Source organism: Parasteatoda tepidariorum, chromosome 9, assembly GCF_982258835.1.
Source record: "Parasteatoda tepidariorum strain Cologne lab strain chromosome 9, Ptep-v5.0, whole genome shotgun sequence".
NCBI lineage: Eukaryota > Metazoa > Arthropoda > Arachnida > Araneae > Theridiidae > Parasteatoda > Parasteatoda tepidariorum.
In genome coordinates this window covers 74,521,544-74,593,632 of record NC_141763.1, presented here as the reverse complement: position 1 = coordinate 74,593,632, position 72,089 = coordinate 74,521,544, and the positions used below count along the sequence as shown (strand labels likewise).

Sequence of the window (72,089 nt, the reverse complement as noted above, 5' to 3'; positions counted from 1 at the left end):
ACTTCTTAAATAATTTATAGTTAAAGAGAAATTGCAGATAGTTTATAAGGAGAAAGTTTCTCTTAAAAAATTTCTTTTCTTTTGTGACAAGAAAGAATATATTTAACTTATCTAAACATGAACAGAAAAAAAAAAACATTCGTCTTTCAGTTACAAACATATCAAAGACTTATTTGCTTTAAGATTTTGTCAATAGATGTCGCGCAAGTATCACTCCGAAGAAATCTAGAAAATACAATTAACATTCTAATTCAATAACAGCATGAAGTAATAAAATCATTTTTCTAAGAAATTTTCAGTGAATCTTTGGCCTTTCCATACATAATTAAAAATTCACAACAATGCTGCTTAAAAGAATTATTTATTTTTCTTTAAAACTAAAAAATTTATTTTCAGAAAAACAATCAAATGTAGATACTGATTATAATTAGTACTGCACAACACTACGACATTATACACAAAACTAAAAGACATGCAAATGCATTGAATAAATCTAAAATAATTAAATATTTTTATTTATTATATTTTATAACCGTCGTTGAAAAGCAGACCCATTTTTGAGTTTACGGCTACTACTGCTGAACTCCTCAGCCTTGTAATTTTAAACCAGATCTAGAAGACACGGGAATTCCAGGATCAAGCATTGTGAGAAATTTTGCCTTCGCGGAGGACTTTTTTGAGGGAACTAACCCACAATTGCGTTATATGGAGATGAAAACCACGAAAACCTTCAAGGGTGAGTCTGATTGTAAGAGGACTTTTAACTCAAGATCCGTCTACCACTGAGGATATTTTACGTCAGCATGTGGTCGGTGTGATCCGGGTGCGAAATTCGTATCGACCAACTGTCGCTGGGATTCGAACCCGGTTTACCTTATTTGGAGGCAAACTCTCCATCCCCTGAGCTACCATGACTCATTTATTATATTTTTTCCTTCCCGGTGACCTTACGTCTTTCCATCAGAATAAAGATCAACTGTATTCAACATCATTTAACATAATGCTGTTCCTTGACACCAACTCATGATAGTCGAAGTCTATAACAATTACGCGTCCCCCCCCCCGTGCTTATTCCTTTAGATGGGCCTCAAAAAACCTCTTTTCACAGTACCGTCATGTGGGGCTACTTTGTGCAGCGGTAGCTTTGTGCAATTTCGAATTTGGCACTTTTCAAGTGCTGTTATTCAGTATTATGTTTTTTACACGTTAAAAGTTTGTGGAATTTGAAGATAGAAGTCTCCTCAATTACTACAAATATTTTTTCGAATTTTAAAACAATCTCAGAGTGCGTTTTGTTCATCCATTAGGCAATTTTTCTACGCTTCTATCAAGCAAATAAGTAGTATTTGTTTTTTTTATTTTTATATTTTATTTTTAATTTCTTTATACCAAAGCTTGTATTTTTATTTAAGTTAGTACTTATTAAAAAAACCATTGGCGTGAATAATGACTTCGTAATTCATTTCTTAAACAAACTAGTATAATTTCCTTAGTGATTTTTCTCCTTAGAACGCAGCTTATTTTTATTCTTACGCGATCGATTACGCATCACTTCCGTCAAAAATATTACATCGAATTTCTACTGTTATCCTAAACAAAACTAATTAGTACCATTTCTTCATTAACTTTGAAATTAGAACTTAGCCTATTTTTTTGTTTCAATTAGAAAATATTGTCAAAACAAATTGGGCTTCATTGGGGTCAATAATAATACGGCGATTTCTCATGCTTCTCTCTAATAAATTAGTAACATTTCTGCGGCTAATTGTACTTTTAAGTACGTATCTCTTTTTATTTCAATTAATACCTATTACCAGCCATTGTGGATCAAGGGATAGAGATTTCGCCTTCCAATGAGGTGAGCCGGGTTTGAATCTCAGCGATGGTTGGTCAATACGAATTCCGCACCCAGCTCTCACCGACTACAGTGTTGACGTAAAATATCCTCAGAGGTAGACAGATCATGAGTTAGAGTCCTCCTGCCGGCAGACTAACCGTGGGAGGTTTTTGTGGTTTTCCTCTTCATGTAACGCAAAAGCGGGTTTGTTCCCTCGAAAAAGTCCTCCATGAATGCAAATATCTCCCAATACTTGAACCAGGAGTTCTCTTGTCCTTTGGATTAGGTTCAAAATTAAAAGGCTACGTCTTGTAGTCGTAAACCTAAAATTGGGTCAGCTGTTCAACGACGGTTATAAAATAAAATGAAATATCTATTACCAGAATTAATCCAGCATCATTTTCTTCAATCGAAGTATGGTAATCTTTACGTTTCTCCTAAATGAATTAGCACCGTTTCTCCATTCATTTTTTTTATTATTTTATAACTTATTTTTTATTTATATTACCATTAGTTTTAACCTATTTAGTTTAGTAATACGTTTTTAAAGTGAAGCCATAAACAAACCAAAGCCATGATTTCAGATAAATTCACTAATACTAATTTAGTGACGCATTCCACCTATACCGCTACGTTAAATTTGATAATTGGGTACTTGCACTTCAAGAAGAGGAAGAAGATGATCACGGATACTCATACATGTGACCAATGACGTCAGCGCCAGCTGAGCATTTTATTTATAACCGTCGTTGAATCACCGACTCAAATTTTTGGGTTTACGACTTTTAATATTCAACTCCGCAGCCTTGTAATTTGAACTCCATTTAGAAGACAAGGGAACTCCTGGATCAAGTATTGGTGGAAATGGAATTAACTCGCATTTGTGTTACATGGAGAGAAAAACCACGAAGACTTCACAAGGTTAGCCTGACGGCAAAGGGACTCTAACCTAGAATCCGTCTACCACTGAGGATATTTTACGTCAGCACTGTGGTCGGTGCAAGCCGGATGCGGAATTAGTATAGACCAGTCATCGCTAGGCTCCGAACCCGGTTCACTTCATTGATAGGCGTACGCTCTATCTATAGTAAAGTTGAACTAAATTTCTCTACTTAAGCTAGAATGTTAATTAAAGTGAAGTTGATTAACTACAGCACCGTATAACACATCGAATTTATCGAAGTATAATTCTTTCTTGTCTACGTTTTTCACTTAAATTAGATTTATAATTTGTTTATGCATTTTATTCTACCGTGATGTATTTTTGTTTTGTGTACTTGGCAAATTCAATGCATTATTAGTTTGTTTATGTTCTACATGTTATGTTCTTCGTGTTAAGTAAGAAATATATAGTGAAAGAATTGAAATCCTTGTGAAAGAATCTTTGTGTAAGAATATAAGAATGTGACACATAAGAGAATTGATACTGTCGGGTTGACTTAATCGAAATAGAATGGAAAGAACAGTTGCTACTGTAAGCGAAATTTTTTGTTGTTATTTAATTACGTTCTTTAATTTCTTCATATTATAGAAATTAATAGTAAAGCTTTTCTAAAGATAAGAATAATAAGTACTAAAAAACTTTAAACTTCCTACCTTGATATAGAAGATTAAATTAAGAAATTATTTTTTGCTTAATTACTTTCTTCTTTAATCTCTTCATATTATAAAAATTAATAGTAGAGCTTTTCTAAAGCTAAGAATAATAAGTACTAAAAAACTTTATCTTCCTACCTTGGTATAGAAGATTCAATTAGGAATTTTTTTTGTTTAATTACGTTCTTTAATTATTTCATATTATAAAAACTAATAGTAAAGCTTTTCTAAAGCTAAGAATAATAAGTACTAAAAAACTTTATCTTCCTACCTTGATACAGAAGATTCAATTAGGAATTTTTCTTGTTTAAGTACGTTCTTTAATTTCATATTATTATAAAAATTAAAAGTAAAAATTTTCTAAAGCTAAGACTAATATATACTACTATGGATAGTGTTTTCAACACTAGAGAGTGCTGCAAACTCTTGACTGCCAATACTTCCGGATTATTGTTTTTGGTATGTTTTGAAGCCATTTAGCTGACAACGTGATCATTGTATTTTGAGACTTGCTTTAGTATTTCTTGTATACATGTATTTGTTATCTGATTTATTATTTGAATTTAAAAAAAGAATCGTTATTGGAATCCTCATCTGAAGACCTGTCTTTTCAAGACGTAAGAATTGTAATTTGAAAAAAGAATAGTTTTAAAACACTTATTACCTTGTTAACAATGTATCAACTTTAAAATTTAAACCTAAGTGATAATTTTTAAAATGAACTTTATCTCGCTGCACGAACTATATGATAACATTAACGTAAGTTTGCAACAAGACAGTATTAAACAAGGTCACAAAGCACGACACCAAGGCAACAAACAGTAATAAATAAGTTAAAAAGAGGCCAAATCAGAACTGCAAAAAAGCGAGTTGTTTCGAAATATAGCAACTATGTCACCTTTTTTAACAATACATCTCTAAATAACAAAAATAAATTTTCTTTCAAACTTACCAGAACTACTTAGTATCATTAATATTTTATGAAATACAGCAGATTTGAGCACAGAAATTATATAATTTATTTCTTTTAATAAAAACAAAATTATCTCCTTGAAAATATCACCTCACAGAATAAGCTGTAGTAAGCAGATCTATACTTTCTAACCGGAAGTAGAGCTCGTCTAGATTTCGAGATTGCTGTTGTTTACATTTAAATTGAAAACACCATCCATAAAACTTAATCTTCCTATATGCGTTTGATAAGATTCAATTAACAAAAAAAAATCAATTTTAAAATTTAACTACGTTTTTTATTTTCATCATATTATAAAAATATTTTTTTGTCCTAAAAGTCAAATAAACATTATCAAAGTTTCACTTTCTTTAAGAGAGGAAAATAAGTATCCTTATTATATCTAGTTAAAATGTTTACACGCGCGTTTAGGAAGAACAGAAGTTTGGCGAGGAATTCAAGAGGTTTCCTTTCATTCTGATAATGCCAGTTTTCTCAAAGAATGACCAGACAAAGAAGAAATGGATAACCACTCTAGCAAAATGAAAGCCCGAAAAAGGATTTGGAGACATTTCCATGCCTAGTCATAGTCCAGAAAGAACTCGAGCATAAAAAGATACCAACGGAAGGCATTGACTGTGCAAAGATAAAAATGTCTTTTCAACTCCAGGACTATTCATTCATAATAAATTACACAAATATAGGAAGAATTCTCGAAAGAAATTGCTGCTTTATGAAAGAAAACGCTATTTGTTTGTTTACCTTTTTCGATAAGAAATCATTCCCGAAATTAAAGTGTAAAGCTTTATGATTTTGTTTACTTATGAAAGTTACGCTATTTGAACAAGCTATAAATAATATACATTATATACTGGTTGCACCATCCTTTATTTATGCACGCATTGTCATAAAAAGTGTCGCAACTAGAAGAATGAAGCGAAATTTTGCATACGCTTGTACAACTTTGATATAATTATGTAATTAAAATAATCAAAGAGAAATTGCTGAAAAAATCTTATGATGACCAGCGGCATCTTGCCCCACTATTGCTGTAAGAACACAGCTAAACTCGAAGGCTTTCAAACTTGTCCTAAGTGGTCCAAAATATGCTTGTCCAGTGTCAAATTCGGGGCAGAAAGAACGGTAATTGGCGACGACATTCCCATGACGTCCAATCTACGTGTGACCGAGCATTGTCTTGCTGAAAAAGTCATGGTTGTCTTGCTGGCTACTAGAAGCAAAATAAGGTTAAGGATGTCATGAACGTACCACTGGAATATCATATAGAGACGCTTTAAGGAAGCTGTAGTTTAAAACGTCTGAAAGTTCGTTCTTAAAAGACTTGCGACGCACGTCAAGTCACAAAATCGTCAACGGCGTGCTGACTTTATGCACAGGCAATTATCACAGAAATAAAAAAAAACGTTCGTGGTTCGTATCACGGAAAAACGAGTAAGATAGTTTTTATTTCGATAAGGATTCCACAATTTACGGCTCGCATTGAGTTATTGGCTATTGTTTCTGCGAGCCTATCTGTTATTCAAAACGCAAATGTTAAATATTTGGGTTGAAATTTAAGTCTGGAATTTTGAAAGACAGCCAAAGGAACGTAATTACCTCTTTTAAATTTCTTACTTGAATAGCCAACACACTCAAATATCCTGATACTAAATTTGATGAACCAACTAATATTCATAAACCTTTGATACTCTAATACATCCATCCTATACCAGTGCACGTCTTAAGCCTAAAGAGGTGTTCCAATAAAGCACTGGTTTAAATGGTCTCTGATTTTAAAATGCCTAATGGCTATTACGATTAATATTTGAAGTCCAGATTTGGGTAGAAGATGTAAGCTAAATTTCTAAATTTAAATTTCAACTAACCAGTACATTGAAGACATTTTAAGCTACTTGTGAAAAGACTCGTTGACTAGCAAATGGCCAGAAAGTATATTAATATCCATCTTAATGAGTTTTGGAGAATAAGGCAGCAGTAATTAAGCAGAAAATCAAAAGGGGGATAAATTGAATGTCGCCAAAGTAATATTTCTACTTCAAAACTCTAATTAAAGTTTTCCATCTAGAAGAAGCTTCCCCAGAAATTAGAGGCAAGGTTGTGAGGCTGAAATTGGCAGTTAAAACAGAAGCTCCAATGTTTCCTGTAAATCTCAGAAATTTATGGCAAAATATAAACGCGAAACAATTTCTCATTAGTTGGAAGCCATTTAATACTTATATTCGTAATTAAAAATAAGCCTAAAGATATGCCGAGATATTTATAAAATGTTGGAGGTGATTTTAATGTGTCCCAAGTAATTTATGCAAATATAATTTTCTTCATTAATATAACTATTACATACATTTTAAACATTGTTGTTGTTTCTGGATGAATAAGTTACTAAGAAATGGATGAGCAGCCGTTCGAAAGAATAAATGTGCCTTTAAATTTGAATTAATCAATTTAATGATACCGAACAGAACGTATGTGTTCCTATCATGCATTCCTGAAGCATGAAGGTAAGACAATTGTAAAGAAAAAAAAATAATGCACAGGGTGATTATGAAATACCTGATTACATATTGCTGTTGTCGAGCGTATTGTTTGAAACAACGGAATAAAATTTTGCATTAATGCAAGAGCACAGGATGAGTATTAAAATGATTAGTCAACTCTTATGGTTACAGAGGCAAATTTTTAAATTTTTTGAACTGCAACGTTTTTTTATTGAAATGCGATTCTCACTTTAAAAAAAAAATGTTGAGTCACCATTTTTAGCACGATTATTGGTGAAGTTAGAGAAAAAATGCAGCATACTTTCTTCAACATGCAGCATACTTTCTTTAAAACATGCATAGTAGAGTTAAATAACTGAAAAATTAAAAATTTTACTTCTTCAGCACTGCATAGTACTACCATTTCTCATGCTAAAAATACAATTCTAACTTCAAGTTTTTGAAGTAAGGATCAGGTCTTGATAAAAAAAAAAAACAGGTATTGCCATATGAAATTACCGAAATTTTGTTTTTGTATCCATAACTGTAAGAGCTGGAAAATCATTTTTAACACTTTCTAACGAACACTTTATAGACCTTTTAAACAAAACTTACTCTGTTCTCTCGAACGCTTGATTGTGGGAGGTTAATTCGTTAGCATAATTATTTTAAAACCCCCTATGTATTTAGAATTATATACTGATATTGATGACTGATCTTTTATTGATTAATTATAATAAAAGAGAAAATCTATTTGACTCTGTCCGTGTGTCGATCTGTGGCCAAACGTCGGCATATACAGATACTAAATAGGTAGATGTAAACATTCATTTTAGAATCTTGAAGTCCAATCATTTAACTTTTTTTAATTGTATATCGTGAATGTCTGCCATCTTATACATTACGAAATGCGTTTTGCCATTTTGTATCATTTTAACTCAGGGTCTAATTTACCTTTTTGCTTACCTTTCTAATTTACAGTGCACTTCACTATATTTCATGGTGTTATAACTTCCATATTGCGTTTTTTTTATCATCAACTCAATTTCTATTTAATGGTTAGAGGTACGCCCCCCCCCTCGGTAATAGAAAGTAATTTAAAGAAAAGAAATTATTATTTTGACTCGATTTTTTTTAAATCTTTCTCTTGGACTCCATTAGAGATTCATCCTCTGTCATTCATTTCTGTTGTAATTATTTACATGATCAGATCACAGTATTTTACAATGCCATTTGCTTCTAAGACTTGCCTTTGTGCACATGAATGAAAGCTCAAAAGCATCATCTAAAGAGAAAAACATTATAAAAAAATCATAAAAATAAAAGCATGGTTTATTTGTGCTAAAACATTACAATACGATGCGAATTCCGCATCCGGCTGGCACCAACCACAGTACTGACGTAAAATATCCTCAGTGGTAGGCGGATCATGGGTTAGAGTCCCCTTGCCGTCTGGCTAACCGTGGGAGGTTCTCGTGGTCTTCCTCTCCCTGTTACACAAATGCGGGTTAGTTTCATCAATAAGTCCTCCTCGAAGGCAAACTTCTCCCAATACTTGATCCAGAAGTTCCCTTGTCTTCTGGATTGGGTTCAAAATTACAAGGCTACGGAGTTGAACATTAGTAGTCGCAAGCCCAAATATTGGGTCGGCTGTTCAACGACGGTTATAAAATAAAATGAAATACTTGATACAAGTCTTCCCTTGTCTTCTGGATTGGGTTCGTTTAGAAATACAAGGCTACGGAGTTGAATATTAGTAGTCGTAAACCCAAAATTTGGGTTTAAAATAATATAAAATTTTTTACAAAGTTTTTATTTTTATAAACTTGTTAAAATATTTACATATTAATTTAAACTTAATTCTGAAAAATTTTCCTGATTAAAACCATTCCATTCGAATTTTATCTTAGACAACGCAAAATACGCTTTCCCAAATCCCTTCAGCACTCAATATTTTTTACGGAATTATTTCCGTAGTATCTTAAAACATCTTTATTCCACACGTTTCAATTTGCTTAATATGACATCTCTCAAAATTTCACTCACTGAGATTAGTTTCTATTATCACATTTCACATGCCTATTTATAAAAGGATTTCTCTAATTTAATTTGAAATTCCTTATTGAATTTGATTTAGAGATAATAATATTTTACCAGGCGACGACAAAAATAACATTTTTATAAAGAAGTAAAGTAATGAGCTGTTTTACGATGTTTCTATTTATATATCCTCTTAGGAATTTAAAGAAGTTGTGTTAGATTTTACTTTTACTCTAAGACTTTGATGTATTTTTCAGCGAGATAAAGTAATAAAGTAATCTGATTTCATTCAATTCTCATTTTGAAAAAGCTACATTTTAAATATTCTTCTCAATGTCTTTTACTGCGTAATGACAGAATTTAATTTCTGTCGTCTTTGGATTTAAAACAAATTTTTTGGGATTTAATTCAATTTCGTTTTACTTAACTGTGTTTGTGTCAACTTGAATTATGTATATTTTTAAAAGAATAATTAGAGAAATGTGTGTTTAAACTATCAACACGTATTTATTAGGCGAAAACAATTTCAGTAAGCAATATCAAAATGGTTCAAATATGTTATTAATTATAATTAATGCTGTATAATAATGACATCTAATTTATGATGTATAAAAATAACATCCAATTTATGATGTATAATAATAACATCTAATTAATGATATATAACGCAATTAACTAAGCAAAAAATTACAATTAATCACACCGGATTAAAATTGTTGTTATAGTTTCTAATTAATAGCACTTAATGATAGCATCTAATTAATAACGTATGACATAATTAACCTAGAAGAAAATTCTAACTAATCACACCGAAAATAAAAATTTCGAAACTAATATGTAAATAAAATTTAAAGTTTAAATAAAATTGAAAGTTTAAATAACAGAATCTATAAACTTCTATTTGCTGATAATATTATAAATAATGAGATTTTCATGTTTAAAAGTACTTGGAGAATCTTTTATAAGAATGATACATTTAATGTAGCTTCAAAAGTTTGCGTTTTTCGATAACGGTACAATTTAATATGTCACACTTGCATAGATTAAATCAAGTTGTTTATAGAATTTGTTCGAATTCTTTTTCAGGATTAAATTATATAGGTATAGATATAATATAGGTGTTTAATAATACTTAATTTACTGATATATTTGTGAGAAATAGAAGAAAAAGAGCCTTCCAAATTAATGTGTAAAAAATCGTTCTAAGAAAATTTAAGAGGGTTTACTTTGAATGTAAAGGGGTGGACTTAATGGAAAAAAATGAAAGATCTTGGATACTTAGTTTAAGTACTCTTGGATTTAAAGAGTAGAAACATCACAAAAGTCAGACGAAAGCCATGAAAAATTGTCTAACTAAAAAACCAATAAAAACATCAAAACTCAGGCACATAGAAACATCATTTGAACTTAATTCTCTTCGTATTAAATTTTGTATCTTCAGAATGAAATATTATGCCTCAAAAAGCCATGGATGTTCAGACAGATCTACAGTCATTTTATTTTATGTGTTAAGGGGTCAGAATATCTAAAAAATTTTAAAAAATGAAAAAAATGATTGAAATTTTTTATTGCCTTGATAAAATTTTGAAAATTCCTCCCACACGCTGTAACTTAAGTTTCTTCAATCTCAATGCATTACTGTAAAGGTAAAGGAGCAACTTTGGGCAAAATGACACAAATCTTTCAGCAAAAACAAGACCAAAATGAAGGTTCGTCAATATTTTTTATCATAACTTCAATAAATATTTCTTATAGATACTGTAATGCATTTTTTTCCCACTGATTTCATTTCTCAGCAATTCTTAGGGATCTGAAGACATTTAAAAATATTTGTAATTGCTGTTGACGTATGCCTGCTTAGGCAGGAGAGGGGTGCGATTGTTCTTGTTTTCCAGTGGCGCCATCTATGGCGAATAAATATTTGTAATTCAATTGGAATTAACATTTTTTAAAAAATGTTTTGTTATATTTTAATTTTATTATTTTCATTAAAAAAAACTTAAAACGGTTATTGACAGATTTGACTATTTGAACATGTATTCCACTTGAGATTAACCATATGTTTTTATTATGGATTATAGGTGCAAACTCTATAGAAAAATTACCCTTTTTTCACCTTTACCAATTATGCAACATTGCCTTTATGCAGTGCATTACCATTTACGTATCATTGCCGGCATGCATTTTATAACCATTTATGCACAAATTCATTCCTTAAATAAAGTATTATTTTTCATGCCCATTTTTATGTCTTAATGTACGTCTTAATTCAATGAGAATAATATTACATTTTATAAAATGTCATGAACTACGCTTGCTATGCTTTGGTCTAGAACGGTTATGAGTACTTTTTTAACGACGATTGTTTTGTGTTTGCATGTTATTTTAATCATTAACGTTTTTTTTTTCAGTTGAAAATAAAGCTTTGAAGTTAACTATTTTACATTATCAGGACACATTTAAACGAAGTGTGAAGTGAATAAGAATTTCACTAATAAGTAAAATTTTTATCGTGCGTAATATCTGTGTGAAGGTTACATTTTAGATTTTCTTTCAAATTTGTTCTTAATGAACCATAGAAAATATTCTAATTGACTACATTCTAATATATTTGTAGTCGTTATAATTTTAAATTAGCGGGAAAATATATAATTTTAAAAGAAAATGTGTGCTTAAATTATAAACACTTTTCTTTTTGCCTAAAACGTTTGTTTAAAGTAATATCAAAATGGTTTAAAATTTCTATTAATTAAAATTAAACCTAACTTAAATTTCAAATTAATTAATAACAGGAAAAATAAAAAACTATGCAAAAAAAGGAGCTGTTTTGTAGTTTTAGAAATTTCAAAAACCTTTTGAATTTTTTTTTAAAATAACCAGGGCTCGAAAAAACTAATTTAAACTAATTAGAAAATTTTACCCGTCCCCGAGGACGGCTTGTCCAACAATGTACCCGTCCTGCTTTGAAACTAACTCGTCGCTTCTAAATAAATGAAAATATAATTTTCTCTTATTTATTACAAACATTTATATAAATTGCACAATGAATTAGTGGTTACTAGGATTACATATACTAGGATTACATTATACAGTAATAAGAGAAATACTAGGTTACTAATAGTTAAACCTAGTATTTCTATTATGAAACAATTTATTTCTTTGATGAAATAATTTAAATAGCAAAGGTTAAGTTATCTTTCAATTATCATGTCAATTTATCCGATGGTACTGCGTTTTTTAAATGAATCAAATATGACGTTTGCCAGTTCCACAATCAAGCCAATGATTTACAGAAGTTTCTGCACAGAAATCTGAAAGGGGTTTTTCCATTTAGGTAGATGTTCATAAATGCGTTTAACGCTTCTTGCTTAAGACCAGTAAGCAATGTGTTTTTTTGTAAGTTCATTGCTGAAAAGCCCCTTTCAACCGCTGCAGTACTCCCAGACAGAGAAAACATCAATTCCACCATGCGCAGTATGTTGCTATATTTCGAGATTAGAGGGCCATTTTAGAAGTGAGGCGCTAGACTCTTGTAAGATAACAAAAATTGAAAATGCATCACAAACATTAACGGGAAAATGGCCGTCCGCGCAGATGCTGGATTCGAGAAATTTGTTGTCAGCGGGGAATTTTTGACTGCCGAGGACGGGCGGTCATCGTCATTAAAATGTAGTGTTTGAGACTCTTAACATGCAAAGGGAAAAATTGAAAACAACATTTGCTATAAAATTAAAGTTAAGAAATTATATTTTTCGTGAAGAAATAATGATTAACCAGTGAATCTTATTGTATCAATCAAATGAAATGGTGGGTGGATCTTAGAATAGCCCACACCCCGTGGCGATATTTTTAAATCTCGCCAAACTAGGTTTTTAGGAGATTATTTTCAACGTCCGACCACACCACCAAAATTCTTAAACCAGATTGGTTCCTTGATATGTATACCAACGCGAAAGTTTGATTTCGTTGGGCAAGAGGTAAGAAGCCTCATTCTTTATTATTTCTTATTATTAAATTATTTTTTTATTATTTGTTATTATAATTTTTTTATTATTAAAAAATATTTTAATAAATTTGTAATAATTAAAATTACATTTTTTAATAATCAAAAAGCAACGTTGATGCCAGTAATAATCACCAACTTGGCGAGATTTCAAAAAGTCACCAAGAGGTGGGCTATTCTAGGACTTTACCGAAATGGTAAATACAAGGTTTGTCATAAGGTTTCTTGCTACCCGGGTAAATTATTGCTTTTGAATTAAGTAGGCAAGTAAAGCATATGTTATTGTGGATACCATGATTTCCTTAAAATCAAATTCTTTGTTATTCAAGTTTTACCAATAAATTAACTCAATAGAAAATAAACTAATTACAAAAATTCTCAATTATTTAATATAAAATACCACACATTTTCTACTAATTTAAGTATATTAATAAAATTTTCCATGAGTTCATTTTAAATGTGCCGACTAAAAGCTTTAATACTCTTTTAAATGCAGAGATACCTAGATTTAAGAAAACTCTTTATTTAAGCTCTTTAGATAATGTACCTACTTTGACAGAAAAGTAAATCTATCGGAAACCTTAAAATCAATGTTAACTTTAAGACGTGAATAAACTTGAGTAACGATCTTTACAGGTTCAGAGATTTTGCTTAGACCAGATTACAACCATCGAAGCAAGACATGATTGGACTTGTAGGAACTTCTACCACATCAAAACGTTATATGAATACTTTGTAAGACAATGAAGTTTTATTCCGTACTTTAATTGCACATTAAGCTGGCAATAACAGAGCACGTCCTGTCGTCTATTTCATGACAATGGCTAAATCTTGATCAGTATTTAATGAGTTTTTGGTAACATAAAATAGCTTTCATTAGTGTTTAAGAGTTGATAAATTTTACGTTTTTATCCTTCTCTTGTCTGAGAATAATTCAGTATTTGAAATAACTTATTAAAGGATTGAGAGCGTTTTCCTCAGTATATTTTTGCAAAATGCGCACTGCTATATTGAGGTTATATTTCTTTTTTACTACAATAGTATTTAACTCTTAAGATTAAAATTTAAAAAAAAAGTGCTAAATCAATAGATATAGGATCAATATACACTACCCTGCAATAATGAAGCAGATACTTTCAGTTTTCGACATTTTTTTAAAAATGTTTTCAAGAAATACTTAAAGGATTATTTTGTAACTTTAGATGTGATTAGTTCACGCGATTTTTCATACTTAGCAATAACAATTAAAGCTTTCAGAGGTTTGGAAGACCTACAATAAATTACAAAAGAAAATAAGTATTTTTCAACACTATGTACCGGAAAATCAAACAAAAAACTTGTAACGATAATTTTAGTTTTTACTTTTTAATAACTACATAAAGTTTCGTAAACCTAGAGTAAATATTTATGGAGATATGGAAATTTTTTATAAAAACTAACTTTTTCACCTTACGTTTCTTTTGCTGCTATGACTTCATAAATGCTCAATGAAATTAAACGAAATTTTTTGAGAATTTTAATATTATTTCCAAAATAACTTATTTGAAATTTGAAGAAAAAAAATTGTTTAAAACCACTCTAGGTATGAGTATTTAAGTTAGTTCTTTTATACTGCGCATGCGCAGAAATAATTAAAAAAATTTCTTCATAATTTCGCAGGGAATCGTATTTGGCAACTAATGATACAAATTTATTTGAATATCTTAAAAATTTAAAAACTTTCAAGCAATTTTCTAAATAGTTTTTGTACTCTTTAAGAAAAGGCTCAAAACCATAAGGTGTTATCCACAAATTTCATCTTGTACTATTAAACGAGATTTATTAAAAATGAGTACGGCATTGTGGGGAATCACCCATCCATAAAAGTATGTTTTATTTCTCTATACCATTAAAGTTAAGTTTTTGGACGATTAATGTAAGGTAATATCAAATGTTATTAATTTTTTTCTTATGGTGCAAAAGAAAATTTGTGGAAAACCACCGATCGCTTAGAGCCTTCATTTGAAAAGTACAAAAACTACTTAGAAAATTGCTTGATACTTTTTAAATTTTAAAGATATTCAAATCAATTTTTTATTAGTTCCCAAATACGATTCAAAAACTCTTTGAAGCTTTTTCAGTGCAAGTGCAGCATAAAAGAATTAGCTTAAATACACATAACTTGCTCAGTTTTTAACGAATTTTTTTAAAATTTTAAACAGACAATTTTGTGTCTTACTTTAAATTGCTCCAAAAATTTTGTTTAATTTCATTGAATATCTATAAAATTAGAATAGAAAAACGTAAGGCGAAAAAATTAATTCTTCATAAAATTTGTCCTTTTCTCCATAAATATTTACTCTAGGTTTACGAAACTTTATGCAATTATTAAAAATAACAGCAAAAGTAAACAGTAATTATCATTACATTATTTTTTTTTTCAATTTAATCAACTGCTTTTATCACACTGTTTTCTGATTAATATTAGTTATATTAAAAGCTACTCTATTTTAGAATTTTACAACATTTTGAATGCATGCAATGTTCCAAATAGTTACAAAATGTTGGCCCAATTAATGAAAATGCATTTAAAATATTATTTATCATATTGCTTACAGTTCCGTGTTCCAGTTTCTTCGGTTTTTAGACACTGAGAGAGTTTCTTTACTTAAGGATTAGAGAACCGAAACTAAAGTATACTAAAATAATATTTATAAAATATATATGAAATAATATATATAAAATAATACGTATAAAATATTATGTATGAAATAATATATACAAAATAATGTATACAAAGTAATATATATAAAAAATAACGTATATGAAATAATATTTATATATTATTCATTAATATAATATTATATTCATATAATTCATATAAATTTATATATTATTCATTCATATAATATTCATATATATAATATTATTCATTGAATATACATAATATAGGAAATGAAGATCCCAACAATGAAGACTAATTAAAAGTTAAAGTTCCAATAATAAATTTCACAAATGAGATTAAGAAGTATTTTTGGTTCATTGTCTAATTTAGATTTTCATTCAATTTTTAAGAAAATATTTTTTCAGCGCTTAAACACATACACAAGAGAAAATAATTTTTTCTATAAGAAAATGTTATTTTTATCATAAAAATATTAAACAGTTCCATAATAAAATCATCAAAAAAATTTTTTAATAAAAATATTACATTTTTATTATAAAAATATAAGAAGATTTTAACATCGAATAAAATGACTGTATTAAAAGTACTTTTATGAAATATTTCTAAACAAAAAAATAAAATTTAGATAAAAAGGAACATTTTATGCTTAAAATATGCCTTTAATTGATAAATTTAAAGTATGCATTGTCTATTATAAAATCTTACATATGTTTTCATGTAATTATTCAATTAATATAATTCAATAAAAATATTATAAAATTTTATTGAATATCTAAACTATTTTTTAAGTTTTTCTAAAAGAAAAAGTGACGGTCTTTATGCCTTTATTTATCGATAACAATATTGAATTCAAAACTGATTTTTGAAATTTTTTTCGTTAATGTTACGAACAATGTTCTTTTTCTTTACTTATTACAATTGAAATACGTATGAACGTGAGAAATTTTAATTATACTTTTGGTTCATTTATTTTGCATGAAGAAATGTTTTTGCTTTAAAGTTATTTTATTGCATGATAAAAATTTCACAAAACATTTACTGACTATCTTTTATTTATTATTAATTTAAACGAAATTTTATGTCACAAAATCTGAGTGAGTTTTTTTTTTTAAATTAAGCTTCAAAAGATTTTCTTCCATTGGATTTTATTTCATTTTAGTTATACAATATTTCTCCTTTTGTATGTTTCTTAAAGATTTGAAAAAATTCCTTTAATCTGTTTCCCCTCTTCACTTTGTGATACAATTTTTTTTATCTCAGATAATTATTATCTTTGCTTTCCTATAATTTTATAAATCCCTAATTCATTTTCAGGGTTTAGGTAGGTACTTTATTTACGTCGCACTAGAGCTGCACAATGAGCTATTAGCGACGGTCTCGGAACATACCTGAGGATGATCCGAAGGCATGTCATCGCAATTTTGATCCTTTGCAGAGGGGTTGGCCTCCCTGTTTGGCCTCCCTGTAGCCCGACGACCTGCGCGCAACGTCGAGCACTTTGCGGTAGAACAGTTTAACGATGACCCATACCGCGCACCCTCGTTCCCTACGCAGGCTGATCAAAGTGGTCACCCACCCGCTTACTGACCGCAGCCAGTGATTCCTGACTTCGGTGTTCTACCGGTAACCTTGTCTTTACGATCCGTCCACTGCCGGAATTTCGGGGTTTATTCATAGCTTGATAATATACTTTAAAAAATTCAGTTTTATTCATAATGATCTTTCTTTAAGCATGTATATGATTTGATCGATATATTTTGAAGAGAGAAAAAAGATTTTAATGAACGGTTAATTTTATGTAGCAGTTTCTAATTCCATTAACAAATTGCGCTAATGGTTTAAAATTTGATTAAAATTCTCAACAAATTTCAAAAATATTGCTTTTTAAGCACTAAGTTTTAGTAATCAGAAGTATAAATAATGTTGGCGTGTATTGTATATTAAAAGATATTTTTGACTTAAAATATGATAAAATCATGTTTTTTTAGCTTAAATTAGTTCTCTTTAATTATTACCACTGCAATCACAGGGTAAGCTTTGCAAGAAATTAATTAAGATGAACTACAAAATATCATGTTATAACATTCAGTAAAATGTGACCCAGTAAAAACCAAGAAATGCGGAAAAATATATTCGTCATTATGAAAATGTCCTTGCCTTCAAACATTAAGGTGAATAAAGTCATGTTTAGAGTGCTCAAAACAAGTCAGTCATTATCAAGACTCAACAGTAACTGAATGAGGAAAACAAAACAATTTTGTTAGTAGCATTGATTTTTTTATTTTTTTTTTTCAAATCCATTTTTTTTTGTTGCCATTCACGTGTTGTTAAGTTTTTATTATGGTTGCCTTGTTTTACATATAAATTTTTTTCCTAAGTTTGTTCCTCAAGTTTAGTAAATTCAGGTCAGTGATCAAGTAGTTCTGATACTGATATTTGGTGGACGTGAATCTAATTAACGAAGAAATTTTAATGTTATCATAAACGATTTTAATCTCGAAAATTGTATGACAATAAATAGCTGATTCCAATATCCAATGATTATACAAACCATTGGGCACTGTATTACTAAATTCATTTCCTTATGACAGCCAATTAAAAAATCACAACGTTCTTGCAAAATTTGTAATTTGATCCACATTCGACTAGAAAAGACGGATTCAAAGTAAGCGCTGACGTCAACGTTTCGGGGTATCCCGTTCTCTGCGCAAGTGCAATACTTAGATTTTAAGAAATATTGCCTGAAGCGCATGCGCATGCAATATATTGAGATGTTAACGCTGTTTTCATTGCGTGATCACTCAAATGAATAGGGCATGCCAAATGTGACATTCTTTTTAACGCCTTATGCAAATAGTTCAGAATTATAGAAGCATTGCTAGAAGATAAATTGTGAATGACAAATGTAGGAAATGTTCTTTCTGATTTCTAAGTTTGGCCACTGACATTTTAACCAATCAGCAGTGATACATCAATGATTTTTTAAAATTTATTTTTGACCAAGAGTCTAAGCATAACAACAATGGCAGAACTTACACTACATTCAGTATAATTAAATATTAGTTATTTCTTAATCTGTTGTTGACATTTATGATGGTTCATTTTAAGTTTCGCAGTTAAAAGGTAAATGAACCAGAGTATTTGTATAATTTCTATTTTTGTATATTATATGGGCTAAAATATTCAAACATTTTAAAGATGTAAATTATTGTATTCATTTTATTTCCAGAGAGAAATATATTTCGTTTCAAAGGCACTCAGTTCCTAAACAAAACTAATAAAACACAGTATTTATATGTTAAGCAATACGGAGTCAAATACAAAATTGAACTGATTTATGTAAAAATATTTTTCATTATTTTTGGAATGCATCAGGATTCAAAAACCAGTAGACTTTGAAACTATTATTTATTACTGAAATCCCATCTTCTTTTTTCACTTTTGTAAACCACTGTCTTTTGAGATTTGCATAACAACTATTCTGAAGGATTTCTTAAAAAACAATTTAAAATCAACTCAAATTTATGTTGTTTTAGTTAAAGTTTTGAAAAGGTCATAAAATACACGCTTCAACCTATAAATACATTCCAAACAAAGGAATGTATACTATTTTTCTCAACTTTTTTTTATTTATAAGTTGAATTTTAGAATACTTTCAAAGTTAAAGATGGGAGCAAACTTTTTCTATACCAGAAAATCTAGTTCTAAAGCTTTGGATTCTTTTAAGAACGAGAAATCAAAATTCATATGGATTTGCAGCCGCCATAGATCTATATGCTAAAAACTACAGTTTTTATAACATTGTAGGAATAAAGTGACATGAAATATGATGAAGAAATAGTAAAGCCACGTTATCTTTGACAAGCAGAAACTCTTGATTCTACGTTAGCACTTATACTACATGTATATGATCTTGATAAAACAGGTTTTTGAGAAAGGGAAATACAAAGAATGTATTCTTTTTTTCATAAACAGGAATATATGTTTATTATATATTCTGAATATGAATAATAATAATATAAAACTGTTTTTAATACTAATATAAAGCAGTTTTTATTTAGGATGATTAATTTAAGTAATTTTGTTAGAAAAATTTACAGATGAAAAATGATATCAACTTGATAAGTTAAAATAAAGGCTTAAGATTTAAGCACCTGCTTAATTCCCGTGATAAATATTATTTTTAAAATAAAAACAAGCATAGTAAAAGACAAAACAAAACAATATTAGGAATTTAAAACATTTACTATCCTTTATTTTGAAATATAGTACTAGTTTCGATGCAGCAATGGAATATCATTTTCAAAGCATGTCATTTCATTCAGAATATATTTTCTATTTTGTATTTTGTATACTCTAGATCGCTACTAAACTGAAGAATCATCTTTAATGCACAGTCTTCATTTCATTTAGAACATAATTTATACTTTATATTTAGCGAAAATGATGATGCTTTGATATTATATCGAAACTTGTACAACTAACTCACTACTGTTATAAATTTCCGATTTTTAAAGTTTTTTTTAAAACTTTTAATACTACCGCCACTTTTACTTTTATTATTAATAAGAACTAGCATTATATTAAATTTTGTATTTGATCAAAAATTTAAAAACTACAACACACATTTTCCCCAATATAGCATTTACGACTTCTGATTTTTTTTAAAAATAAGAACAAATTCACGTCAGGAAGAGATATTTTTTATCCACAAATAAACAATTAACGTTGATAACGTTAATCTTTTCAAATAGTTCGTTATTGTTTTTTAACCTATGCAACTTTTCCCAAGCCTAAAAATAAATATGAAAGTGTGTTAGTAAGCTTAACTTTTATTTTGTGTTTAAAAAAAAACTACCTACCAAACATTGACAAATGACTAAATTAAAAAGTATACAAACTAAAATAATTCTAGCTTAATTGAAACTAAAATTTTGACTGTTTGAAATTGAAAAATTAAAATTTTGATACCTTTAAAACTTAATTGTTATATTATATTTAGCACTTCATATACATTCGGAATACATTTATAATATCATTCACATGAAATATTTAATAAAATGGTTTAAAGAAGTTTTATGATAAAAATCTATTTGATTCAGACAAAAGCTGCACAGTTTATTTGTAACGTCATTTAGTTTACTTCATTTATTGATTTTTTTTTTATTCAACAAAGAGTTGCAGTTATTATGTAATTATCGATATATACTTAAAAGAACTAAATGAAAAAAATTAGACAAAGATAAATAATTGTAATTAAAATTTTGATTCGTACTTCGTAAGAATAAAAATTACGTTTAAAGTAACGTTACAATAACTTGCCAAAAATATTGTTACTTTTGAAATATTTAGAAAATTTGTTGTATGAAATATTCTCTAAATGTTTTCAGTAGAAAAACATTAAAAAGATTTTTTTAGTGTATTTAATTGAAAAAAAAATTTGCATAACTCATTTCTGTATTCACATAATTTATGCATTCTATTTATTCAACAAAGCATTAAAGTTATTATCGATATATAATACTGTTGAACATGGGCGGATCGTGAAATTGTGGGGCCCTGGGCTGAAACTACTTAGGGGCCCTAATAGCCATTTTGTCAAGAAAGTGTTTTCTATAGTGATAGGAAAAATAGGACAATGAAATAATTTTATTTATTTAGTTTTATTTGTGTATACAAACAGCAACTGCACAACATTGTTGCAGAAGAAATTGACAGGTCATGTGTAGTTATGTTACATAAATTATAAAGCAATCTTTCTGCATTTTTGTGCTGCAAATTCCTTTACTTGCTCATCACATTGTAAGTCCTTCGTTAAATCACAATTTATGGAAAGAACTGATAAATGATTTAGTCGATGGTTCGACATTGTTGTCCTATATTTGTTTTCTATATAAGACATCCTGGAGAAAGAGCGCTCCGCTTCATAGCTAGTGATTGGCAAAGTTAAAAAAATCTTTAAGGTAGTATAGCAATTTGGGAAAACATCAACAAGTTTCTTTTCATAAATTAGCATAAAAATTTCACTGCAAGAGGTGTAAGACTCTGTCTTAGACTGAAGTAAATAAGATTTTAACTGATTCACTAAATGCTCGTCTACGTCATCTGGATAATGATCAACAATATTATGTACACTTTCCAGATCTAAGTTTTCCATATTTTTATCTTGCAAATCCATTAAAAATTTGAATTTCTTGCTATACATCTCATAGACTTGGCTCCTTTTATTTAAATCCATAATCAGCTTATCCAACGCAACGTTTAGCGTTTCTCATTTAAATTTTTCTGCGCCGTATACTGAGAATTTATCTGTCGACTTATCTGAAAATTTTGGAGTAATGCGTCTCTTGTTTATGTCTATTCCCATACTAGTACTTAATTTTTTAGCTTTCTCTTCGTATTCCTTTAGCTTCTGATCTGATTGGTGCCTTATGTTGTTCACGAAGTCTTTTAATGGCATAATTAACTTGTTGCCTTCACTAATATCTAAACCAGGGCTATGTATTTTTTTATTAACTAAATTAAATCTCCCCAAAAATTTTTCCCAAAAAATAATCAAAATTGTAGTATCGAGTTTCGCCATTTTATTGAATAAATGTCGTGCCTCTTTCCGAAAATCAACTTTCACACCCTCATTTTCGCTGAAACTTTCGAAAATTTTCATTATGTCTTCATAATTATTTTTCAAAGCTTTGACAGCATCATAGTGACAAGACCATCTGGCCTGGCTTAAACTTTTTAATGTAAATTTGAGTTTTGTTTCACGATTTAACAGCTCCCACCTATGGGTCGAAGTAGAAAAGAAAACGTATATTTTTTGCACTACTCCAAAAAAGTTCACAATTTCGGTTGCAACCTTAACAGATTCTTCACCAACTAGGTTAAGGGAATGCGCAGCACATGGCACATATTTCGCGCATTTATTTTTTTGTTTTAGTAGTGCCTGTACACCATTGTACTGACTCGCCATATTAGCAGCGTTGTCATAAGATTGTCCCCTACAATTATCCAGTAGTAGTCCATTTGTTTCGAAAAAGTCTTGTAGAATATTAAATAAATGTAAGTCAGTATGACTACTAATTTTAATGAAGGATACACATCTTTTATACACTTTTCCCCGAAAACAGTATCGTAATACAATAGGAAGTTGATCATTATGTGATAGATCTGGAGTAGAATCCATCACAATTGAATTATGCTTTGTGTCGTCGTTATTTATTTGAGTTATAATTTGTTTAATTATCTGTAGACCCATCATCTCAATAGTTTCCTCATATGCTGTTTTTGGTAAGTACGATATTATCGGTTTTGGTCGCAGCTCTCGTTGTTCAATGAGTTCACGAATGAATGGATCGAACTCTGCCAATAGCTCCAGAGCACCCATAAAATTACCATTATGTGGAGAACCAAATACTTCCTCGGAACCTCTAAATGATAAGCCCCTTATACTTAAAAATTTGACCACTGCAATAACCCGTTTTAGGACATTGTGATAATATTCTGTTTCTTTTCTTAATTGTTTCTGAAGCTGCATGTCTAAAACAGATCTATTTTCTTTTCGTGTCAACCACACTAACATTGATTTCTTATGTTCATTAGAATTTTCATGATTTTCTAAACAAGTTCCCATGTGTTTCCAATCAGAAAATCCGGTTGTGTATTGAGAAGGGATTTAAGAAAAAAGTTTGCAAGTCAAACAAAAAACAGTATTAACCCTGTTTGAATAACATAGCAAAGATCTTTCCAGTGATAGACCATTTTTCATTTTCTTAATGAAATACCTATTTGAAAATGTTCTGTTTTGTTCTTTATATTTCTTTATTGAAGCTGAATATATATTTTTCGGATCTTAATTTTGAAAGTCAGTCATTTCATGTGAGAGGATGTCATTAATGAAATCATTATTTAGCAATTCTGGTCACAAGCCCACGTCAACATATTTCTCAAACTCAAACTAATATTCTCTAAATTTCTTTCAGCCTCGGTATTACCGTCCTCTTGCTGATCACCAATATAGTTACAATATAGAGAACAATATAGTTTTCAGTGAGATCAGAGGGTTGCTGGTAGTCAAGACTTTGCACATTTTCATCACTTGTATTTTTTTCCTGGTGTTGCGGTTTTCTGCTCCCTTCAAATAGATTCTCTTCGGATAAGATCCCTTCCATTTCACTTGTTAATAAATTTGTAGTTATTTCATTCTAGTTTTTATGTTCTATCATTCTAGTTTCAATTTGAAAAAAGTTTCAATTTCTGCACATTTCTTTCTTTCTTTTTCTCGATACAGCTGTAATTTCCGTTTCTCAGCTCCACTTTTATATTTTCTACCAGACATATTGTAAAATAAGACTTTGATATTTTTCTGAAAATAAACAATGAACTTGATAATTTTCTGGTAATAAACAGGGAACGAGATAATCGATGTAATATTGTTCTTCACGTCACATTTTAATACTTTGCAATGAGTGCAGTAATTCACAAATTATCATTAAAAATCGATTAAAAAGTTCATTTAGTATTGAAAAAATACATTAAAAACAAAAAAAAACATGATTTATAATTCTTTTTACTTATCAACTAAGAGCAGGAAATCTTTTCTTATACTGATTATGTACCTTCAACTATAAGTAAAATAAGAGAAAGGTCCGGTCTTTATAACCTTTAAGTTATTATTTATTAGTAAACTAAACAAGTTTCTCACGTTGACGACGAGAACAGAAGTGCGGGGGGAAAAATTACGTCGGGCGTTAAGCGGCGCGGCTGGAAGTCCCCCGTAATAGACGAGAAAAAATACACTGACCAAAAGCAAGCGACGAGGAATTCCCCGTTTCGCTAGATAGAAGCGTACATGCGTGGGTTGATTGATCTCAAGGTTGCCAACCTTATAATAGTTTTTTTTAATATTAGATATTTCTTTAATTCAAAATATCACCTATTGTTTTCAGTGGGGACTGGGGCCCTTTGTATCCACGGGGCCCTGGGCTACAGCCCAAAAAGCCCTTAAGTAGATCCGCCCCTGCTGTTGAAGACTAAAAAAAGACAAATGAAAATAATTCTAAATCAATTTGATTTCAAATTTTAACTGCTGTTTTGTAACATATCTTTAGAAGAAATATGGTACTTTTGAACACATAATTTATCACAAATTTATGTATATGAAATCTTCTCCAAATTTTTTCAATAAAAAGTATTAAATAATTTTACGCTGAATTTACATTTAATTCAAATAAAAAATTTATTTGTGATTCTACTTAATTTATTGCATTTTATTTATGCAACATAGCGTTGTAGTCATTATTGATGCATAATAAAAGACTGAATAAAAATAATTAGAGAAATTAAAAGAAAATTCTTACTGAATTGAATTTCAAACTTCAACTGTTACTCCCACTTATATCTTTAAAAATAACATGCTAAACTTTGCCGACCAGCCTGTGTAGGGGGTAGAGAACTGTCCTTGCATCAGAAAGGTTCTGGGTTCCAATCCCGGGCAAGACATGGATGTTCTTTCCTTCTCTGTACTATCTGTCCTCACTGTGGGAGCGATGTTGGCCCACCTAATATAGTGCCCCTGAAAGAGAGGTCAACAAAATCGCCCTGTAAATGCCTGAATTGACGGATGTTAACACAGATGGGCATTGGAAGAAAAAAACATGCTAAACTTTCGAAATATTCAAAGCATAAGCTTTACACTGTTAGAATTTACATTCTAAAATTATGATAAGATGACCGGCAGTCTATCTATCCAATTAACCGTAAAGTCTACAGCAAAGAACATATTTTACCTTTACAGTTTTTGACCCATTTTCAAGCAGTATGGTTTCAAAACCATGAAAAGAAATTTAACTGGACATTGAAGATAGTTTAGCAGCTTTTATGTTGCCACGTGTGAATGAAAGTATTGTATTTTAATAGCACAGGGTTCCAAATTGGGAAATGCTGGACACTGGAAGTTGTTAATGTGTGGAAGGGAATAGAGGAAATATTCTGGTTTCAATGCTGGAACTCAAACACCCCGTTCTATTGGTCATGAGTGACAGATTAGCCCTCTCGTCTATAGCATGCAACCGATCCGCCAAGAACTACCTGGCTTGATTAGGCGGGCTTTGTTTGTGATGCAAATTTTGGTTGTTTAACTGTATTAGTCGAAAGCAGTTAATAAGCGGTTTTTTGTCACAGTTAACTTTTTTGAATACCATTATATTGAGCCGCGGTGGCTGAGGGGATAGAGCGTTCGCCTTCCAATGAGACGAACCGGGTTCGAATCACAGTAGATACGAATTCCGCATCCGTCTTGCACCGACCACGCTGCTGACGTGAAATATCCTTAGTGGTAGACGGATCATGGGTTGGAGTCCCCTTGCCGTCAGTCTAACTGTGGGAGGTTCTCGCGGTCTTCCTCTCCGTGTAACGCAAATGCGGGTTAGCTCCATCAAGAAGTCCTCCACGAAGGCAAATTTCTCCCAATGCTCGATCCAGGAGCTCCCTTGTATTCTGGACTGGGTTCAAAGTTACAAGGACACGGAGTTGAGCATTAGTAGTCGTAAACCCATAAAATTGGGCCGGCTGTTCAACGACGGTTGTAAAAAAATCATTATATTTATATTAATTTCACTGTTTTGTCTGAATACGGTAAAATAAGAATTAAATAAATTGTTATTTAACTATTTTTTCCGAGAAATTTCTAACAGACTATGATATGTTCTTTAAATGCTTCCAATAAAAAAAGTTTAAAATTATTTTACGTTTTAACCCCATAACAGTGACATATATTTTAGAAAAATGGACCGAAAATGGAAAATATTTTTGACTATTTAATTTTGTTCTTTATATTATTATAAAAGTTAGAAAATGGTTTTTTTATTACGAAAATAAATTTTAAATGCAATAGCTAAAGTATTTATAATTTTTACACACACATGAAAAAGTAATGGATTACACACGCATCTTATTCAATTAGAGCAAATTAAACAAAATTTTGAAGCTAAATGTAATATTACTAACATAATATAATATAAAAACACGACAATATGATTTTCAATACATAAATTTTACAAATCTTTGGCAGTACGGTATATCCCCCCCCCCACATTTCCCTCCCTCGACTGAAGTCGTAATCAGTGAAAAACTAGGACCACTAATGCCATCTATTAGGAAAATAGTAAATTAAGTATCATAAAGTAGCTACGAACTCAGCTCAGTCTTCACAAAATAGAAACGTTAATTTTTCTCCTGCCTAAAGTTAGTTCGGGGCATAACAAATAATTCACGTAGTAATTGCCCAAACTGGATTCGGGAGACACTGGTTAGGGGTTAATTCCATTTCTTCCAAACAAAATTGGTATTTATTACTCCACTTCATTTATTGCATTTCCTTTTATTCAATAAAGCGTTTCAGGGCCGGGATAGCCTGGTTGGTAGGGCGCTGGGCCCATATCCAAGAGGTCGTGGGTTCGATCCTCGCCTGCCGAAGACTCCCCGTGTAGTAAATGGTGACTGATGCACGTTAAATCTGTCGAGTCTCAAAATCCTCCATGTTCCCACAACAAATCAATACCTCTGGGGGTACTGATCCAGGAGTTTCCTTGTCTTCTGGATTGGTTCAAAATTACAAGGCTTCGGAGTTGAACGTAAGTAGTCGTAAACCCATGAAATTGGGTCGGCTGTTCAACGACGGTTATAAAATAAAATAAAATAAAATAAAATAAAATAAAATAAAATAAAATAAAATAAAATAAAATAAAATAAAATAAAATAAAATAAAATAAAATAAAATAAAATAAAATAAAATAAAATAAAATAAAATAAAGCGTTTCAGGGCCGGGATAGCCTGGCTGGTAGGACACTGGGCCCATGTTCAAGCGGTCGTGGGTTCGATCCTCGCCGGCGGAAGATTCCCCGTGTAGTAAATGGTGACTGATGCACGTTAAATCTGTCGAGTCTCAAAGTCCTCCATGTTCCCATAACAAATCAGACTTCTGGATTGGTTCGAAATTACAAGGCTACGGAGTTGAACGTAAGTAGTCGTAAACCCATGAAATTAGGTCGGCTGCTCAGCGGCGGTTATAAAATAAAATAAAATAAAATAAAATAAAATAAAATAAAATAAAATAAAATAAAATAAAATAAAGCCTTTCAGTAATTAGTGACGATAAAAGAATGAATTAAAAAAATAGACGAATTAAAAAAATTATTACTTAAATGAATTTCAAAATTCCACTGTTACTTAGTGTTATACCTTTAAGAGTAATATGTTGAAATTTCGGAATATTCAGAATATTTATTACATGATATCTTCTTCAAATGTTTCTTAATAAAAAAGGTTTAAAATAATTTTAAGGTGAAATTCCATTTAATCCAAACAAAAACTTTATTTGTGACTCTACTTAATTTATTGCATTTTATTTATTCAACAAAGCGTTGGAGTCATTATCGATATCCATTAAGAAAAACTCAAATAACACATTTGTAGTTATTTTAATGACCACTTAGAAAGTAAGAGAATCGTAAACTATTTCTTCCTTTCAATAAAATTGCCTGATTAATGCCGGAAGTCGCAATTTCGGCTAGTAATCCGGAATAAAAAGTTTAAGTTCAAAATGGGTAAAGCTGAGGAAATACCATAAATCTAATGGGCTACCATCTTAAATACTTTTTCTATTTTACTTCGGCCTTCTTTTTATTGATTTGGCGCGGTTTCTGCGAGTATCGATTGTCTTTTCCTGAAGTTTGTCTCATCGTTTCTTTTTATTTGCATCCCCAAGGATTGATGCCAAGTCGAGCGAAAAAGGTCCAATTTAAAAGTCGGATAATTAATTATTCCATTAATTTAATCTGACTGAGAACGAGAGTTTATTCATTTTCTTGCTGTGTAAAGAAATTATATGGTTTAATTTTAATTAATATTTCTTAAGGGAATAACATTCATAAAAGATGAATTTTATTTATGACATTAAATATCATTTTCGGTGGATAAAATAAGCGAAAATTGAGATGAGCTTGCTTTGCAAAAAAGGAGCCACGGTGCTAATTGTGGAGAATGAAAAGAATTTGTTTGATCACAAATCACAGTTCAATACAAAATTTGTAAAAATTGTTTTCAAATTAAAAATTCTAGGAAACAGGAAAAATATTTTTAAAAAAAAGTGGAGAAAGATCATTTAAAATCATTTGAGTTTAGCCAATGAAATACGCCAGTTCTTCTTAGAATTTTATAAGTTGGACATCAATTTATCCGCCAAGCTCCCTTCTTTGAGAAGAAAAATCTGAAATTGTAATGAATTGTATCTAAAATTGCAACGAAATTTAGAAAAAACTAGTAGATATGACAATTAAAACAGGGCTTCTTAAGTCAGTTTGGGGTGGGAAAAATATTACCATCATTATCATAGTGAGGACAATAACAGGACACAAAGATCCCGGTTTCGGACACAAAGGTCCCGGTTTCGAACATAGCTGACGCCAAAGAGCAATTATTTCGAACTCTCTCTCTGCATTGGTAAATTCGCAATTCTTTCCCTCCTCGGCAGATGATAGCACTACACTATTTCGTCTCGTTTCACGGTTCGTCTCAATACGAAAGTCGTCTGCTTAAACAAAGCAAAAGCCCGGAATGAAGATAATTTTAATGAACATACCGTTAATTTACGGTCTATGGTCAAAAACTGCAAATGGATCTGTACTTTTATCATCATGATAGCGTTCTGGCATACATATATTTTTTACGGTCAATGACTGTAAAAACTTCTGCTGGTCACTAGCCTTAATTTAGCAGCAATATTTTTGAGAAAGAACACAAATCAAGCAGTTTAAATTTAGTAAGGGTAATTTTTTATTTAAGGAAATAATCTGTATAATAAGGAATTTTATTTATGACATTGAATATTATTTTTCAAGATTAAAAATAGTGAAACCTGAGAGGTGCTTAATCTGAACCCAACGAAAAACAGATTTGCTGGTACTCCTCATTCAAGAGAACATTGAAAACCATTCCAAATAAATGAAACTAGTAAAAGATATTTTAAATTAATTAAGTTAAAAAATTTTCAACATGGATCACACAGTTTAAATTCAACCAAAAAAAAATAATAAATAAAAAATAAAAATGCATGTTTCTAACATTTAAATGATTAACAAAACTATTTTAAAACAACTAAAATGACAGATTTATCACAGTAATTTTTATTGGTTGGGAATTGTATTTCTCAAGGGAAAAGAAATTTTAAGGTCTAATTTCAATGATTTCAGCGAAAAGGCACTTTTACTTTTATATTAATAAAAAGCATACAAACAGATTTTTCTTTCTTATTTTACATGGTTGAGCTTCGAATCGTTTCATTTAAATGAATTTTCAAAGTCAGATTTCAGCAATAATATTCTAAATTGACATTCGAAACATCTCTAAAGTAATAAAATTTATAAATAAGGTTTATTTACTTTTCTTTCGTAATCGGATCTATTTATTTGCTCGCATTCTACTATATCACAATAAAAAATTTATTGATTTCTTTTATCAAACCTTAGAAAATTTATATGGGAAAATAGTAGACCTAAGAAGCAATACGTAGTTTTCGAAGCTAAAGTAGTAAAAGTAGTGAGGTTATGTAACTTCTTCAAACGATTCGAACGTAACGACTTACTTTATAGAGCTGCTTTGAAAATAAAACTAAATTTACTGTCGTCTTACAATAACGTAAATTTGTTATATAGCTGCATAGTTCAATAAGGAAAATATTGAAACTGAGAATTATTCTCGCTTTATATTCATTTTTATGCAAAATTATCAATACAAGCAAAAAATGAGTTTTTAATTTCTGTATGACTCTGTAATTCGGAAATGTTAGAAGAATTTTCCAAACAGAATGTATTAAAAGTAGCAGGAGATATCATGGTTTTTCGAAGAAATCTGGAATCTTAAATCACTTTGAAAATGTAAAATAGTTATTAAAAATTTATTTTAATTGACCACAAATAATGAATTGGTCTTTTAATTCCGGTTTATTAAAAACACCAAAATTTCTGAAGCTTTGTTATGAAAAGAATTTCTTGAATTATGTAACATTCATTATTGTAGTAAAATGAAGTTTATTGTATAAGAGTTTACTTAGAAAAAGTACTTTATATTTCTTAATTATTTTTACAGATATTACTTAGTTTGATGCATAGAAGTTTATAAGATTGAAAAATAAATTTTAAATTTAATTTCAAAATTTCTATTTTTAATTTATTTATATTTATCTTTTTTACTCCGAATATAAACCTATAGAAAGCATATATATATATATATATATATATATATATATATATATATATATATATATATATATATATATATATATATATATATATATATATATATATATATATATATATATATATATATACCGTAAACCGGGGCGAGTCTACCCATTTTAGTTTTATTTAATTTTCACTATTTTAAATTGCAAATAAAAATTTTTTTACCGACGGAGGACTTAGTTCAGACTCTAAGGAAGATGGAGCTGTAGTAGTTTGATCCGTTTTTATTTATTTTTCGTCTTTTTAACCGACCTGTTCAAACGTCTTTTGAGAGATTTGTATTGAAAATCAGCAAACTTTTAGTTGGTGCTCCGTAAGTATATTATTATTATTGCTATTTTCACTTTGGTTAAGTGATAAACTTATCTAAAACTAAGATTACATTAATTTTATATGAAAAAAAAGAAAAAGAATGTAAGTTTTGCTGTTGTGAACAAAAAGCCAGAATTCGCGGGGCGAGTCTACCCATTCGTATTTAGTTTTAATAAAGCATAATAATATAATTTAGAACTTTGTTTATATTAAAATTAAGTAATTTTAAATGAATTTGAGTATATTATTTTAATTCTGCATTGATAAATTTATCATTAATAAGAAAATTTATAGGTTAAATATAAATGTAAATATAAAATATGTTTATTTTACCTATTTTTTCAATTTTTATATTACAAAATTAACTTTTTTTATTTAATATTATATTTCAACGAGAAAACATTGTAAGAAAAATCACACCTCCCGAAAGAATGGGGAAAGGATTTTTCATGATTCCCAATGTTTGAATTTCGATTTTGTTAATAATCTTTAATTATTATTATTTATTAATTATTTAATTGTAAATTTATATTAATTTTAATTTATTTTTATCAACAATAATCAGAAAAATTTTTTATTTTATAATGTTAATGATTATAAAAACAAAACTCTGATCAAAATGTGATAATCGATCAAATACTCAATTTGTGTTATTTTATGAATAAAAAAATAGAATATATAATAAAGTTATGAATTTTACTTCATACATATCCCATATGGTAACTAAAATAACAATTTAATAGTGAAATTTGATTATTTACAATGTTAACATTCATTTTAGTAGAATGGGTAGACTCGCCCCATACGAGAGATTTGTTAGCAGTTCTATAAAAATATACAGTAACAGCGTAACTGTTAATATTTTCTAAAATCGATTTCACAGCTTTAAAGAGGGATAAATAGCGATTCCGAAATACCTATTAAAAGCCTTTTTTCTTTAATATTTACAAAAGTTTGACCACTTGAAAGTTGACAAACTGAAAAAAATGGGTAGACTCGCCGCGGTTTACGGTATATATATATATATATATATATATATATATATATATATATATATATATATATATATATATATATATATATATATATATATATATATATATATATATATATATATATATATATATATATATATATATAGTATATATATATATATATATATATATATATATATATATATATATATATATATATATATATAAAGAGAGAAAGAGAGATAAAGATAAATTTGTAAACAAAAGCAAAAAAGTAGAAAATATGAAGGAAAAAGAAGAAGAAGAATATTAAAATTTGGGAAGGAATACGAAAGTAGGAGAAAAACTGGAAAAAACAGAAAATGGATAGTGTCAAAACAAGGGACATGTAAAGTGTTTCTTAGTTTTCGTCTTTCAGTGCATTTTTTAAAAATTTTAATCTAAAATAAAGTAAACATTTATGCTTATTAAGAGGTTCAAATTAATGTTTGAATGGAAATTAAACAGAATCTCTAACGAAATTTAATAAATCTCTAAAGAGAAACATGTGATGAGAAATATCAAAACCAGTTTGATTGCTTGAGGTAACTTTGTGTTTCTAATGACGTCTTTTGCGTTTCCCCGTTTTTATGTTACCCCGGTAATCAAACAAGTTTTTAAAACTCCGTTCGAAGTAGAGTTTCGGTGGATTACTATTCATTATTATTATTATTATTATTATTATTATTAAGTATTGTTTTAAGCCTTAATTTTCGATTCTTAACGTGAATACTTTCATGTCTTTACTTTTGAATAGAATTCTAAAATATGTATATTTTAAAAGCGGTACTTAAGGAACACCCTGAATAAAGAAAGGCATTCAAAAAAGGTAGAAAAGAAAAATGAATGATAAAACAAAACGGATGGATTATTGGAGAACAAAAAAGAAGGAATGAAACAGAAGTGGAAAAAAATGGCAACAAGAGAGACGCGAAGATCGTAAGTAAGTTAAAAACTAAGTAAGGATGTGCAATTTCTACTCATTTATTTTTCAACTGAAAACACTTAATATTTAAATATATTTTTATTATTTTATAAGTTTTTTCGTAGGAGGTAATTTAATTTTTAATAACATTTTTATGCATCTTAAGTCTTTTTAATTCGCTGTACATTTGTGAGGCTTCTCTTCGGATTTAATAAAGTACACAAAAGTTACGTTACATAATATTTACAGCTAATTAAATTATAAGTCTCTTTTTTCATAACTAGTTACAAGCTTAAACTCTTTTTTTTCCAGTTATGTTCATAAAATTCATTTTGAAATGAGATTATCTGTTCAATCATATTTAGGGAGCTTAAATACAAAATCTATCAATAAACTAGGAGAAAGTGAGAGACTAACGTTTATCTTTAAATGAGATTTTATTTAAGTGAATAAAATATATCAGGATATTTTTAAATGGTTTTTTAAACAACTTTTTTATAATTCAGAAAAGTAGTTACTAAGATTAGCTATGGTTCAAAAGATTATATATTTTTCTATTTTAAAAAAAGTAGGAAAGAAAAGGAACTGTTTTTAACTTAATAATTTTTGTCCAGAAAAAATAGATTTGCTTAATTTGTTTTTAACATTCATTTTTATGCGTGGTTTTTTTCTTTAGTATTGAATTAAATGCGAAATCATGTAAAAATTCTAATATAAACAAGTTAGCCTACTGGGAATTAAAGTTGTTAAGTGATTTTCAAATAGAAACTTTTTGTAAAGTTCTGTTGCAAATAAAGGAGTTCTTTGATATATATTTTTTAAAAAAACATTACCAAGTAATGCTATTAATGTAACCGTTATCTTTGGCAATATTTTAAAAAGGGAAAATGGATAACAAAATTAAAAGAAAGGAAAATGTAAAATAAAATGATATTGTAAATGCATTTGAACCGCTAGGGATAATATAGTGATAAGCCATGCTTTAATCGGAAGTGACATTTTTATATTAAACTGATATTCAGTATTGTTTCCAGGTAGGGTTGTAGCACATAGCAGAGAAAACTGTGACGTACGTCGCAGGACAATCTTAGTTAGAGCCCTGAATTAGACAGGTCATCTATTTTTGCTTCAAAGAGCTAACATAAGCACAATACTAACATAACGTTAACTTGCGAACTTTTTTGCTCCAATATTGCTTGATAGGTCAGCTCTGATAGTATAGGAGCCTTAATCTTAGTCTCTATCAACAATACTCTTTTCTATATTGTTAATAATTTTTGTTTCATTACGTAGGCCTGCAAACACAGTTTTATATTTCACTAATTAACATTACTATTTTTTTGATAATTTAGTTGGCAAAAGAAAATTATTCATCATTCAAAACAATTAAAAAATTTAACTATTGATAGTTATTTGATTATTTTTGAGGATACCTGAGGATTTGTAATTATCAAAAGTCTGGTTACTGAATCATAATTATACTGAATAATAATGTATAATTTTTCTTCTTCCATCAGTTCTCAGAATTTTCACTAAAGGTCAGCACAGTACTCAGATACTCCGGAATTTTCACTAGATGGCGACACAATATTCAAATGATCCTTACTGTTTCACGAAACCGCGATGTTTTCTCAAAAAATGCTCTGCTGAATTATTTGAAAAGTGTGGCATATAAATAATTATGTATGCTTCATGTTCTTCAATTTTAAGAATGCTTTATTTTCTTGGACTCACAAATAATTTCAAGTTTAAAAAAAAGGTTATAAGGTAAAACAAGGAGGTTATGGAAAACGCTGCTTCATTAACTTCCCGTTAATCTCATGGCATTTCAGTTTACAAAATATTATGGAAAAATCCTGATTTGGGCACTAAAGTAGCAAAAGATCCTTAGCCATAGGAGAGAGAATAACTTTGTGAACCTTTACGAACTCTCTGAAAATGTGTCAAAGGTTGTGAGAACAACTCTTGGCTTCCTAATCGATGCAGACAGCATGTGATTGGAAGGTGTGTAAACTCTATCCTTCTGTATTTGTTCCAGACATATAGATTAAACCTTATCCCCTACGTTAGTTAGAATACCTTATGTACAACAGACTGGCTTAAGTTAACTTATGTTCCCAAACAGGTATATATGTTTGATAAATTAGTGAGTTAGTATAGAACTAAACATATGTGGTTATGTTACTTAGCTCTAAATTGACTGATATTCTAAAACAGTAAAGATTTTTTTTTTAAAAAAAAGTTCAGTTTTATTAAGCTTATTTTAGTGCTCTATAATCATGCATTTTTTCTTCTGTTCGCGTCAATGAAAGACTTTTTATGATGCATTATTGTTTTATATCATAGCTGGAACTAATCTGGTTATGTTAATTAGTTCAAAAAATATTGATATTCTAAAATAATAAAGATTTAAGAAAAAGTTTTAGTTTACCAAATATGTATATAAGTTTGATAAATTATCGAGCTAGTATAGAACTAAGCATATGTGGTTATGTTAATTAGCTGTAAATTGACTGATGTTATAAAATAATAAAGGCATTTTTAAAAATGTTCAGTTTTATTAAGCTTGATTTAGTGCTCTATAAACATTTATTTTTTCTTTTATTCACGTCATTGAAAGGCTTTTTATAATGTATTATTGTTTTATATCATAGCTAAAACTAATCTGGTTATGTTAATTAGCTCTGAAATTATTGATATTCTAAGATAATAAAGATTTGAGAAAAATATTTAGTTTACCAAACATATAAAACAAGCGGATATATATGTTTGATAAATAATTAAGCTTGTATAGAACTAAACATATGTGTTTATGTTAAATAGTTCTAAATTGACTGATATTCTAAAATAATAAAGATTTTTTTTAAAAAAGTTCAGTTTTATTAAGCTTATAGTGCTCTATAAGCATTTATTTTTTCTTTTATTTACATCATTGAAGGAGTATTTATAATGTATTATTTTTCATATCATAGCTAGAACTAATGTGGTTAGATTAAATAGGTCTAAAATGATAGATGTTCTAAAATAAAGAAAATTTTAGATTTAAGAAAATTTTTTAATTTACCAAACAGGTATGTATGTTTGATAAATTATTGAGCTTGTACAGAATTAAAAATATGCTTGACTCACTTCACCTGATTCACTTCATTGAGAGGCGCGAGGTCATTCCTTTGAGCCACTGCGGCTCAGATGTTTTATTATGAACAAATTCAAATAGCGAGATTTTAGCTTCAATATAGTATCAATTTAACAATAAAGTCGAATCCCAGTTTTATTGATGCGATATCAAAAACTGGATGCTAATAAATAAGAACAAGTATAGCAAATAATTATGAAAAGGAAAAGGTGAAGTTAGCATCACAAAAACAAAAATTTCAACTAACGGCTTATAACTGTTTATGATGAGGGTGAAAACGGAGAAAACCTTTTTGTCAACAAAATGGTTTTAAATGTTAGATATACGGAGAAATTCCAAAAAAAAACATTGGGTATTTTTTACAGTGCGTGTGAAAATTTTGAAGAAATCGTTTAAAGCTCTGATAGGGGTTTGTAGAATTGGCTGACAAAGAATTTGAATATGAAGATCTACAATTGCAGAAAAAAAAAATGTTATTTATCAGAGACTGATCCATCACCTGGAAAAAAACAACAAACTCAGCGACTGCCAATTTGGCTTCAGAGAAGGCAGATCGACTGAGTCGGCTCTAAAAACTGTAATTAGCGAGGCCAAAACAGCCAAAAAGAATAAAAATTGTAAACGGCAATACTATAAATCTCTAATATCGATCGACATCAAGGGCGCCTTTGACTCCATACAGTGGACACACATAATACACAGATTAAATTCTATAAACTGTCCGACTCAGCTCACAAACATAATCAACAGCTACCTCTCACACAGGTCAGTTGAGTTCAACGGTGGTACCGATATAACTAAAATCGATATCTACAAGGGTTGTCCACAGGGCTCCTGCCTAGGACCCCTACTATGGCTTATCATTGCGGATATCTTTTTACAACAGTTCAAACACGACCATGTTAAAACACAAGCTTTTGTAGATGACTACAGCTTCATTGTCTCAGGCAAAACAAGGAAACACCTAGAATCAAATGCTAATGAGGCAATGACACAATTCAGCAACTTTTGTAAGGCACAAAGCCTAAAGCTGTCAATTAACAAGTGTAACTACATCACTTTTAATAATCCTTTCAAGCAGAGACAACCAATAATCAAAATAGACGGTAACGCAATAAAACCGGTAAATCACATCAAATACCTAGGTATAGTATTGGATCATCATCTAAACTACCTAGAACACATTAAATCACTAAGAACAAGAGCCACAACACTACACAACAATCTCATAAAACTAGCCCCAAGGACCTGGGGCATTAATACTAAAATGCTCAAGCATTGGTACAAGACTGTAGCAGAAAAGGCCTTTACGTACGCTGCAGCAGCTTGGGGTACGGAACTAAATAAAACCGCGATCAAAGAACTGCACAAGGTGCAGCGGCCCCTACTAGTCAGAATAACAAGATCATTCAAAACAGCACCCACACCAGGTCTGAATGTTCTGGCAGGTTTACCGCCATTGCACCTGCAAATCCAAAAAGAAGCACTACTAGCTAACACACTAAGATTCAATCAAGAAAACACACAATACAATATAAAAGCGGGTGATTATCAACAAAAGATAAAAACACATATGGTCCACCCGGCCCATAAGACTAGCCATAAATACACTAACCTACCAACAAGTACTAGTACTAGCAAAACAACGACGGTACAAATCTACACCGATGGCTCCAAAACAGACAATGGCGTGGGAGCTGCATTCTGTGTTTACCACAACAACCAACATACAGATACATACAAATTTACGTTAAAACAAGAAAACACAGTGTTTCAAGCAGAGGTTTTAGCCATCAAAGAAGCCATCAATTGGTTAGAGACACACAGCTGCAAAGATGCAACAATTTTCACAGACAGTCTGGCTAGTATACACGCTATTAGAAAAACGAAACAAAAAGACCCACACGTGGCAACAACACAAAGACAACTAGAACACCTAGTCAGAAAATGCAACACACAAATACACTGGGTGGCAGCGCACACAGGTAACATAGGCAATGAAGCAGCGGATTTAGCGGCTAAAGACGCAGCAGCAGGTCACGGGATTCCCAGCGGTGTTCTGCTTCCACCATCGAGCCTGAGAAATAAACTTAAAAACATCACACAAAAACTTTGGCAAGCATACTGGGACGAAAATGAAAAAGGCTATACAACAAAATCATATTATCCTAAAGTAGACACAGACCGACTCATAGGCCATCCAGCAGCAATACAATTCCTTACAGGACATGGCTTCTTCCCCTCATTCTTACACAGGATGCAGCGAATAAACACAGACACATGCCCATGCGATGACACAGGTACCCCAAGTCACTACCTACATGACTGCCCACTAACTGAATCATACCACCTCAAAAAACCCAATGAACAAGGCAGAACGATATTTGCAGACAGTTTCAAAAACAAGCATATTATGCAAAAACTAATAAATATTCTAGCCATAACCAGAAACATCACAGACAATATGTCATAAACCTTATAATAACTTAATAAATAATACTGGCAGACTTAGTAAAAATACTGGCAGCAAATACAATGTTGAGGTGTCAGGGCTCCAGGCAAACCATTGCTGCAGCATAAAAACACACTCTGGCCCCACCCCTGACCAGCAAGCATTTGGCAGGCAGTCAGTCAACACAAGCTGTTGTCCGTGAGGCAAATAAAATTTAAAAGAAAAATAATAATAAATAAATAAATAAAAAAAAAAAAAAAAAAAAAAAAAAAAAAAAAAACTTAAGCTCGATCCACACAAACAAGAGATGGCTTAACTGTCTATAAACGCACACACAATAAAAAACAGTAATCTATATCATGATCCGCTAAAACACTGCCTCAACTACTACTCATAAGAAAAATAGGTAAAACACGCAACACAACATAAACAAAACATACATACCACACAAGCCTCACCACTGACCCTGCTCCCAGTCCCTGGGGACAGACAGTGAGTCCGGAGCTTTTCAGCTACCCGTGATGGCCATTTATGTTAAATGTTAAAAAAAAAAAAAAAAAAAAAAAAAAAAAATTAAAAATTAAAAATTAAAAAAAAAAAAAAAAAAAAAATACCTGTGACGTGGCTAGCTATTTTATATTGTACTGTTGTACTGTTATTGTCGATGTACATTCTTTGTGGCTGTAATGTAACGCTGCTAGTTATCTATGTAAAATTAAATTGTCTCTACTAGGCCGGGATAGCCTGGTCAGTGGGGTGCCGGGCCCATGTCCAAGAGTTCGTGGGTACGGTCCCTGCTGGTCGAAGACTCCCCGTGTAGTAAATGGTGACTGATGCACGTTAAATCTGTCGAGTCTCAAAGTCCTCCATGTTCCCATAACAAATCAATACCTCTGGGGGTACCGATACAGAAGTTTCCTTGTCTTCTGGATTGGTTCAAAATTACAAGGCTACGGCGTTGAACATTTGTAGTCGTAAACCCAAAAATTGGGTCGACTGTTCAACGGCGGTCATAAAATAAAATAAATTGCAGAAAATGACTAAAGTCAAATAAGAATGACTTTAGAAACAAAGAAAAGAACGAGTTAAAATAAAACAGCCCGTGATCGGACATGAGAGACGAAGGTTGAGTTTGGTGTATTTAGAAGGTTTGATAGTTTTATGGAAGAAAATGATGTTAATTATTATTATGTAGTTATAATTTGAGATGCTCACAATTCAAAATTATCTTTGAATAATTTTTTTTAATTTTATAATCAGAATTTAGTCATTTTGTTCAAAATATTTTCTAATATCATATTTAAATTCAGAGAGCATGCAACCAATAGGAAAATGTTGTATTCTCAATTTCATTTGGTGGGCATAGAAGGGTTATCTAATTAATAGTTGTTTAAACTTACTAAAAAACTTTTTTTAACTGAGTAGTATTAGTATACTAAGTTTGTTTCCTTATATAAGATGGTCTATAAGTATAAAAAAACTTTACAAAAAAAACCCCCCATATTTTTTAGCTTTTATGTGAACCTTGTTTTCACCTTTTTTTAAATTCTAGCTTTTTCTAGGCTATAGAATGCAATATTCTGTTTGTATTAAAAACTTAATGATCAGGCCAAACTTTAAATTTTTAAAGAAAGTATATAAAAGCGTTTACAAATAAACCTTGTTTCAGTAATGGTCCTTCTTGTAATTATTAATACAATTTTGTACAATGTAAGTATTGTAATTATTGCAATCAATTAAAAAAAACCTGTGAAAAATTTAATTTTTTACGAAAAAAAAACAGTTTCAATTATGTCAAGTTGATTAAAATTATAGAATTACTGAATTACAGAAGGATTCAAACATTGGAATGAAAATATTGAAATAAATTTATAAGAAATGCCCTGACATAAATATAAATATGTTCTTCATTCTTAAAGTTAGAATTTATTTGCTACATTTAAAAGAAAATTAATATTTAATCAAAGAAACGTTTGCGCAAATTAGTTTGAAAATAATATATATATATATATATATATATATATATATATATATATATATATATATATATATATATATATATATATATATATATATATATATATATATATATATATATATATATATATATTAAAAATATATTAAAAAACACTATTATATTTATTTCAGAAAGTATTATTTAATGTATATGCGTCACCCTAGATTAAGGAAAAAAAAATAATTGAGCATCAAAATACCTGAAGCGTAACTCAACAGACTATCAAATACGTTTTAATTTAGTATCGTTTTCCTTCTAGAAGAATTGTGTTCTAAAAGAAAATCGATGTAACTGAATTAAGTAACTAGGTTTTCAACGTAAGCAGCAACATACTAATGACTTTAACAAAAACTAATTCAAAAGAAATCTTGAAAACAATAAAAAAAAGTTACTACTAATGTGATTATTGGGCTCAACTGATCTTCTAATACTATTTAACTAAATAAACGAACCATGAGGTTCACTCCTGCTAAGTTTGTGCACCTAAATGCTTTAAGTGAGGTAAAATTTTTTTTATAAGAGGTGTTTTTTGAAACTGTCAAGAAAAGTTATTATTCAATTTAACTAACTATAAAATCAATGCATGCTACTTACGGAAATTTAATATTGTTCAGCTACAACTTAAAAATATTTAATATATTGTAATTGCATAGGAGCATAAGCAATGTACTGCAAAAAGTATTATTCTTAAAAACTGAAAGTTTCTGGTGATTCAGATTGGAAAAGAAAGTCTCAAACTCAACAAAAGTTTTAGAATTTGTTTACTGTTTTTGATTTTGAATTTCCCTGTTTTCACGGCAGAAATGAAAGCGAGTTTTTTGACCCTCTAAGCAATGTAGTCAACTTAATAAATTTTAGTTGTATTTATGCCTGATTTTTCGTAATTTTAAGTAGGATTCCGTTCCTATGAAAAGAAGAATAAAATTGATTCTAATTAGAAAACGATTTCTTAAGAAGTAGTAATTATAATCTTTATTTCAATTTACAAGATATAAAATACCTCTCGAGCAATATTAAGTACCGCAGACTTTTTTAAAACGTAAACAAAATGTTTACGTTTTTAAAAAAAAACATTAATAAATGTTTTTTTTCTTTTTTTCAAATATATATATATATATATATATATATATATATATATATATATATATATATATATATATATATATATATATATATATATATATATATATATATATATATATATATTATTAATCTAATCAAAATGCTTTCTCACACTTTTGAATTCACATCTTGCCCTTAAATCTATTTTTGGCTCATTTATGCATTAATTAAAAGCAGGACATTTTTCCCTTCAATATTCGTGGGAATCACTCGATCTATTTCATAAACAAATAGTAATTTCTAAGATTTCCCTCTTTTCCCTAAATAGAGACATTTACGGATTTTACTTTGCAAGATTTTTCCTAACATATAATAATTACTGTCTAATAATTAATAAATAAATTTTGCACCCTCCTTCCCTGCCTAAGACCTGTTTTAATCCTTCCACTCGGCAACGACGTTAAATATATATATATATATATATATATATATATATATATATATATATATATATATATATATATATATATATATATATATATATATATATATATATATATATATATATATATATATATATACAGTAGGGAACCGATTATCCGGAACGATCGGGACCATCGCTATTCCGGATAACTGATTTTTCCGGTTTTCTGAATCGCTACAAAAAGCTGTTTTTTTCATTGTTAAACCCAACTAAAAAAATTAATTTTTTTGGAAATAATCTTAAAAAGAAGAAAAAACAATGAAGTAATACACTAATGATTATTTCCAAAATGATAGTAAGGTAAACATGTTTCAAAAAAAGAAAGAAAAATCCTAAAATCTTATGAGGAAAAAAAAAATTATTTTAAAAATGGCGGTAAAATTTATCGAATTTCGTTCCGGTTTTTTGGTTTTCCGGTTTTCTGATTTCCGGATAACAGGTTCTGTACTGTATATATGTATATACAGTCAAACTTACTTATAACGAGCGTGAAGGAGCCTCATCATTTGCTTGTTATTGCTAAATTTTATGCATATTAATGAAATACACATTTTTCTGTAAATTATGTAAACAGAAGAGAAAAATTTAATTTTTTTAAAAATCAAAGAAGTAGTCACGTTTACTATAAATTTTAAAACTTTTATACGCAGGTTTGATGAATGAATAATGCATAATAAATCCAAAAATCATATTTAAAAACTTGCCACTGGCAGAAGAAACAATTGTGATCATTTCATGGATATCCAAATTCATACCACAACAACACATTGTTTAAACTCTACATGTACTCGAAAAGAGATTAAAAACTAAACTAAATAAAAAGGTTCACCAATATGCCACAACATCAAAGACATTTATTCTAATCAATATGTTTGTTTTATAAGATTAGATTTTGAGAAATATAGATCTCACAGTTAGCAGTTGCTTCGAGGAATGCATTTTTGGAAAAATGTAAAATGTTATTAGCTTATGCGTTTTGTGTTAGAAGTGATTCTATAAATTAAAGATGAAGGAGTCATTAAAGTTTATTCTTTGATATGCTAGCTTTATCAGAAATATTCCGTTTTATCTGTCTTTGATGATAAATACTGCATCGGAATAAATTTTAATGAAAATATTTCGCTTTGATAAGGAATAAAATATGTAAGGAATTTATGATAGGGAAAGCTTTCACTTGATTTTAAAATATTTCAAATATCAGTTGCGCCTTGATGATTTATGTAAAAAAAATTGTTTTAATAACTTTTTTGCTTTTTATAAGTCAGATGTAAGATTTTCAAATGTTAAGAGTGAGAGTATAATATTATTTTAGAGTTTAAGAATTATCACCTTCATAACTAAAGTTGAGATTGTAGGGTGGAATTTATTTAACTTAATTTTTTTGTTCATAGTTGCCTTTCTTGTTTATATTGCATGAGCTTTACACATTTGGCCAAGTAGACAAACACGCATTAGCAAAGAGTTTTCACAATATTTTTGCGTAAAAAGAAATTGTTTTTCCCTTTAAGCCGTGAAAATAATCCCTATTAAAACAATTACACTTCACTCATCATGGAATAGTCCCCAACGTTTCGTTTCAGGGCTTTATACTTAAACGCTTATGCTACACTGCGAACATTTTTTAAGAATCCAAACACAAAACAATTGCAAATTTAATTAATTAAAAATTAAATTTCATTTCATTTTTAAGTGTAAATTTAATTACACAACTTTTGGTTGAAAACTTGTAATCTTGGAAGGAGCTATGCCCCTTCATTTATTAAATGAAAGGAGGCTAAAGCTCCCTCTGCCCCTTGTTTCCATGGTCCCTCCATCTACTCCAACACTGTGGTGTTTATACTTCTTTCTCTTCCATCAGCATGACATCGTAGTACAGGCCGTCTCAAATTGTCGTCTACATCTGGCTCAATAAAACACTAGGTTTCTCCATTCATTGATCCCCATGGTTTTTAAGTTATTTTTCCCTTAGAATCAATCCATCCCTCCTTTAGCGTTTGGTCTCTCCTTCTTTTCTGTTGAGTGTTTATACAGGGTGATTAGAAAATGACTTTACCGACATATGGCACTCTGGTGAGTACACTGTTGGAGTTGTCAAAATGAAATTTTGTAGAATCATTTTAAAAACGATTGAGTAGCTCATACGACTACAGTTACAGTGTCAAAAATTTGACATTTTTGAAAGGCAGTGCCTACTTTTCATTGATCAGAACGTGGTTCTTACAGTAAAAAACTGGAATGATATTTCTAGAAGAAGAAATTGCTACGTTAGGCCTTTGACAAGTGTCATCATTTTTCGTGACTACTAACCGAAAAATTAGTAAGCTAAAAATCTAAAAAAAACAAAGAAGAAATTACGGACGAAAGCGAGGGTGAACATGCACAAACTAATGAAACATAAAATGCTTTCTTCGTGATCTCTTCTCTATTTTTGAAGAGTATTATCCCACTATTTTCACGTTTGTAGTCACAAAAAATGGTCACGCTTGGCAATGGCCTAGTCTCGCAAATTTTTGCACGGAAAATTTCATTCCAACTTATTTTTAAGTTGTTTCTTCTAGTTTCGATCAAAAAAAGTGTTTGCTACCATTCGAAAATTTTCAAAGTTTTGTCAATGTAACTGTAAACGTGAGAGCTGCGCAATCATTTTTTTACATAATTCACAAGCGCATAGATCATACAAAATTTTAACTCAACCACAGATGTGCTTTATTTTGGTGTTCTACAGAGAACGGTGTCTTAATGATAAGTCCCATTTCGAGATCCAGTACTAGTGAACTAAGGCAAATGTTTTCAAAATAGCAAGAATTCATATCAAATTATGATTAGACCTTAAGAATATGATAATTGATCATTTTACAATTTGAGATTTTTTGTATCTATTTACATAATTTACATGTAGTGGTGGGTAAAACATTTTAAACTCTAATTTATTAAAATATTAAAAACATTACTTCTGTTACCACCAAGAAAAAAAAACTACAAAACCATGAAAAGTCTATAGTCGTCTTAGGGTATGATCTGAGGTTGATGCCAACAAGCGAACAAGGACCACCGCAAATACCAACGTTGTAAAAATGACGCATTGGAACATGATGTTTTTCAACGGTAAAGGAAAACTTGAAAAGTTAAATTACAGATTTAAGCTGGTTTCTGATCCATTTTGCTCTATATGTCGAGGCCAATTTGTAATGGACGTTAGCCACGTTCTTCTTTGCAGTGCTTTTCCTGGAGCAACTATCTCTGACCGATACTGGGGAGCTAGGTGTCAAATGAGAAAATGACTGTTTCTAATTTTTATATCCTTGTTCTCTTGAAACATGTTATTTTTTTATCCCGTGTCAATCCCCTCTGCCATTAGAAATTTAAAAATAAGTTTTCAAACTTTCTCTTGAATTAGTAATCCACATTGAAAGTCATTTGACTCTATATAAATAGAAAAGTTCACAAAGTAATTCGATTTTGCCAAAATGGTCCGAAAATCATACCTGTTTCTCTAAAACGTTTTTGAAAAGGTAATACTATATAGGTAACATTAATCTTTTTTATTTATTTATTTATACTTTATATGTAAAAGATTAATTTTCGAAATTTAATGAATAAAACAAAAACAAATACATCATCTTATAAAACAAAAACATCATCTATGAAAATTTATTTAATTTTATGTACTTCTCCAATTATTTATTCTTCAAAATAAGGTATAAATTGAAATAGCAAAGAAAAATTTTTCTAATGAATCTTAATATGTTTAAGATAAACTGTGTTCAGTTTCACATATACCAAAATACATTATCTATAATTAGTTCTGAAAAGTGCAAACGATAATGCTAAGTTCTCAAATCGCATTTTTAAATCGTATCAAACATTGAAAGTAATTTGACTCGGCGTAATTAAAAAAGTCTTTCATTCCACAAAGTAATGACATTTTGACAAATTAGTCCGAAAATCGTACCAGTTTCTCTAAAATTTTTTGAAAAAGTAATATAATAATGGCAACATTATTCCTTTTATTTATTTATAGTTTGTATAAAAAAACGAATTTCAGAAATTTTATGAATTTTGTTAAATAAGATGTTTTTCCATCATTTTTTAAACAACTAAAATAATTTAAACTATATATAGATAAAACAAAAACATCATATATGAATATTTATTTAATTTTATATACTTCTCCAACTATTCATTCTTCAAAATAAATTCCAAAGAAAACATTTTATAATGAATCTCAATATGTTTAAAATAAACTGTATTCAGTTTCACATATACCAAAACACATTATCAATAATTAGTTCAGAAAAGTGTAAGCGGTAATGCAAAGTTTTCAAAACGTTCTTTTGGATTAGTAACCCACATTGAAAGTCATTTGACTCGGCATAATTAGAAAAGTCGTTCATTCCACAAAGTAATTAGATTTTGACAAATTAGTCCCGAAATCATACCTGTATTTCTAAAACTTTTTTGAATAGGTACTTTAATTTGAGATACGAATCTTTCTTTTCAAATGAGCTCATCGAGTCATATGAAATCTCAAAACTGTAGCTCTCGTTATAAGCTCGTTGCTTTTAAGAGATATTTAGTCAATTCATAATTAGATCATTTAAGACGTTTTGAAATTCTAATTAAATAGTGAAGATTTCCCCCCTTGTGTAATGAAGCAAGTACTTGGTTGTGTATAAAAGTCGTAATTGTGTCTTAAAATTGGATTTTTTTTAATTAATGGACTTAAAATGAGATCCATCTTAATTTTCATATTAGAATTATTTCTTTTATATAACATGTATATAAATTTATAAGTTTATATAGTTATATGGTACTGGTTAAATCATTGCAAAAAATTTGCCTTATTTTTTTAATAATTTAAGGACATGATGCGAAACAAGATTTAAACAATCTTTAAACATGTTTTATTACCATACTTTTGTTACATTAGCCCTTTTGAATTTGATAGAAAAATGGTCTCAGTAAATTGAAACATTTACATACTGAGAAATAAATGTGATCAAAGATACCAGAATATGGTAATATTTACCGAATTTCTGGCTCTATGAGGACACCAAAAAGTACGGTGATTTTACCGAAAATTAACTAGAAAATATAAATATTTTATAACATATAATAAAATTTGTTAAATGCATTAATTTTATCATGGTTTCTTAGAGTATGGCATAAAAATAATTTACTCGCTCAAATTTATTTAGAATTTTTTTTTCATTACATGTGTAATAAGAACTATAATTTCGAAATTCCAAATTTTTGGTGAACCGTTACCACATGAACGGAAAAATCACCAAATGAATGATTTAAATACCTTATATTTTGGTTTTATTAACCAGAATTATGGTTTTTTCCAGAAATGTCATTACCATACAGTACGATACACTGTTAAAATTTTCATCTCAAAATTATGGTAAGATAACTGGCAGAAGTCTGTTATTCAATTAATCTTAAAGTTTACGGTAAAGAACATTTTTTACCATTACGGTTTTGAAACCGTTTATAACTAGTATGGTTAATAATATAAATACAGAACTATACGGTTTTTAATCATTTACAATTAACATGGTTTGAAAAGATCAACTGGAGAGCATGCTTTTCATTAGATAATAGACATTGCAGTTAGATTGCAGTTTACCAAGAGGAAATATTGTGATTTTAACGTTGGAACTCAAACTGCGTTCTGCTTGTCATCGATTAGCCCTCACGGCTACAATATGTACTCTGCTGCAAGGAACTTTATTAACTTCTTTCTGCTGAAAGAAGTTAATAAACGTTTTTCTCACAGTTAAAAGTTTAAATACCAGCTCATTCGTGTTATTTGACTGTTTAGTTTGAATATAGTAAAATAACAATTAAATAAATTGTTATTTAAAAATTTTTTTTCTAGAAATTTCTAATAATGTAATTTTACCGGAATTCTTTCGCCATGTAGGACTGACGTTTTGGTTCACTGTGTGAAACTATACTGCTTTTAAACTATTATCTTAAAAGCAAGTGATACTACTAAGTTAGTTATCAATGTAGTTAAAAAAGCAAAGTTTTAGAAATTTCCTAACTTGTCTTCGCGAAAAACATGCATATAAATGAAATTCTACTTTTTTCTCTCAGTCTGTGATTCAAAACATGTGTGATATAATCATAAACACTCATGAAAAATTGTAGACAATTATTATAAAAACAACATTAAGGTGGTGTAAATTGCGAAACAATCTGATTTTAAGATAAATGCATTTACAGACCTAAAATCATTGGTCTATCCTCTGTTATTCCCTTGTACAAAACTGCGATAACTTTGCAAATAATTAGAGTACAAACGAAAGCGAAGCATTTTAGAAAGCTAATAGTTCATGAATTCTAAATTTATAAAAAACCCAATTTCAAAATTTTTGCCCTAAATCATGTTTTTGCCCTAGTCAGATAACTTAATACACACATAAAACACTTTTAATATTGTAAAATAAATATTAAAAGAATAAAAATATTTAATTTAAATTCTTTTGATGATTCGAATTCTATAGAAATCGAAGAGCAGCTTTAGTATTCAATATATTTAATTCTGTTGTTAGTTTTAATGGGTAGACATTAAAATTCTTAATGACGGAATAAATTATCTGAAGAACTTATGTTATTTTAATTCGAAGAACAACTGAAAAACATGTCTATAGGGTATCCTTCTGAAGAATTTATCGTTCTTATTCTTAATGACGAAGTACAACGAACTAATTAAAACTGTTATTGCAAAACTTTCAGTGAAGATGTTTTAGAGAATTATTTTAATTACATCCAGAACATATCAAGATATAAGAAATTTCTTCTTAATTTGCACTTAATGACTTTTCCTTCATTAAGTAATGAAGAAGTTGCTGAGTATTGCATAAAATAATTAAAATTAAATGCCTGAAACTGCATTTTTTCTGATATCACTTAAATTATTCTGAAGTACTTGTTAATATTTCTGTAATGGAAATATATTTTTGTTTTGGCGTAATTATAATTTGAAAATGTTTGAACTTTCTTGTACTGCAACGTATTAAATTGTATATATGGTTTAAAATTAATAAATGTTGCTTAAAAGAGTTATCATTTTGGTGCTTTTATTTAGAGTTATGTATTACCCACATCATATATTTTATAAGAAACATGTTTTGCCGCCTACGCAATCCTAAATAATTTTGAAACTTTATTCCGTGCAAACCAATTTTAAAAAGTGCTATATGTTTCTACTAAGTAACTTTGACTTAAATGAAATAATTTGAATATTAATTTTCCACTCGGAGAAAAAATATTCTGGTAAAATTACAGTATTAAATGTTAATGACATTTTTGGTAACCAAATAAACATAATTTCGTTTAATAAAACCAAAATATACGTTATTTAAACCATTCATTTGGTAGTTTTTTGGTTCATATGGTAACGGTTTACCTCATTACCACACATTTAGTAAGAAATACAAAATTGGAAAGTAACTTTAACTAAATATATGGTTTTTATGCCATGCTCTAAGGTATCATGATAAAATTACTAAATTTTGCCACATTTACTCAATTTTATCCCATATTATATAATCATATTTTATTGCTTATTTAACAAAGATCATAACTAAAAAGCTTCGGCAAAAAATTACAAAAATTTCAGAGCTTTTGCTCCAATGAAACCAGAAACAATATAAATGTTACTATATTTTGGTAGATTCAACCAAGCTGTTTTTCTTAGCGCACGTTTTAAACTATATATATATATATATATATATATATATATATATTAGATAAGTTCAAAATGAAGATAAAACAAAGGAAAATTATAGACATATGAAAAAAGGGGGGGGGAATAAAAATGAAAAAAAGAAGCAAACAACTGGAAAAAAAAGGAATTTTTTTTTGAAAAATCCGGAAAATAAAAGATATAATCTTTTTATCAGCCCACACGATTATATCCGCAAAAAAGAGTGCTCCCTTTTTCACATCTCTATAATTTTCTTTTGTTTTATCTTTATTTTGAACTGCAAAAAATTTCTGCAATGCAAAAAGTTTTTTATCCTTCAAAATTTAATACTAGTTTCCGCTTAATGACATGAAAGAACGCTGCTTGACCCTTGCGCGTGGAAACTGGAAATTCAAATGTTAAATGCTCTTTTAAGGGACTCACACACTTATTTTAATGCAATAAATGCTGCATGCTTCTCAGGAATCTAGGTACTTTTTTCTCAATAAGTTTCAAAATTGGTTGCGAATTTCGGCAACTTATGGAGATGCTCATTTGTAAAACTGTAAAACAGTGTTTTCTGCTGCTTGTCTGACCATTTTGAATGTAATATTTGCCCTGGCCTCTGCTAGTTTAGTTGTCAGGCCTAAGTTACACACAAAATATTTGAAAGGAAAGCAATATAAACACAATCAAGTTGCAGGAGGGAAACAAACTGGTTTTGGCGATCTTCGTACCCCCTTCTTCATAGTGATTTGTCAGATTTTAATAATTTTTTTGCTTATTACTTGCTTTAATATTAATTTGCGATTCCTAAAGTGCATAATTTTTCAACTACCGATTGTATTGGATACATTAAGCTCTTAAAATATATTTTTATTTATTGTTTAAAAAATTATAATTTATCTCTTGATGAAACAAAACAACATTATTAACAATTTGATTGCAAAAAACCCACAGCGTGAAAATTTTAAAACATAGGTTAATTTACCAGTTCACTAAAAGCATTGCACTTAAAGAAATGGTGTTTAAAAAAATTGCATGTATGAATACATATTTAAAAAAACGAAGTATTTTAATTCATTTTTGCTTAGAGTTAATTTCATCATAACTCTAGTTAAGTGAATAAAAGAAAGATAATTTAAGTGAAAAAATATTATTAAAACGAAGCCTAAACATCATACGCGTAATCAGATGAAAATTTCCTCAAGCACTTAAGGTCATTTATTTTAATATTCCGTGCGAGAAAACCATTTCTAAGTAAAGAATTTTTCAAGAAAAAAGAACTCTTGAAAATTTTAATTTTCTTCAGCAAGATGATTTAAACTTCTTAGCATTTTGAATAGTGCCCGTCTTTTTAACGCTTTAATTGAACATTTTATTTATCGCTAAATACTACCGTTATTAAAATATTCTCCCTTCTAAAAAACAGTAACTACATTTCATGTTACTTATGCTATTTATTATCCGTATGGAAGCAATAATCTAATATATTATTATTTTTTTTTTTACATAAAATGAATTAAGTGAATTTTTTGCTTTTAACTCAGATAACGGTCAACTGATTTTTCTTAAAACACGAATAAAGTTTATTCTAGATTATGGTTTTTGACGGCAAAAAGTGTTCAATCCACCGGCCATAAAAATAAATTTATACCCGTTAATTTTTTTTTTCTCGTAAAATTTACCACCCCTAACCATAAATCAAAGCTATTCTCGCAAAAGTTATTTTCAATTCGAACTTAAACATTGTTTGAGACTCGATCAATTAATTTGCAGAATCAAGACGAATCGTAGAACGAGGCAAAGTAGTGTAGTGCTGCCATCTATTGAGGAGTGAGAGCGTTGAGTGTTCGTTATCTGAGGTCACCAATAATCAGTTCTCTATTGAGCTAGCTGGGATCGAACCCAAAATATTTGTGTTCGTAGCTGTATTACGTCGGTATAATAAGTTCGTAGCTCTAATACATAAATAAATGTCGAACGCGGAAAATCATCCCTGATTTGGACACTGGTTATTTGTTTATCTTATACACGAATGTTCAGTCTTTTGGTAAATTGCGTGGTTCGAATAAATATTGTTAGTGAGTTCTTAGTAAAGCAGTATGATTGTACAGAAATAAACGAGGGTAGTAGCAATGGTACTTTAAACTTAGAAGAAGATGCAGATACCTCAACATAGAAAGTTACCAGACGATTTAAAATATAGTAAAAGGCTTGAAATATAAAATATTACAAACCTCTTATTGTCTTTTAGATCGCCCATTATTGCAATGTTCAACGGATGATATATTGAAAATAGGAATCAAAAGTTTTACAAGCATCAATAAGGGATTTCATCTCATCAATTATAATAATATCCACTGCAACTCAAAGAAAAACACAGCAGAAAAATATTTTTGACGTTGTATAAATAGCAAATTAAAGTTTTGTTTAGTAATAGGAAAAGTTACGAGATGTGTTGGGTAAATAAGTACAGTTAAAACGGTAGTGTTGCAGTTCCGCACACATGCCAACTGGTCTCTGGTTGAATGTTTGCCCACTGAGGCTATTACAGCATGCCATTACAGCTGATTTACATTGTGCTTACGTGTGCAGGCTACCCATTTTCTACGCTTTTTGTCACAATTTATTCTAGTGGTACATAAATTCATGTTTTAATGTATTATTTATAATTCATTTGAACTTATTTTCCACACCACTACATAAAAGTGAAGTCCGGAATAGCCTGGTCGGTAGGGCACTGGGCCTATGTCCGAGAGTTCGTGGGTTCGAACCCCGCAGGCCGAAGACACCCCGTGTAGTTGGTGACTGATGTACGTTAAAATTCTGTCGAGTCGCAAAGTCCTCCATGTTCCTATAACAAATCAACACATCTGGGGGAACTGGATTGGAGATCGATCGTTCTCTGATTCAGGTCAAAATTACAATCTGTGGATGAATGAATGGGTTCACCTTATAAACAGGTGTGGCGTATCATGTGGCAGAAGTCAAATTCTTGGCCATAGATGGCGCCACTGAAAAACAAGAATAGCACACTCTATTTTAAATTTGCTTGGTTTCAGCAAGCTTGCCCGTGTGGCAAGTGGCATTAGAGCCAACCAACCAACATATAAATGATTTAAAAGCTCATAAGCAACGCTACTTTGTTCTAGATCTTGCGTAGTGATACTTTTAAAATGTTGGCAAAATTTCCAAAAGTTCTGAAAGCTTTGCTTTTCAAATGTCCATCACTCATATTTTGCAAAAAGTGTAGTAGTTGGCAGGCATGCATGTGTTATTGAGTATCCAAAAAATAAGACGATTACCAACCAATGGGGTTTTGTAATACGGTTTATCAAAGTAAAGAATGCTAAGACAGCTGAAATCTATCGCCAACTTCTTGAGATTTATTGTGAAAATGTAATAAGCATTGGCATTGAGAATTTTCGAATTCAATAATGGAAGCACCAATGTTCATAATGATGCCCAGAGTGAATAGCCTTCAATGATGGTTTGGTTGCCAAATTGAAAGAAAATGTCCGTTAAAATAAGCGGTCCACTATAAGATTGCTTTTCTGTGAGTTTACACAAATTTGTAGGAGATTGTAACAAATCTCTCAAAATATCCCTTCTTCACTTCTTTTTTCAAAGAGGGTTTCTTCCGATGACAAATATCTCAACGATTGTAGTAACTAAGCATGAAAATAGTTTCCAAAATGCTCTTTCATGCAAAAAACTTCGTTTAAAAAAAGAATTTTATGCAAGTTTATCCAAGTAGTTACTTAATTTTTGGTCAAGCTTCACACAAATAACCTTCGTTAGAGTCTTTCTTTTTAAATTTTACGAGATTATTGAAATATTTTTATACAGAGAAATGCAAATCTAATCAGTTCAGGGAGGGGAAGAGGAGGAGTAAAAAATCAACTATCACAATTTACTTAATAAAAAGAAAAATCAATGTGAGGGTCAAAAAAAATTCAGAATTGAAATTTTTATATTTTTGGCATTTTTTCATCGTAAGCTACTTATTGCAAAAAATAATTTTTTTTCGAAATTAAAATTTGTTTTATCGGTTTTTTAAAATTCCATTTTACCGTTCATAGTATTAGTAATTGAAAAAAAAATAGTTGTCCTGCCGTTTCTCTCGAAATCTAGCGTGAGATACTTACATTTTTTTTTATTTATTTATTTTCTTACTTGTACGGCAGAATAGGTTCTTAAATTAATATATTAGTTATTTATTATATGTAGCTAGCAATATCTATTACCACAATTAATTAAGCATCACTGCTGTCAATAATAAATTGGCTATATTTTTACGGCTCCCAAAAACGGATAATTACCATCGAATATTTATAAAAGATGACGCTTGTGTAAAATGGAATGATTTCTAAAATGAAGTTTATTATCGGATCAGATCGATTCTGTCTTACAAAGAATTCTGTGAAAGCGTTTTCTGAAAGAAAAAAAAGAAAGAAAAACAGCATACTTCTAATACAACATTTGGGAAGAGTATGTAATGGAAAAAAATAATGAAGAAAACTAAGGAAAGAAATTATAAAGTTATTGTGCATTTATTGGTGAAAAAAAAAATTCTCAAACAAAAATGAGATACTTAATATTGCCCGGGATTTTGTTTATCTTTTTTGTTCAAATATATAAGCATTTTTTAAAGAAAAAAATTCCTTTAACAAGCCAAGACAAGAAAGATTACATCAAAAAGGCGTAACATTCTTCAGAACATTCTCCATTCTATATCGATACGAAGTGTTTATAAGAATACATCTGATGTATCTTCATGCTTGCTCTTGTGCAAGATTATGAGACTTATTGACATACAGTGTTAAAATAATTATTTATAGTTTTGCTTAAATCTTTTTTTTTAATTTTTAATTTTTTAAATAGTTATAAAAGGACCAATTCTTCTTCGAAATACAATCAACAATTAAAGAGCAGATATTACGAATATATTTTTTTTGCAGTTTCATTATTCATTAGTATTTGTACTTATTACTTATTTCATATTTCGTATATTACAAGAAACGTAGATAAGCAAAATGTTGAAGACAATAAACTATATTTAATAAATTATCAAGAACTCAGTTTATATTTGCATTTATTTTATGAAACATATATATGATTTACATACTACTTGTTTTGATGTAATATTTATGATACTATTAAGCATTATGTTATTAAGTATTATGTTATTATTAGGTATTATATTATTATATATAATATTTATATGTAATTTCGTAATTTATAATATTATAAGATAGTTTAATGAATAGTATCAAATGAAATATTGTAATTTATATACAATATTTATTACATTAGAATTATTACTTTATTTTTTTCAATGTGATATTTGATAAAAATTTTATCTAAGTCAATATACTTATATATATATATATATATATATATAATAAATAAATAAATACAAGAAAACACTAAGAAAGTTAAGAAAAACAATAAGTAACATTTATTGCGCTTAAGCTGCAAGTAAACAGCACTCATTAGATAAGTTCAAAATGAAGAATAAAACAAAGAAAAATTATTTTTCATATGTCTATAATTTTTCTTTGTTTTATTCTTCATTTTGAACTTATATATATATATATATATATATATATATATATATATATATATATATATATATATATATATATATATATATATATATATATATATATATATATATATATATATATATATATATATATATATATATATATATATATCTTATAAATGCGTGGGAAAGAAAAATAAATATTTAATTTCTGCTTTGTACGTTACTGCATTTCATACAGAATGATGCATAAAGAAAGTGGTACAGAGTGATTTTTAAAAGATGATTTTCTTATATATTTCTCAACAGTTTTATTATCTCGTAAATTAGTTTGATGTCTAATAAATGGATGGCAGCACGAGTTGCATAGACCATCACCTATAAAAATCATCTTAAATAAATTTGCTATGCTTGATACGTTTTAAAAATTTGAATGTAAGATTTCAAAAAAAAAAAAAAAAAAAAAGGCTACAGAAAAGAGGCATTTTTGCTATTCAGGGAGTAAATAAAATCGCTTACAGAATTATATGTACTGATTATAATAATTTACCTTCTAACGAATGAGAAGCGTTTGACTTCTCGGATTCACAAATCAGGATATAGCAGTTTCGTATGCGAATGCTAATCCAGATGCACTGTAGCTATCAACAACTATATTATTTATGATATGTATTATAATAGTAATTCGGTTCACTTAGATTACTTACACTCTAACCGAAATTCCATTCTATATTTGGAATGCTTGTCACTGCATGCCCACTCCTTTCGACATGTTTATTCATAGAAGCGAATGATGTTCCATTGTGATGGTCCTCGTCAAATTAAATGACTGACTAGTTGACATTCGTAAGCATTTATCGGATGACCGGGCATTATATTCATTGATAGGAAGATATTGTAATATCCTTCGTACAGTTCTGTTCTATAGTAGCTTCAGCTGCTGGCATCTTTAGGTCACGCTTCAAGCAGAGATATATAGATTGCGAGAGTAGATTAATAATGGTATAATGTAATAGATTGTAAATGAATCGACGTCGTTGTATAATCATGTACAGCTATTATAGGCATTCTATAGCTTCTTTTTGGAAGATTTTAATGCATTCTTAAAGGTTAATTTATTTCTACAAATCGTCTCTCAAAAAATAGAACAGATAACTATTGAATTACTCTGGGAATTTTTTTCCCTGTTGCATAAGTTTTTTTAATTGATCCTTTCGTATTTTAATTGATCCTTTCGATTTCAAGTCTTCAATCGGTTTCGGCAGCAGGGTGGTCGCATAAATATTGCGACAAACTTGTAGGGGAGTTCGGGTACATCATTTAGATAAAAATGGTATAAAAACTCACACCGGGAAATGTCATTATATGTCAATAAGGGCGCTTCTCTATTAGGAACTGTTTATTGGCGTGGTTCTGAACAGATTATATTAGGAGAGCGCATCTAGCTACGCACGACAAATCCGGCATAAATTTCTGGGATTAGGCTTCGGGTACAATCCTGATAATATACCCCGATTACCCCAGAAGTAAGGTGGAACATTTACGCGATCTCTTTTTATTTTCATCATTTTTAAACTTGTACATTTATTCAAAAAATAAACGTGAATTGAAAATTAAAGTGTCAACATATTAACACATACTGTTCACTTTCTGGGTAATCTATGCCCAGTAAAGGAACATGCCTGTCCTCTCACTGGCTAGAAGTTGTTTTTCGTAGTTTTAACATACTTTTGATGTGGAACATCACTAAAGGTACAAGAAAATTAAAATTTATCTTTTATTTTCATTAACTTAGAAAAAATCCAGTGAAGGAACAATTGTTCCTTCCCTGGGTTTTTCATCGTTTGGTGATCCAGTGAATAAACACCCCTTATCTCAGTACTTTATGATGCTAAAAAAAATAAAACGTAGCTTCAATAACTATATTTTGAATTCTCCTTTTTACAGTGAGAAAAATAAAACTATTACATGCAATTAATTCCACTTCAAACATAAAAATACAAACACTCACCTTATAATTTTTTCAAAGAAACAAGGTTTTGCAGAGATAATAACAAATTCAAAATTTTTTCCAGAGAAGTCTATTTGACCAGGTAATCCAAAACATTGCTAGATGACTTCCTATTGTTTGGCAGTAAGCTATTGTTACCAATCAATCTAAAGAAAAACTTTCAAATTCTTATTTTTAATCAATATATATGAAATGCTCCTTCACTGGGTAGTGTTCCTTCACTGGTTGGTCTACCCTATATTACGTGGAATACAAATTTTAAGATTACTGTTCTATCAATAAACTCAATAGTCTATTCCAGAGTTTTCAATACTTTTATGCAATACTTTAAAGAAATAATTTTTGAATGTGATAAATGTATTTCCTTCAATTAAAATGCTAGATAAAACTAAAATATAACGATTCACACTCGTTGAAAAGTGTTCGGTTAAAATTACCGTACTGTATAGTAATAAAATTTAAAAAAAAATAAAAAAAACAATCTACAAAATTTTGACAATAAAAACTAAAATAAACGGTATTTAAACCGTTCATTTGGTATTTTTTCAGTTTATATAGTAACGGTTTACCAGAAATTCTGCTTTCAAAATTTTAGTTCTAGTATAATTATTATATACCACACATTCAAGGAAAAATAAAAGTAAACTTATTCAAATAAATGGTTTGCAGGCAATGGTTTAAGGTATCATGATAAAATTACGAAATTTTAGCAGATTGACCGAGTTTTCTCGCATATTATAAAACATATTTTATCGTTAATTTTCCCAAAATCATTATCAAAGGGCTTCAGTAAAAATTATGGGGCTTTTTGGTGTTCCCATAGAGCCAGAAACCTGATAAATTTTAATGCGTTCTGGCAGTTTTGACCAAAATTTTGTCTCTGCATATTATTTTTATACTTACAATTTAATAAATTCTTTGTGATTATTTTCTAGAAAACACTTTTCTTAATGCGTTTCCTGTTTTGTACATGCATTTTCTTACGATCTTACTTTTCTTACAAGTGCACAAAAATATGCTAATCATTGATGAAAAAAACATATCTTTAATTTATCTTGAATATTTTGTGGTAATTTTAGCTGTTTTCTGAAATGTATCACTACCATATCATAATGTTTATGATAATATTAATGCAGCTAAAAAGTTTAAACAAGGTGTTAATAATTTTGTAGAATCCTTGTAATCGGATAATTTCCCCTAATTAATATTTAAGTGAAGGTAAAATAAAAAAATTTTCATAATCTGACGAATAAAAACTAATGCAAGTGTTATGCTGAAAATATCAAAATCTATTGAACCGCCGAAGAAAGTTGAGAAAAATTCAAAGTTGATTATTGAAATATCTCCAAATTTGATCAGGAAATCCAACTGTTTTTTTTTTACCCTACCTTCTTTTCTTGTAATTTGTCAGATTTCAATATTACTTTTGTTTCCTTATGGCTTGAATATTAATTTACGGCCCATAATATGTACACTTTATTATTATACTTTTGAAAAGGATTCTAAAAATACAAATAAAGAAGGAACATAATTGAACACACTGTATATTTAAGAATATAATTGAATTAAGAAATTGGGAGAGAGTGATTAAATATTAAATCACTTTCCTACCTTTACATGTAAAAGCCTGTGGGAAATAGTAGTTACCGACCATGTCAACCTTCATGTTTGAAAAGGTACCCCAACATAGAATCGAGTTAACCCTTCTTTTACACTAGTGAATTGGGATTGTATTTTTTGTAGTGGTAGATACACTACAGTACTTCCACCGGAATTATATCTGTGATAGAATTCGATGAATGGATACCACTAGTTGATTCATTGCTGTTTTGTGAGGAGCCGGGAGAGCTGTTTTAAGAACACCGTACTTTTTGAGTGCTGACACTGAGAGCTGAATTAAGTTTACGATCGTGATCGCTCCTGTGTCGCCGTTAGTAGTCGAGTGAATACGTTGTGCGTTGCGTGTGATCGAAACTGAGTAGCAACAGCACGAGGGGGTGGGCAAAGTCGCAGTCACAAGTAACAAGTCAACTGTTCAATGCGGACCATCCATCGAAGTAGGCGTGTTCAAATCGTAGTGGGCGTTTCTGTCAAGGCAGTCGTGTTTACATCACGCCCGAAGGTCACCAATGTGAGGAGAGTGGCGAGCACCGCAAGCCATATTGAACTAAACAGATTATTTTGCTCATAAATAGTTATAGTGGAATATACACATGAAAATTCATAATTTTTCAATTAGAACTTCCATTTGACAATAAAAATTTTTAATAATATATTATATAATTATTTAGATTAATATTTTTAATAATAAATATTTTTTTATATAAAAAAGCGAATATTCTTTTACGCACTTATATGAATGATGTAAAACTTTTATATTTCTTACTATTACATTTTAAAAACAAAAAGAAACTGAAATTTTTGATTGTTCCCCTTAGGAGATTTCATTCATCGAAGAAAGGAAATAAACAAGATAAATTAAGTTTGTTTCTCGTTATTTCGAAGGCATTTTACTTAAATCAAACTTGAAATTTTACGAATTTCTTTAAAGCAAATAAATGCTAAAAAACTATTTTATAAAAATAAAAGACCTATTTGGAAAAAGTTTGATTCGAATTTCTTGAATTCTAGCAATCGATTCTTTTCATCATGTGAACATAAGATAGATAGAAATATTTGCTTTAAAATAAATTTGATTTTGGATTGTGCTTGTATATCATAAGAAATTTCGCAAATAAAGTTTTTCTAAAAACTGCATAAGAAAGATTTTTTAATCAATAAATAGGAGAGGTTTTTGATTTTTACTTTAGGATTAGTTAAGAAAGTTGGTTTAGAGTAATATTTTTGTTGTTATAAAGTTAATTTTTTGAAAAAATATTCTGGATACAGTGCAAGAAGAGTTTTGCATAAAAATAGAAAATTAGAGGGATATTACAGTAACTTGATTTAGTTGCAAAAATATTTAAGTTCCTTTAAAGTTACTTTTTTTAAAACAATTAATGAATATTTTTAAATCATAGCTCATCAAGTTTCAAAAAGAAAATATTTCATTAGCCATCCATTGAAACATTTTAGAGAAAACAATCCAAAAGTTTTTTCTATTCACTGAAATGATAACTAACTCAATGAATTTAGTAACTCAACTTGAATTATCCAAAAAGAGGATAGGGTGCTACGTGTGTGTTACGTAGACGAAAGTAGAAAACAACGTGAATAAAGCATGCAAAAAGTACAGAAATAAGCATTCTATAGTTTTAGTTCTCTAAACAAGAACCTTCCTCTATGTCTAAACACCAAATGGCAGTAGGAAAGTAAAGAAATAAACACGTACAGTGATTTAACCACTTTGCATGTGTTTATTTCTTTACCACTTTGCGCGCTTTAAATGTTCTAATTTCAGAATTCACATAGCTCCCGCTGTTAGCAGCTGATTTTCTTTGGCTTTTTGCCAAATTAAAACCGCTGATGATGCTTTCCCGGTCCAGTAAGTTAAAACGCTTGAAAAGAAGAGACGGAGAAAGCAATATTCAAATTATTGTTATTCAATTCATTTCTGAGTATATGTAAGCAAATAAAATAAGACGGCTGGTTAATAAACAATGGGAAGTTGAAAGTTACTCACATTGTTACCATGACTTCATTTTTTATGATGACTTGCATATGTATATGTTTTGAAGTTTGGGTAAACTTTCATAGAAAAAGGGCACTCTTGGATGGGCTTATGTTCGAAAATATGCAGTAAGTTTAATTGATGATTTTTAGTTCAGAGATATGTTCATCAGAAACACGCAGTTTTTTTAACAAAATAATTTACGTTTGCCTATTTCTTATATAAATATTTTATTATTTTATCTAAATCCTTTTATATTATTTCTTAATATATATCTCAATCCATTCTACATTAGGTAATAGAATGAAGACTCAAAAATAGGTAAACATAACAAATTATATTTTTAGTACCTATAAATATATATATTTGTTTTATAAGCATTGAAATGCAATATGACTTGCTAATAAAATATACATCAAGTTTTGTGAGTTCCTCGAAGTTACATTAAGAAGACTGGATAATGTTCCTTACTTGTTATTATATTTCGCCGGAGTAAAGTATATTCTTCTGTTCTTATGACTATAACCTTACAAACTTTTTTTATGAAATCAGTGATATACATCTATTACTTACATGTTCTTATGATTATTACTTTATGGGACAAAAGCTTCAGAAGAATTCCATATATTTTTAAAGCTCCATGTAGCCTTTATAATGTTACATGATAAAATGAGATTTGTAAGTAGATAACTGACATTAGGTAAAAATATCTTAATGTTATTGGGATGGTGAATGGGAAAGTAAGTAATTTTATCCCGTTCCATTTCCCAAAATATTCTGTTACTTGTGACATAGAAGTTACTTTATCATGAAATGAACTGATTAATGAAAAGCAAAATTTAAGAAAAGTAATGTCATGATATTCAAGTTCTATTTATTGCTAGGATGCGCAGTCGATTTCAAATGTTAATAAAATAGGATAACCTTTTTGTTATAAGTAACGAACATTTGTTTTGCAAAAATAATATGAAAATCTATATATAGAAAGATTTTAGAACATAGAAGGCAAAACTAATGCTATTCTATGAGTGACTAAATAGTTTAGGTAAATGAATTGGAAGTTCGTGTAATAAGTAAATCTCAAATTAAATCTTAAACATAAGTGACAAGCAATTTATTCAAAATTTGCCCACTGTAAATTATAAATCAAAATATCCACATAACAAAAAAGTTTAATTTATCTTTTAGAAAGATTTTTGACCTTAAATTTTTAACTTGAATAGGCTATCAAAATGATTGTAATAAAATAAAACGTATTACGTTTATTGGGAAAATTTGTCTACTGATTTCTTTGGTGTTAGCAAATTTAAAGAACTATTAAATAAAGAATAACATCTATCAAAGATATATTTCATAGTGTACTAGCCAGTATTTGTACATTTCATGTCTTGTATTCAAATTAAAATGTTCCTGTTTAAATTTTTGTATTAAGATTCTTAAACTTAACATAGACACATTGAGTACTAAACTACATAACGCATAAAACATAAAAACAAACATTTACTAATCACGTGACTTTGTGCTGCCATCTATATTCACTGTGAGAACAGTACCATTAATTAAAATGAATTTGGAAGAATACAAAGCGTGAACAATTTTTTGAGTAGTGATATGATCAGAATAAAATTGCGCAGAATTTTCAATTCAATAAAGTTATTTTTAATTAGTATTATCTATACCTGATTACAAGATTATGAATTTTATTTTTCTGTCATTATCTTTGCAGCTATAAGGTTGTTTTCCGAAGACTTTACAATCAGATAAAATCCTGCCTCTGAGCAAATAATATACTATTTTTTATATCTCTTGTGAGTTTTTAATTAGTAATTCATGTATTTTTGGTTGAGTTTCGTCGATCCTTAGTCAGTGGTTTCCATGTTAATTTTAAAAATGGTGCATGTGATGCCATTATAAGGAAATTACACATTTCTTAGCATTTAGAAATTTATTTCATAAATTTAATTTTTTAATCATTCTTAATCAAATTTCAAGTAAATGTAATCCATTATTTAATTTTTATTACATTTCATAAAAAGCAAATATGTATTTATATATATTATTCTCTTCTTAACAATCAATGCAACGGCTAACTTTTTCAATTCAATACACATGCTGTGTTTTTACTTATGTCGCTTGAAAATGCTAGCAAGTCTGCTTGAAATTAAGGGAAATCACTGTGATCTTAACGAACATTAAGTGATCTTAACGAAGTGCCCAGGTTCAAATCTCAGCGATGACTGGTAGATATAAATTCTGCCTACATAAAGTATTCACATCATCTGGTGCTAGTACAGATTTACTTAGTAAGATTAATTTTTAGTTAGTTTACTTGTTAGTTGATTTACTTCTTAGTTAGATTTACTTGTTAGTTGATTTACCTCTTAGTTAGATATACTTGTTAGTTGATTTACTTCATAGTTAGATTTAATTGTTGTAAAAACTTGTTTTGTTAGATTTGCTTGTTGATTTACTTCTTAGTTAGATTTACTTGTAAAAACTTGTTTTGCTAGATTTACTTGTTAGTTCATTTAATTCTGAGCTATCTTTATTTTTTGTAAAAACTTGTTTTGATACGTTAAAAAACCAGTCTGATTACGGATTATCTTCGTAATTTTTGCCAAAAGAAAACAAAATCTTGTATGTTTCAAAACCGTAAAGGCTACGCATTTACTTTGCGCAACCAACTCAGTTGTCTGTTTAAAACCGTAATTGTTACGAGAATTTTTTACATTGCACATATAGTTAAATATTATAGCATTGCTCTTCGAGTGTAAAACATTTAAACTATGGCTTTTTTATTTTTCTCATGACAGATCTTTAAAAAATTTCCGTAAGAAAAACCACCAAAACAAACTTTAAAAAAAAAAGAAAAGAAAAAAAAAAGAAAAAGCGAGATATGGACAGTCTCCCTTTCAAAAAGAATACATTTAGAATTTCCATGCATGTGAGGAAAGCGAGAAATCTTTTTAACAGAAATCTGTTAGCGACAAATGGCAAAAATCATTGTCAATTTCCTTTGAAGCGAACAGAAAAGAAATAGCGAGCTAAAATCTTGTCATCTAGATAGAAAAAAAGGCATTTGTTCTTGATCTTTAGCTGCGTTTTTCTTGTCTAAAGTCAAAGAGTTTCGGAAATGAACAAAAGATGGTCAGTCGTTTTAGAGAGTAGTTTCCGTCCTAAATCCATGGAGGAAATTATCGTTTAGGTTGAACAGATGTCAATAGCCCGGAAAACTTATTCCGGAACAGTTTGGTCTTTTGTATTTTCTTTTAAAGATTAATGCATTATCTTAAGTATTTAATTTCGTAAGAGAATTACTTCGGTAAAATTTTGCACCTAAGAAAAGTTGGGGAATTAGATGATAGAGAACAACAATAAATATTTTAAAATGAGCATTTAAACTAATAATTTGCTTCCACTGAGAAAAAAAATAGGGTCAAAATTACCATAAAATGTTAAATTTCGCCGTGTTTTTGGCTGTACAATAAAAAGCTTGGTAATTTTAATCGAAGCGCTGTGGTAGTGATTTTGGCAAAATTATTTAAAATATATGGTTTTATAATATGCTATAAAATAAGGAAAATAAGGGTAAAATTAAATAATTTTATCATGATATTTCAGAGCATGTCATAAAAACTATTTATTCAGTTAAATTTACTTTCCAGTTTGTATTTCACACAAAATGTGTATTATATGAGAACTTTAATTTTGAAAACCAGAATTTCTTGGTTTGATTTTATATCCGTCTTTGAACAGCCGACCCAATTTTGGGTTTACGACTACTAATGTTCAACTCCGTAGCCTTGTAATTTTGAACCGATCCAGAAGACAAGGAAACTCATAGATCAGTACCCCCTGAGGAATTGGTTTGTTATGGGAACATGGAGGACTTCGCAACTCGACATATTTAACGTGCATCAGTCACCATTTACCACACGTGGGAGTCTTCGACCAGCGGGGATCGAACCCACGAACTCTTGCACATGGGCCCAGTGTCCTACCAACCAGGCTATCCCGGCCATTCTGGTTTGATTGGTGTCAACATTTAATGCGGTTAGAAGGCTTTACTAGCGTGATTGCTCGCTATCAACCAACCATTTGCATGGCACTCTTGCCACGCCATAGAAAACGTTAGAGGTGGGGGCAGAACATGTCTATTGGACAGCTGACCAATGGAGGGCTGTTCTCTTCACAGATGTGTTCAAGTTTGTCCTTCAAAGTGACAGTAGGTGGTGTATGATTTGGAGAGAGCCTGGAACCCAATATCATCAATCAAACATCAGTAAAAGAGATGCATACCTAGCAGATAGTGTCTGCGAGTAAAGGGTAGAAGCACAGACCTGCATGTCTCACCAAGTGGAATTCTCTTGTATAGAGATTGCATAGATATGACATCCTTGATGTGTATGAACACCCTTATGCAGCAGGTGATGATTTCGTGCTACAGGACGATAACGCAACACCGAACTGGGCTCGCATCGGGATTATCAGCAGTACCAAACGATTCCGGAATGGAGTTGCCATCTCGTTTACCGCACTTAAATCCTATCGAGCATGTTTGGGATGCTTTAGAAAGCTCTAATTTCTCCTCCTCAGACCCTTGCCACGCTTGCAACTGCTTTGCAAGAATACTGCCTCACATTTCCAACAGAACTGGTAGATCGCATAATTGAAAGCGTCACACATCGCTATGCGTGCTGTATTACTGCTAGACATCATCATATTTCATACTGAAGGTATTTTTTCTATTATAAACTGACATATCTGATTTATTCATTTCATACATATGCTGATTTCTGTAACAACATAATTGCCTGGTTAAGACTTGTTTTGTTATTTTATACATTATTATGTGCACAATAATAAGTACCAGTTTCATTGAATTCCATGCATAACTTTTTCAGTTAGGGTCTTTTCTGTTATTTTTCCTTTATTTGTATGATAACCAGTGTAATAAATACATAATTGTATTACTTATTGATATTTATATTTCAAAATTAGATTAATATCAATTGAAATCTTACAATTCATTGCATTTTTAAAACAAAAATTATATTAAGTTACAAAATATACAATTTATACCTACATTGCATAAACTCAAAAAATATCTGCAATCCATTTTTATATTTAAATTTCGCAAGAATATTCAATAATTAAAACAAAAGCAGCTTCTGTTTTAATATATTTTGAAGGTAAAAAAGATCTGTAATAATAAATTTTAGCTTTATAAGTATTTTTAAATGAGTTTATATCTCTAGCACAATGCTTCATAAGCATCAATAATAAAACAAAATTAAACTCTAAAATAATTCAAGCAAATTTTTTAACTTTAAACAAAATATAGGTTTTAACGAAACGCAAAACATCACATGACAAAAACTATCTATATGCTAGACCAGTGATGGGGAAACTACGGCCCGCGGGCCAACTGTGGCCCACCGGCAGGTTTTATCCGGCCCGCGGATAGAATTTTAATTTGCCAATCAGTGGCAAATATAAACAATATACATCCATTTTCTTGTCAACTATTTAAAATTATTTCTGTTTTTCCTTTTTTAACAAAGTACTGATGACCTTCTTACTTTCTCTATTTTTGTTCTACAAAACATAAATTGATGGAAATAGTTAGCACAGACAGCTTCAATTGGTAAAATGTTGAAAGCAGAACTTCTTCATAGAATAGCCTTAGATTGGCTCTAACTAGCGTTTGTCTTTCTCGAGGAATCTAATATAGGTAAATTGTACTTCACATTTGGCAGACAGCACATTTTCAGATCCAACGAGTGGACAATCTAACAATCATCTGAAGCAGTTGTTTCTAAATATGCCAAAGTTTTACAAATCATTACCAAAAGCTAGTTTCCAAAATTTAATATTTCATTCCCAGAAAATCAGCGCTATGTTTGCTTAATCTTATATATGTGAACAAGTCAACTATGAACCTTAGAAATTCAACTATGAACCTTAGAAAAAATCGTTTCGGAAGTAGACTAACAGAAAAGCATTTAGCCTTGTTCCTTAATATAAGCACATCTCACTTCGAACCTTAATATAAGGAACTTTTAAAAATGAAATCGTAATTTCATTCATCTCACTAAATATTTAAATTAAAACTTGTATATCGCTTTTTTTTAAATTTTGAAAGCTTTATTTGGCCCACCAAACATCTTTTTTTTCGATTTTTGGCCCTCGACCAAAAAAGTTTGCCCATCCATGTGCTAGACCAATCGAATAGCACAACGAATGTCAATACTAAAATATATAAATACATCTACGTCACCGTTTTTATTTTTAAAATGAAATAATAACTCGTTTGAGTCCTTGATGCGATGGAAACAAATACATTAAAGTATTTATGAGCACCAACTTCTTAGGAAAAAAAATAAAACAAACGTGAGAATTCACTACATCGGCAATTTTAATTTTCTCCAATAATGATGAGCGGAATCTGCAGTGTAGAATAGTTAATAATCTTGAAATAAAAACAAAAGGGGAAAGAAATAAAAATTTGAGCACGGTCTGTTGTTTTCAAAATTTCTTAAAAGCATCATTTCAACAAAAGCAATTTTGTTTCATAACTCTCATCAGTAACTCGAACATATTAATTACTGCATACATATTTGAAGTTAAGTGAGTTGAAGTCTTTATTAGAGAGCTCATTATTGAAAGTATACAATTTCATTAAAAAAACTAAAAAAATGAGAAATATTCTTTAAAACAGCAGTTTATAATTAATCTAATGAACAGTATTCATATTATAATTTTTTTTTTGAAGAATCACGGTTTTCGTTTAAGTCTAACCGTAATGCTAATTTATATTTCTCTAAACTCTAAAAAATATTTTTAAAATTTTAAATGTATCTTAATAAAGCATATCTTAATCATAATTATGATTTTAAAAGAATTAAAATTACTCTTTTACGAACTGGTAAGGTGATCTGAAATTCTGCACCTGACACAACGTTTTATCTTTCAGAGGAAGGATAACTTATACTTAAAGCGGAAAGTATACTTAATTCTGAAAAGATCTTCATTTAGTATACAATTAATAACAACCTGTAACAAGTTTGAACAGTAGTTTTTATTTTTGACTGCAAATTAACTTCACTAACGTCAGTTAAATATTGCAAATTAAAAGACATTTAACAATGTTGTTTCAAATGGTGGTAAAGAGAGGGTAAATTGGTTTTACATCAAATTAAAAGTAATAAATGTTTAAGTTCTTTTAATTAGTTACTATCTTTACTCAAGGTACCGGTACCTTTCACCGTAAAATCCATTTTTATCAGAACATGTTAAGAACAGAAAATCTCAAGCACCATAATTATTACAGTAATTAGTACCGGAATATAACTGAGTTACTCTAAACTAAATAAATATTACTGTAATTAAATTTTATGGTGTGGAAACCGCTATATTTTTTAGAATCCAGATGCATTGAAAAATTAATCAGAATCAAATTACTGTAAAAAAAAAACAGGCAACTTGGGTACAGCATCCGTTAAATCCATTTTACCATAAAATCTATTCTAACAAATAATTTTATACCGTAATTTTTACAGTAAATTTATTTAATTGTAGTGATTCAGTGATTCTGCAGAAAATATTACTGTAAAAATTATGGTATATCTGATTTATTATTCTGTAGAATTTTACGGTAAATGTGGACTTTTTATCGTAATCTGATCCGAAATTTTTATACTGTGGTGAGTGTGCTTAACAATGGCGTTTAACTTTTAAGTGACTGCTACCGTTTCTTTCGTAAACCGTTTGGAAAGAACTTCAAAGGGCTATTAATAATAATTTCTCTTTCACGAAACTTTTTTTAACTGTCTACAAATGACTTTACAACCAACTCTTTTCAGTTTTCAATCTCCATTATTGTTTTACTGTGTTTCTGACTGTGAAGCAGAAATATTATCCAAAACAAATTGTGCATATTTTATAATTTTTACTTTATTATCCTTTAATTATTATTTTACTTATTTAGGAAAATGCTTTACGAATGAGCGGTGCTGCCATATATCCGTGGGGTTCTGAGCTAAGACAGGATTTCACCTTTGTGGTGCTCACTTTTTGAACGACCTATTTCACAAACGTGTAGGGGCTGGCGAGCTTGCTTCATTCACGTGACATTAAAAACAACAATTGAACATTATTTTGTTCAAGTATAGTAATTTTATAGAAATCAGGAATTTTGTATTTTATACGTATATCCTTGCCGGTCAGGTGGCCGAGTCACCAGCATGATGTTCCTCTCTGTGTGTTGTTCTCTATTGTGTAATGTGCGAATGTGGCCCACCCTATAAACGGATATCTGTGGCAGTGTGGCGTGGGAAATGTTGCTCGCCTCTGTGACTTAGATTCCCAGGTGCCCACTGGGTAACGTTAATTGAGCAACACCGGCATCTTCCGAGGTGAGGAACGAAAGTTCAGTGCCTGCCGTAAAAATAAATATATAAATAAATAAATAAAAATGTATATCCTCAGTGGTAGATTGATCATAGATTAGAGCCCTCTTACCGTCTGGATCACCGGAGAAGACTTTCATGTTTTCCTCTCCATGCAAATGAAATGGAGGTTAGTTCCATCAAAGACCCTCCACGAAGGCAAATTTCACCGAATACTTTATCCAGGAGTTCCCATGTCTTCTGGATTGGGTTCAAAATTACAAGGCTACGGTGTTGAGCAAAATCCAAAAAATTGGCTCAGCTGTTTAAAGACGGTTATAAAATACAGGGTGGTCCTAAAGTGTCAGTCAAAAATGTAAAGGTAGGTAGAGGCATAATTCGCATATTTCGGATAGGAATAAATAAGCATATTTCGGATAGGAATGCGTGTGCGGTAATAGCACATTAAAGCACTAGCTTGTAAAGCAGTATGAATCAAAGGAAACTGAAAAGACAAGTAAAGATAAAAGAAAATTCGATTTCCTACCAGTTCAAGGCGGCATTACTGCACACACAATCCTATACGAAATATGCTTATTTAGGTCTTCTCTACCTACCTTTGCATTTTTGACATATAATTTAGGACCACCCTGTATATTATACACATAATATCATTACACATTTTACTGCATTATATCAACAGTTAGAGGTTTGTTTGAGTAGTTATATTTATAAAAATATCGAGAATTATGTTTCGAAAAAGATACGTATTCTTTGTCTCACACATTTTTTTCTCTTCCGAAATAGAAAGTTCTTTCGAACTTTTCAACTTTCTTCGAAGAACTCTCGCACATTGAAATAGAAAGGAGAAATATTGTCAAAAATTATTCGATTCTGAGATCAAAACACCATCCATCATTTAAGACAGGTCAAAATATTTGATTTCGATTTATGCTTCTGTGTTATAGCTTAATACAAACGATAGAAATGGGGGAAAATCTAATTTAAAAGAGGAGGGGGAAAAGTGGAATATTCGAAAATACAAACACCTGTTTGTGAGAAATTCTTTTCTGAGCTTTCGTTTAAAGTTTCTATTGAAAGATCTTGGAATTACAAAGTTTCTTTTTAATTCCTTAAGTTTAATATAAATAGTTAAAAATGATTTTGAAGTTAAAATTCAGTTTAAAAGTTTAAAATAATCTCAGATTTCAGACGTTGATTGTTTTTTGAACTATTGGTTTAAAATTGCATCTTTTAAAATTTTAATACCTCAGACCTGCATAATATTCTAAAGGCATTGACTATAACTTAATTATCCTGAAATACTCATACTGATTTTTTTATGAGGTAAAGTACCACAAACCCCTTTCACATTCATAATTCTTTCCTCTTTAAAGTCGATGCTTAAAATAAAAAACAAAGATAATGAAATATATAATATACCTTTATGTATTTATTTGAATTTTATTAAAGAACACTTTGCTAATGCGTGAATCGTAATGACTCGAACGATTAGCTGGATTTAAAAAAATAATCAGCTATACACAGAAAAAAACTCGAACTTAGGTTTACTGAATAAGAGGCACTTACATGGTACTTTTGACAATCTTATGTAATTATAACGGTTCGAATTCGAAACGGTTTTTTCTTTCTTGAATAAAATTTTTTAAGTGTATATTTTTTTTAAAAATCAATAAAACTGTTAAAATTTGTATCTGGCAACATTTTATCTCTCTTTCTCTCTTACTTTTGGCAAAAAGCACGAACTTATAAAATAAAGATCTCTAGAGAGATAAGTGAATTTTTGGGATTGGAAAAGTAACACTTGCTAACTACAAAATTTAGATAGCTCTCGTTGTAAGAGTCTGATTTGCAGGTGCTTCTCAGCCAAGTTGAACTGCTAATGATGTCAATCATTAGTGGGCAGGAAAGAACCTGTTTTTATTTCTGACCAACGTAAAAGGGGAAAGTTGTCCTCAAAAGTAGTGTGTCTTATAATTTGTCTACTAAGAACTCCCCCCGCCACAAAGTCTGAGGCCGTCTGCCGGGTTAGAATCCCAGCTATGACTGGTCAATACGAATTCCACATCCGGCTCGCACCGACCACATTGCTGACGTGAAATATCCTCAGTGGTAGACGGATCATGGGTTAGAATCCCTTTGCCGTCAGGCTAACCATGGGAGGTTCTAGTGGCCTTCCTCTCCATGCAACGAAAATACGGGTTTGTTCCATTAAAAAGTCCACCACGAAGGCAAATTTCTGCCAATATTTCCAGATCCAGAAGTTTCTTCTGGTTGTTCTATATTGGGTTCAAAACTCTATATGACTCCGGAGTTAAACATAGGTAGTCGTAAACTCCTAATTTGGATCTGTTGTTCTACCATAGTTATAAAACAAAATGAAATAAAGGTGATTCCGGATGGTTCAGGGGATAGAGCACTCGTGTTGTTGTTGTTGTTTCTAATCCCCAAGAGGTCCATCCCAATTAGACCAATTCCATAAGTCCAAAAATGTCCAGGAAGTCTAAAAACAGATGAGGTT

General features: G+C 29.7%; 1 protein-coding gene across 1 annotated transcript; it reads left to right on the top strand.

The window, feature by feature from the left end:
- Positions 1–33,056: 33,056 nt before the first annotated feature.
- Positions 33,057–38,744, top strand: LOC147804251 (uncharacterized). Its single transcript, XM_087151474.1, has 2 exons — positions 33,057–33,149; positions 36,756–38,744. Exons 1-2 carry the CDS (start codon positions 33,057–33,059, stop codon positions 38,742–38,744), a joined length of 2,082 nt encoding a protein of 693 aa, XP_087007600.1.
- Positions 38,745–72,089: the final 33,345 nt, after the last annotated feature.

What these genes read in the sequence shown, in the direction of transcription:
- LOC147804251 (XM_087151474.1), top strand. Translation starts at nt 33,057, where the DNA reads ATGATAAAACAAAACGGATGGATTATTGGAGAACAAAAAAGAAGGAAT. An exon ending in ACAAGAGAGACGCGAAGATC is followed by an intron (nt 33,150 to 36,755) that starts GTAAGTAAGTTA and finishes GTTATTTATCAG; the next exon opens with AGACTGATCCATCACCTGGA.